This window comes from Rosa chinensis, chromosome 2, assembly GCF_002994745.2.
Source record: "Rosa chinensis cultivar Old Blush chromosome 2, RchiOBHm-V2, whole genome shotgun sequence".
Classification (NCBI taxonomy): Eukaryota; Viridiplantae; Streptophyta; class Magnoliopsida; order Rosales; family Rosaceae; genus Rosa; species Rosa chinensis.
Window position 1 is genome coordinate 43,123,923 of NC_037089.1, and position 71,062 is coordinate 43,194,984.

Sequence of the window (71,062 nt, forward strand, 5' to 3'; positions counted from 1 at the left end):
TTAATTTCCTTTCAAATCGAAATAAAAGAAAGCAACTTACACCTTGGTTTCTTTTAAAACGAAACATAGAAAGCAACGCACTCCTTGGTTTCTATCAAATATAACATAGAAAACAACTCACACCTTGAATTCTATCAAATGTACCATAGAAACCAACTCACACCTTGATTTCTATTAAATATAACATAGAAAACAACTCACACCTTGAATTCTATCAAACGTACCATAGAAAGCAACTCACACCTTGATTTCTATCAATCGTACCATAGAAAGCAACTCACACCTTGATTTCTATCAAATCGTTAATAAGGAAAACAACTTGCACCTTGTCCCTTAAAAACCATTAATAAGGAAGCAACTCACACCTTGTTCCCTAAAAACACGTAATCTCATGAGTTAGATATAACCAATTCCCGTTACCCTATGAATCACAATTGTGGCAGACAGACTAGAGCTCTAACTGAATTCGTAACCACTCGTCTGCCAAAGACGTGATTACCTGATATTTTGCCCAAGGTTATAGACCTTCATTCCTTGAACTTTTCAGTCCCTTGGAATAAAACATTAAAGGAGTCACACTGGACCCAAAATGTTACACAAATCGCAATGCTTTTCAAAACAATCGAAATCAACATTTCCACAATCATTGTTTTCCGAAAAGCCATAACCCAAAACAATAAAAAGCATCATTCATGCAAATTATTTTCATACACAAATCTAAATGCTTTTCAAAACAAATCGAATCAACAATTCCACAATCATTTGTTTTCCGAAAAGCCACAACACAAAACAATAAAAAGCATCATTCATGCATATTGTTTTCATAAATCAACCCAAAATCCACCAACACATATATATTTCTCGTAAATATATATATATATATATACACACACGTAGTCATCCACTCAGGAATGCCTACTAATACCAACTATAGTTTGCAGTTAAATCAATAACTCTCAAAACGATAAAGTAAGCCTGTTCGTAAATGAACATTGTGAGATTACTCACCTCGAAATTCATGCTGCGTCTTCACACCACTAGACTGCTTACAGAACGCCCTCTGTCAAGGACCTAAGGAAGTACATCCTTGATTCAGTCAATGGAACACAAGGAATAATGTTCGAAACCCTAAATCGAATTAAAATTCCCAAAGTGAGGCCAATTGAGGCAAAACCACATCCGAGACCACCCAATGTCTCCGAAATACTTCTACGATCGATATGTCCAAACCACAAGTCGATCGGACACTCGGATCCTCACGGATCGAATAAATCAACCGGTATAAAACCGTAAAAATCATAACAAATTCATACGAACTCCAAAATTTTCGTATTATATATCAAAACGCTCGTATCGATGAGTAGAAGATATATAATACCAGAAACAGTTTCTGATATGGCCGGAACGCCGCCACAGAAGGTGGCGCACCGCCGCCGGCCAAAACTTAATATTTCACAAAACTTCCAACACCAAAGATGTTCATCTCAGCATGCTTATCCATTTTCATAACTAGCACGAAGTCAAATTGAAGCGTAAAGTGTCGAAAACTACCTCGCAAGTCGTGGATTATTATTTAATCCGAGTTAAACCAAGTTTCACGTGAATCGATCCAAACAACCACAACAAATCGATCCAGGAGGCTGCTGCGACCATCCCAAGCCTAGTTTAGAGAACCGATCGGGTCTGATTTGCTCAAACTTCGCCGCCTTCTAGGTCCACCACCACCGAGAATCACCGCTAGAGGATGCCAGAGGGACGACCAGAGCAAGGAGGCGATCTGATCTGGAAGATTTCGCCGCCGGAGCTGGCCAGAAAAGCAGGGTTAGATCGGCTGGGTCCGGGTCAGGTCAATCAAATTTCTTTGATACCGAAGATGCAGCCTAGAGAGGAGAGAGAGAAGAAATGATTTCCGGAAAAGGAAATGAAATCATGAAGATATTTTCAGAAATTCCATATTTATACTAACGGAAACTTTTTCTGAAAGCCATAACTTCCTCATACGAACTCCGATTGACGCGTTCCGCATGTCCACGAACTCGTACCGACGCGCTCTACAACTTTCGTGAAGGAAACTTTCTGAGAATCCCAACGAATAAAAAGTCAACCTTTGCAACCCCCCTAAAACCATATTCTTCGAATAATTATCCGCCCGAAACACTTCCGCTCCATCCACGAGCCATGAAACCGTCCAATAACCACAAATTAGATTCCGGAAAATCCTCGGAAAATAAATACCAATTTCTGGGGCATCACGAGTAGGGTGACAATAGACACACCCTTTTCAATTTGGCACAAAATTAATGGTCAATTTGCTTATGAAAAATAGATCCCACAATAGATCATCTAAAATGGTAAAAATAAAATAAAAAGATGTCTTTTAGTGGATGTGTCTTCTATCTATATATTCAATTGCAATTAAATCACGGATAATTATTAGGTTCACCCCTATGGTGAACAAGCATATTCACCTCCATCGTCGATTAACATACTTTTACTAGAAAAATTTATAGTCTAACGGTCCATATCTTAAATTAGCCTTTAAAGATCATCTCTAAAAAAAAAATCAATCGAATCGAAAATCGTTTAATTATCTAATTGAATCAAACAAATGGATGGTTCTAACAACACTTACTACTATTAGAAAATTATAAAGTTATTATGCGTTAATCACATGAGATTGTGAATATACTCATTCACCTAAAGGATGAACCTAAAAATTGTCCTTAAATCACACATCAAGATTAAAAAATACGAAAATATGATTTTGTTCACATATTCAAACTACTCCATTTCCTCTGCAAATAAATAAGAGCTTCAACTGATTCAATTATTCCACACAAGAGCTAATGAACTCCTGTAGGGGTCATCATGGGCCGGGCTAGGGCCGGCCCTACCCTAAATTTTAGGGCTTAGGGTCGGGCCGGGCCGGGCCTAGTCAAAGTCAACAAAATTTAGGGCCGGGGCTTAAATATCCTAACCCTTACCCGCCCTAAAAGCCCGATCTATTAGGGCCGAAAGGGCCGACCTTCCGAATAGGGCCGAATAGGGCCGAAAAGGCCCTTATTTTGTTTAATAAAAAAAAAACTTACATTATTTTTTTTTCTCAAAATGTGGCTCAATGGTTATATAGGTAATATAAGACATTGTTTTTAGTTGATCATATTTAATATGTGTGTGTGTGTAGGAATTAACTTATAACATTTATTAATATTAGTTAAGGTGGTTATATTCAATTAACTATCTATCTAAATCTCCTAATATTAATTGTTATGTAACAAAGAAAATAAAAACTAAAGAAAACAAAACTTAAAAAATCAATTACAAAGGAAGAGATAAATTGAATATTATAGAAAAAAGAGAAACATAATTAAAAAATATAAAAAATAGAAAATTATTAGGGCTTATTCGGGCGGGCCTAAAGGGGCGGGCAGGGCTTGGCCATAAAGGGCTCAAACGGGTAGGGCCGGAGGGCCGGGCCGGGTCGGGCTTCGGCCCTACGGGCCGGGCGGGTTTAGGGCCTAAGGACCAAATGATGACCCCTAAACTCCTGTGTAAATCAATTACTCTATTTTTAGTAACCAAAGAAGAAAAGAAGAATTTTGCAGCTGCAGAAACGATCAAAAGCTAGAAATCAAGCAATCGATCGTTGGTCTGTCAACTTCGATTTTTTTGGTATTATGTTTTTTTTTTTTTTTTTAAATGAGGGCTTGGTGTGGCTACCCTCAAACCTTGGTTAATGAAACTGCTGAATACAAGGGGGGGGGGACATTGAGCCTAAACCCTTGAATACAATAAGCATCTAGAGCACGTCCTGAAATAATATCAGAAGACTCTACAAAATACATGTATTCTAATAAGCACCAATTAGCAGAGAGTGCACAACTGGCTACTCTATTTGCTTTGACAGAGCGGTGACATACCGAAAAGATAACTCGACTACAACGAAACATAATTACCAAAAACACAGCTTTCCCACTATGTTGCCGCCGGAAAACAAATCCGGCGACACTCAGTTTCATCCTGCCACTAGGAGGCTGCGACCATTTAACTAGGGATCGTCCCCTCAGTAGGCCAGACAAGGCACTTAGAGCGCACACACAGGCAATAAGCCCGACTAACCCTACAAAATACATGCAGGGATTTATTTAACGCCAAAGGCGAGACAACACTAACCAACTAAAACAAGTAAAAGTAAAACTGAAATTAAAAAAACAGGCCAAAAGTGACAAACTTGGACCTAGAGTAAAACCCCAGGCCCAAGCCACATCAGGCCCAGAACAGGCCCACCATCTGACTACGGCCCAGAGGGCCAAACCTTGATCCCAGCCCAATACGACTTGGGCACAGTCAGCTCATCCACCACCGTCGCGTCTTCTAGACCGGTGCGCCTCCTCCTCTTTCGAACTCTGCCTGCATTCGATCCACCATCTCTGACAAAGATCCGACAGATCGTCCCTTCCACCACCACAACCCAACCCATGAGATTCTGATACAAGGAACTACCATCTCCGGCAGAAATCCAGCACCACACCTCTCACCGACGCCAACTGCCACACGATCTTATCGGATCCACCCACTGAACCACGTTCCAAATCGGATGTAAACGCTGGCCACACACCGGTCACCTCTGTCAGCCACGAACCCTCCTTCTGTGCCTTAGTCATTTTCAACTGGAACCCAGGCAAGCGCAAACCTCTCAACCCCAGATTTCAATTGCCAGACCAACCACCGACACCAACATCCCATCCGGCCTTACTTGACGCAGGCCGGAGAAGCTAGAGGCTTGCGCCCATGCCGCGGCACTGCCGAAGGAGAACCAGCAAGAACAGAGACAAAGTTTTCTAGGGTTAGGCGCGTGGAGCGTGTTCTCTTATTTGGATATAAATTGATTTAGTTCGGTAAATGTGTTTTCAATTCTTTTGGTTTTGTTTTTTCAAAACTTTATGAATTTCTTTTGATTTTTCTTTTCAATTATGTGTAACTAATTCTCATAGTTAGGAGTTGTTTTAAAGCCCCGGACATGATTACCATGGTGCTTTGATATTTTATTTTATTTCCTTTATAAAATGATGAGAACCAATTTTACTAGATCATCGATGAATTCTTATATAATGACTTTGGATGCACATTTAGTATCCAATTTCGTCCAAATATCTCCATTTCTGCATGAAAAGTACAAAAGTGATGCAAAAGAAAGAAAGAAAAAACATCTCCACTTCTGCATACGAATGTTGAACAGTACAAAAGTGACAGGAAAATCCAGACTCATGCATGCACGGGTAAATATTTCTCTTATTAGCTCCTTTCTTACACAAGTGGTGGTATAGCCTGTCACAGCAACCAAGCCACTCGCAGCAGTTTGGGTGGTCCAATAGGTCTTGATACTATGCAAATCACAAAGTATTGCCAGTTGAAATTTGACATATTCTAAATAGTAAATATACTAAAGCGTCTACACTGTTCCTAAGCACCGCAGTTCATTCTTCTGTTCATGTGAGGTGAAAAGACAGTTGTGCCCTCGAGTGTTTTTGTAGATATTTTATAGCAAACTACATATACCCCCCTATTAAGATTTCAAAACACAAATAACTCCTCAACATTTGGTTTTACATATTTAAGGACAAAAGTTTACACTTAAGGACATTTTTTCTTTAGTGAATCTTTTACTTTCCTTTAGCATTTATCTCTTCCTTCAGTAAAAATAAAATTGACGGAACGTAGTGGGCCATGCTTTTGAATTTGTTTGTTTGACATATTACAGGTATAAATCCATCCTCTATACTCGAAGGTAAACTGTTATTTTTACTATTCATAATTTCAATCGTTGACAGACTTGAGTTAAATGCTATCTGTAAAAATACTAGCAAGGAATTGAAGAAAGAAAGATAAAAGTTGAGAAAATTGAAAGACTTTAGAAATAGTCTTAAAAGAGAAACTCCTGGCTATTGGGATATCATATTCCATACCCAGACAAGAATTTACAAAGTTGAGCAAGATATTGAAAATCTCTTATATATGCTTACAGAGGAACAAAAACCACTTGATTATTTGAGCATTGGTTAGATCCGCAATTCACTGGTATCAGAGCCTGTAAAATAGCTCAAAAGGGGAATCCTCAATGGGGGCAATGTCTGATTTAATATTAGAGAAGTTGAATTCTCTACTGAAATCCTCTGATGAGAAACATCAGACCCTGCTGAAAGAAATATCTAGATGTCAAGATCATCTAGAAAATTACCTGCTATAATCTACCAATTAGAAAAATTGGAAAACAAAATAGATTATATCAAGGAACTTCCAAAAACGGAAGAAGAAAAGCTAACAAGTGTTAGTAGAAAAATCAATGAACAGCAAAAAACGCTGGATTCTATGAAGAATATACTAAAGGACAAGAAAGTGCCTACAGTAAAACAAAGAAAGCTAATGGATTTAAACCATTAGAAAAACCTGAGAAGAATCCTGTTCCAAATATGATTTTTCTTGGACCATCTACTAGTCAAACTAGTATTCGGTACGAAAACCCGAAAGAAACAAGAGATGTCAAGATGATGAGCATCTTTGGGAAAAAGAAAGGAGTACAACTCCTCAATGCTGAAGAATTCGAATTCAACGAAATCGAACAGGAGGTAAAAAACTCCTCAATTCCAAAATTAGATTTTAAACAAATCTATAAAAGGGGAAAATTTGATGTATTGGATAGCCACTGATGTCGCTTTAAGCAAGCGCGCAATTTAACCCTGAAATATCGTTAGTAGTATAAGCAAATAGGGATCGTTCTATTCCGGGGATTGAGGGTACACTTGTAATTGTGAAACAAATAAAGAAAAGTATTATTTACAAAAATAAAATAAAGAATATAAATATATACAATTGTATAAACAAATAAAGAATTAAAAATAAAGTATTATTTACAAAAATAAAATAAAGAATAAATATATACAAGTAAACACAAATAAGGGGGGGATTAGGATTCTTAAAATTAAAATTAAAATAAATAAAATAAAGAAAACGTAAAAACATATATACAAGGGTGGAACGCAAGGAACAAAGATCAAAATCAATTCCATGTAATCAAATTCGATTCAAACCCTATAATTGTTCTTCCAAGTCATGAGAGAGGAGTTGATCATGTGAAACATTCGAAAGCAAATGATTTCCCATATTTTACTTTTCAATGCTAATTAACCTAAGCGAAAGCACCTAGATTAATCCTATCAAACATGCAATCAAACCCTAGAAAGCTAGTCAATCATGTCATGTTTAACGCATTACACATAGAGAAAGGCTATCAACTCAAGTGTACAACTTAGTATGAATAAGTTCACCTAATTGCAATCCTCTTCAATTGAATTCTATTTTTGTCCAAAACCTTTACTACTTTGATTCAAGTTTACACAAAACGAAAAGTCGATTTCATGTTCTTAAACCTAGCACCAATTACATGCAAATCCTATAAGTGTCGACCCAAATAAGATAAACATATAAAAGTTTTCTGTAAAGCAAATTTAATCGAACAAACTCACATAAGCAACTTAGAATCACAATTATAGAATTCGAAAACTTTATTTAAACATAGAAATTGGGCTTAAACTTTGCCCTAAACATTATTGTTAACTAGAAACAAGTTCATATGAAATCAAACAAGGAAACCAAAAAGGTTACAAGGAAAAGGAACGAATTACACCGTGATTGGAGATGGAGATGGAGTGCTAGATGGTTGGATCTTGAATCTTGGAAGCAAGCCTTCAAGGTGGATGATGGAGGATATGATCTTCACGGCTCCTTCTTCTTCTTCCTCTCCTTGCTTGAAAATGCAGAAACTTTGCAACTAGAGAATGTGTGGGAAAATGGAAAGGAAATGGAGAGACAAAGAAGATGAAATGGATGAAGGAATTTGTGGAAAAATGGAAAGGAAATGGAGAGACAAAGAAGATGGAATGGATGAAGGAATTGGTAGGAAAATGGAAAGGAAATGGAGAGATAAAGAAGATGGAATGGATGAAGGAATTTGTGATTGAGAGTGAGAGGAGAATGTGTTTAAATAGGGAAGAAAAAGAAGAGTGAAATGATGAGATGAAGAAAAATAATGAAAGTGGAGTATGAAAGTGGTTTGTAAAATATGTAAAAGATGAGGTAATGATGAAAGCAAAGCATGAAGGTGAAGAAATGTGGAAGTGATGATGATGTTTTAGAGTAGAAAAAATGTATCCAAGGAAAAAGAAATGCTTTCTTCATATGGGTGGGAAACATGAATATGTGGTGTTGAGCTGTTTTCAGGTCAGTTTCTTCCCCTTTATTCCTTCAATTATTTCTCCATCAAAACTTCAGAATGAGCCTTCGACTTCTTCATAAAAAATGTTCCACTATGAGTGTAGATCATCCTGACAAATTTTCAGAGCTTTATTCCATGTGGTTGGGCCGGAAATGCTGCTGGACCTCTTACAGGTCCAGTTTTCCGGTTTTACTTCTGTAGAAAATTGGGCTGATTGTTTGAAGGCCTTCCACTCATATTTTTCTCTGGAACTCTTCATAAGAAATGATCATTTGGGTGTCTAGAATGGATCTGGAGAGTTTCAGCTCATTTCAAGTTCATTTGGTCAGGTGGCCGCTCCTTCTTCCTTACTTGGCTCTGATTCTCCTAGCCGGAGTAAGAAAATATTCAAGGTTGACTTTTTAGTGCATTTTCATTCTTCTCCATCATTTCTAGGTAATTATGGATGTAACACTCATTTCTTCTTCATCTACTCCAATGTACCTAAAATTAGAAATTAAGTTAAAAATCGATTCGTTAAGGAATAACTAAGCAAAATGTGAGGAATTAACATTTAAAATATCACATTAAAATGCGCCTATCAAATTCCCCCACACTTAGCTTTTGCTAGTCCCTTAGCAAAACAAAACAAAAAAAAATCCAAAACAGAACAAAGACTTGACAAAAAGCAAGTAAATGACTCTATTGCTCCTAACTGTTGTCTCAGAGACTCCAAATTCATGGTTTTCACGTTAAACACTTAATCAAAATCACAAAGATAATTCCATGGTTAATAAACCTGTGACATTCGTATGACTAAGTAAGATATGGAGAACTTAAGTTATACAGTGAATGATAGCATGTTTCGAACAAGTCCAATCCAAACTCACAGGGCATACTCTCGATTTTTCTCTCAGAAATGGCTATGCTTAAAAGCTTCACACTCAAGTATATGCAAGAGAACAAATTGTAAGGCAACAAACAGTTTGCATATTTCATCAATAAACACATTTTGTGAAGAATTTTTAAAGACCTCATGAAATGACTAAGTGCACAAATGGACCTAAACCATAAGCTCGACTGCGTAACTGACTCCACTAACCAAAGACTGCCCATCTCAAGGATCAAGTCAGCACTTAAAACAGGTTGTAATGGGGCTAAGCTAGGGTTTTTGAAATGAAGATTAAGGATACAAAAAATCCTAAGGACCTAGCAGAGCATATAAGGACCACCTTATGTCATCATTTTTGTAGACCAAATATCATTGTTTTGTGCCAAACCTTCACTCTAACCAACATGGGAATGGACAAAGGCATAATTTTCAACTTTGAGCCTTCTACAAATTTGCAAGTCCAAAACCACACTTCAACATTTTCCCAAGAGTTTTCTTCTCTTTTGCCGCTTTTCTTTCTTTCTTTTTTTTTTTTTTTTTTTTCAAGGCAAAATTTTTTCTTTTTTCTTCTTTTTTTTTCTTGGATTTTCCCCACCCCACACTTGTCTTTCATCGTCACCCCTACATACTATGTCATGCTCTACTAAGTCCTTAAGACAAGGGTAGAGATATCCTGTACTAAGCTCATGGTAGGGTAGTGAGGGTGATGAAACAAAGGTTTTCAACGTAGGCTCAAAGGGGTTCATTCTAAGGAGTCCCACGACGGGCACAATTGGGGACACATGCTTGTTTGGCTATGGTGGTTACCTAATGCCTTCTATCCTATCCAGGATCAGTGCATATTATGGCATACAAGTTTTGACAGTCACAACAGCCGAGTTCTAGTACTCTCTAGTCCATTAAAATCTATGGCACATGATCATTGGATTTTCAAAGAAAGATGAGGTTTTGCAAATACAGCCATGAAATTCTGAAATTATCAGTAAGGACTCAAAAATAAAGTATTTTAGCTCAACAGCTCACTTGGGTCAAATGAATCAGACTTAATCCTAGCATGCTTAATGAACCAAGTTACAATCCTATCTCAAATCTTCATACAAGCATCACAATGTCGATTAACCACAGAATTCAATTAAGTCCTATTTTGATTGTGAAAACCTTCAGCCATGAATTCTGAGACATGTTCATCCTAGACGTTAGGAGCATCCTAAGACTCAAACACACAAAAACACTCTAAAACCAACATTTTTTTTTTTTTTTACAATTTAATTTAATTTCAACACTTAGGTACGGGAACAGGGAGTCTCGATGTGCAATGGGACTGAAACAGCTACCCTTTTTCAAGACTATGTTTAATCCAATATACCTTAGTGTATCACAACATCAATTAAAAACACAAAAAACACAATCCAACATCAACTATTTTTCATTTTTTTTTTATATATATACTAACTACTAAAAACACAATAAAGCAATAACCCTTCCCCATACTTAATTCATGCATTGTCCTCAATGTATAAACAAATATAAATCATGCAAAGCATAAATCAAGCATATAAGAGAAAATGAACACAACGAAACCTAAAACAACTTAAAATTTAAGAAAATAAAATAGAAGGAAGAGTTCAAGAAAGCAAATCTGCGTTTGATGGCTCCTCCACAGCTACAGTTGAAATGGGTTGCCTCCCATGCAGCGCTTAATGTTTAAAGTCTTTCAGCCTAGACTTGTACCTCCATTTACTCCTTTAGAGGAGCGGTATGCTGGCGAGTGACAGCCCTTTTGCTGGTTTCAGCCTCCTGAGGAGGGTTCTCATGGTGTGATGCAGTAGTGTCCTTGCGAGGAAACCCAGGAGGATAACTCTGCAAGTTATTGACTTCCTGAGCAAGCTTGTTTATTGCAGTGTGACAGCAGATCAAAGAGCAGTTCATCTCAGAGATGTAATCGATCATGCAATTGACTCTCCAATCTGTCACCATAATACCATCGCGGAGAGAGGAACGCAAATCATCAATCAAATCCGACAAGCTTTCCAGGGTGGCCATAGGGCGAGGAGCACGAGCAGCTGGTGAGGAAGAAGACTCTCCGGGATGCAGTCTGGGAGAGCGACGAGGCAGAGGAGGGGGACTGCGGGTACGCTCACGGATAGGACGATGGTCCCATGGACGAGTAAGCCAGCTCTAGTGGTCGCTTGACGACCTTCTTCTTCCAAAGAGAGAACACGGCGTTGATTGACGCCCCTGCGAGGGGTAACCTTGGTTCTAGCCATGAGGAAGTAGAAGGAATTTGAAACTGCACGCTTAGACAAACCTTAGTAAAATCTGGAGGAGACAAAAAGGATGTATATGTAAAGCACAAAATAGGGTAGAAATCTCAACAAGCACAGAGTTTTAACAAAGCTTCTCCGGGAAGGAGAAGAGTTATGACAGTTCACGGCCCAAGAAACTCGTATGCACATGAAAAACTCCCCCACGCGTAAATATTCCTTTCTTTTCCGTGATTTACGGCAATTAGGTCTGCTTTCGGCTGTAGCTTGTCTGTCACGGATCCTCGAGATTCGTTTGATTCCCCCACGCGTCCTTTCTTTTCCTTGATTCACGGCAATTAAACCTGCTTTCTGCTGTAGCTTGTCTGTCACAGCTCCTCGAGATTCGTTTGGTTCCCCCACGTGTCTTCCACGCACCAACAGCTTTTCCGTGTTTTCGGGTGACTTTAATCCAACGCGTAGATTTAATCTCAGAGATCGTCCATCCAACGGTGGAGATCCGCTCACTCGTTCTATAAATAGGTGCATTCTGAGGGAGCGACTATTCACTCCAAAAGAAAATTCTTCCGAGTTCCAGCCTTTCTCTCTCAACCCTTCAGCCTTTCTTTCGAAACTCAAATCCTTTCTTCATCAACATGGAACCACGAACTCTGCAACTAATGGAGCAACAGACCCAGCAACAAATCGAGGATGGAGGAAACAACCAAGCAGCCTGGACTAATAACCGGTGGGCTCCCACACCGCCTCAACTAAGAATCCTCAAGGGCCTTTACTATGATAAGGGTTTTAAGTACCCAACTCCAGAGCAGATTCAAGAGATCTGCCTCCATCTGAAACAGTATGGGCAGATCGAGGACAAAAACGTCTTCTTTTGGTTCCAGAACCTCAAGGCTCGTGAGAGGCAGAAGTTGAAGGAATTTCGGAACGTTCCGGTTGGTGGATCTCTCGATCTCAATTTTGGATCCACTAGTTCTACTGATGATGGTAGATCCATTGATCTAAACTTTGGGTCACGTGTCGGCTATGGTGTTGACCCATATTCCTCCTCACCCTTCAACACTAATACCAGTACTACCTCCTTTGGCACAACAGGAGGACAATCTTTCATGGAACAACGAGGAGGAGATCACCAGGAGATTGAAACCCTTCCACTATTCCCCATGCATGGTGAGGACATCTTTGGCAACATGAAGACTACTTCCGAGGGAGGTAGCGGCTATGGTGGTGACTCTCGCATTTCCCTTGAGCTCAGCCTCAACTCCTACAGAGATGCAGACATGGTTTAGTATAGAGTATTTTATTATTATTATTTTTTTTTTTTTTTTTTTTTTTGTAAATAGCTGAATTTAATAAGACTGAATGAATGCAGTTTTTTTTTTTTTATATATATATAAAGGACTCAAAATAAAAGACAAATATAAATATATAATTATATATTGGACTCAAAATGAAAGACAAAAATATAAATCTCTTCCCCCACACTTAAATATTGCATTATCTTCAATGTAATCAATTAAAAGCATGCAATGAAATAAGTAAGCATAGATAGAAGACATTTACGAAAACAAATCCTAAAATAAAAACTAAAGAGAAAAATTGAAAAATAAAAAGAACTAGGGAAAGAGAAAGCAAATCTGATTATAATCTGAATTGGGTTGCCTCCCAAGTAGCGCTTGTATTTTACGTCTTGCAGCCAGACGGTACCTACATTAAATAAAGTTAGTAACTATAATTAACAAAGAAATACAAAATAAAAACAAGTATAACTATTAATTACAAACTACAAGTATAATTAGCAAGTATATTGTACATAAGACACAAGTTAAGTACTCAAGTGAGTATAAAACGTGAAAAGTATTTTTACAAGTTTAAAGTGTGAAACAACAAATAATTTACACGTATAGAGTATTCACAAGTATTTCTTTGTTATAAACATTATTGATATCGAATCAAATTCCAAGCGGTAAATCAAGTGGACGTGCGGCCCAAGTATAGTCGCCAAGACACAAACTCCCTTTCAAATCGTTTGGGCAACCTTACTGAAATGGCCAGGTGGGGGAGGACGAACACGAGAGGAAAAATCCATTTTGGCATGAGCTACTCCCACATAGTGGTTTAGGCCCATTTGCAAGCACTTCTGGATTCAAAACCCGTCATGAACGTTGTCCCCTTCCTAGACACCATTTCACATAGGCTTTCTTACTAAGATGAAAAAGTTCATAAGTGTGAAGACAGTTCAACAAGTGTTAATAAAGGCCGCCCTCAACCTTAAGGGACCTGAGCTAGGTACCAATAAGGGTTTAGGCCAATATTAACAAAAGAGACTTCACCTATTCCTCTCAATTTACAACCTACAATTAAAATTCGTGTTCAATAATATAAATAACATCCTAGTTAATTTAAACTAAGTTTCAAACAATTTATATACAACAAATATATACAATAATGACACAATTTAACAAGTGATTTTTCAATCCCCGGCAACGGCGCCAAAAATTGATGCGCTTTGAGCAAGCGCATAATTTAACCCTGAAATATCGTTAGTAGTATAAGCAAATAGGGATCGTTCTATTCCGGGGATTGAGGGTACACTTGTAATTGTGAAACAAATAAAGAAAAGTATTATTTACAAAAATAAAATAAAGAATATAAATATATACAATTGTATAAACAAATAAAGAATTAAAAATAAAGTATTATTTACAAAAATAAAATAAAGAATAAATATATACAAGTAAACACAAATAAGGGGGGATTAGGATTCTTAAAATTAAAATTAAAATAAATAAAATAAAGAAAACGTAAAAACATATATACAAGGGTGGAACGCAAGGAACAAAGATCAAAATCAATTCCATGTAATCAAATTCGATTCAAACCCTATAATTGTTCTTCCAAGTCATGAGAGAGGAGTTGATCATGTGAAACATTCGAAAGCAAATGATTTCCCATATTTTACTTTTCAATGCTAATTAACCTAAGCGAAAGCACCTAGATTAATCCTATCAAACATGCAATCAAACCCTAGAAAGCTAGTCAATCATGTCATGTTTAACGCATTACACATAGAGAAAGGCTATCAACTCAAGTGTACAACTTAGTATGAATAAGTTCACCTAATTGCAATCCTCTTCAATTGAATTCTATTTTTGTCCAAAACCTTTACTACTTTGATTCAAGTTTACACAAAACGAAAAGTCGATTTCATGTTCTTAAACCTAGCACCAATTACATGCAAATCCTATAAGTGTCGACCCAAATAAGATAAACATATAAAAGTTTTCTGTAAAGCAAATTTAATCGAACAAACTCACATAAGCAACTTAGAATCACAATTATAGAATTCGAAAACTTTATTTAAACATAGAAATTGGGCTTAAACTTTGCCCTAAACATTATTGTTAACTAGAAACAAGTTCATATGAAATCAAACAAGGAAACCAAAAAGGTTACAAGGAAAATGAACGAATTACACCGTGATTGGAGATGGAGATGGATAGCTAGATGGTTGGATCTTGAATCTTGGAAGCAAGCCTTCAAGGTGGATGATGGAGGATATGATCTTCACGGCTCCTTCTTCTTCTTCCTCTCCTTGCTTGAAAATGCAGAAACTTTGCAACTAGAGAATGTGTGGGAAAATGGAAAGGAAATGGAGAGACAAAGAAGATGAAATGGATGAAGGAATTTGTGGAAAAATGGAAAGGAAATGGAGAGACAAAGAAGATGGAATGGATGAAGGAATTGGTAGGAAAATGGAAAGGAAATGGAGAGATAAAGAAGATGGAATGGATGAAGGAATTTGTGATTGAGAGTGAGAGGAGAATGTGTTTAAATAGGGAAGAAAAAGAAGAGTGAAATGATGAGATGAAGAAAAATAATGAAAGTGGAGTATGAAAGTGGTTTGTAAAATATGTAAAAGATGAGGTAATGATGAAAGCAAAGCATGAAGGTGAAGAAATGTGGAAGTGATGATGATGTTTTAGAGTAGAAAAAATGTATCCAAGGAAAAAGAAATGCTTTCTTCATATGGGTGGGAAACATGAATATGTGGTGTTGAGCTGTTTTCAGGTCAGTTTCTTCCCCTTTATTCCTTCAATTATTTCTCCATCAAAACTTCAGAATGAGCCTTCGACTTCTTCATAAAAAATGTTCCACTATGAGTGTAGATCATCCTGACAAATTTTCAGAGCTTTATTCCATGTGGTTGGGCCGGAAATGCTGCTGGACCTCTTACAGGTCCAGTTTTCCGGTTTTACTTCTATAGAAAATTGGGCTGATTGTTTGAAGGCCTTCCGCTCATATTTTTCTCTGGAACTCTTCATAAGAAATGATCATTTGGGTGTCTAGAATGGATCTGGAGAGTTTCAGCTCATTTCAAGTTCATTTGGTCAGGTGGCCGCTCCTTCTTCCTTGCTTGGCTCTGATTCTCCTAACCGGAGTAAGAAAATATTCAAGGTTGACTTTTTAGTGCATTTTCATTCTTCTCCATCATTTCTAGGTAATTATGGATGTAACACTCATTTCTTCTTCATCTACTCCAATGTACCTAAAATTAGAAATTAAGTTAAAAATCGATTCGTTAAGGAATAACTAAGCAAAATGTGAGGAATTAACATTTAAAATATCACATTAAAATGCGCCTATCAGCCACCACTTCAAATTATTGGAATTTACCACCTCCTCAACAACAAGAGAAACAGATCTTCTGATGATCACTCCTGAAGAATTTGCCCGAGCAAGAACAAAAAATTATCAATTTATGCATATTGGAGCAGTCCAAGTAGGCATAAAACTTCTAGCTTGAGAAGGCATAAACTGTTCAGTTCATGTGTCCTCCAAGACAATAGACTAACAGATTTTCAAGCTAGTCTGCTGGGAACCCATGAAGCATCCTTATGCAATCAAGTGGCATATTTCAACTGCTTCCCAAATTTCTCAACCAGCTTGAAAGATGCAGCTCACTGTCTAAGACTGAGAGTCAAGACAGATGGCATATCCATGAAAAAAGATATGCAAGAACTTGCTATAGTATACAAAATATACTATAAACTGATGAGTACCACAGTAGAACCTAAAACTCGGATATCAAATATCTCAGGTCTTACTACTAGATTCCTCACCAGTCAGAAGAACCATTCTCAATAGATTCACAAGGTTACTTGGAATGAAGTAACTTTTCCTATTGAATGGAAATTTTCTGGTCCGAAAAAACCAGCAGAAAATGCCAAAGCGGCAATTTATGAAAGCAGAAAGACTGGAGATATCAGTCTAAAATTTGACGACCACAGAAAAAGTGACGTCTGTCCTGAAAATATCATGATAAACAACAATCTTCTCAGAAGAAGCTACAGCACTAGACAAGCTAGTGTTAGTGGTACTAAATACTCTGAAGAACCATCAGAGTCCATCACTGAAGAAGAATTAGAATCTGATCTGAACAGACCAGTAAATATGCTTAGAGCACAAAAGCTCTATGATCTCTATGATGAAGCAGAATCCTGCAAAGATCCTGAACGATTAGAAGAACTAATCGAAGAAATGAAAATTTTCAAACCAGGAGTAGTAAGAAAGCAGATTGGAAATTCAAGAAAAGTTCCAATTACAAAAAACAACAGGATGAAGATCCTAAAAAGAAATTCTTCAAGAAAAAGAAGAATAATAGAGTCAACCATCAGAATACTCAACCAGACAAGAAAGCTTGCAGATGCTGGTTATGTAAAGCTGAAGGGCACTATGCCAATGAATGCCTAGAAAAGGGTAAAAGGTCTACTAAAGCTCTATTTGAAGAATATGAGACTATAGTAGAAATAGCAAACATGAAGGACTAAGAAATAGCCTATTCTAATGATGAAGAAGATGATAGGTCAGTATACTTTGCCTGGTCTGAAGAAGAAGAAACGTCTGATTCTGAAATAGATTCTGAAGTAGAGTACTTGGAATCTAGACAGATGAATGTTCTACATGTCAAAAACTGTGAAGAAAGTAAGACGGAGGCAATAACGTCTTCTTACCAGGTGAACCCTGGTACATTCGTTTGTGACTACTGCTTATGTCACGAAAAGAATGGACTCCCTATGTTTTGTGAAAAGTCAAAAAAGACTTATCACAAAGAATGCTTCATAGCTGAAGCAAGAACAAAAACCAAGAATGGCCTTGTCAGCCAATTGGTAGAACAAGAATATGAAGAATATGAAGAATATTTCTCTGAGAAAAAAGAGAAAGAATTAGAAACAATGTTCCAAAAAATTATGGAACCATCTTCCTCAAAAATAAAGGAAGAAAAAATCGAGGAAGAAAAACTCGATATAAAGAAGAAAAAATCGAGGAAGAAAAATTCGATATAAAAGAAGAAGAAATCGAGGAAGAAAAACTCGATCCAACTATTGAACTGGTTGAAATACTAGAAAATGTTCCAGAAGAATGTAAACCATTCATGCCTCGGGAACAAGCTCAAGAAACTGAGCTACAACAATCGAAGGTTGTCTCTACTAGTAGATACAACAACTACATAGAGATTGGACTTAAATTCCCTGATCACAAAAAATATCACCTACATGCCTTTGTAGATAATGGATCAGGATTTACTGTTGCAAAGAGATTTGCAATTCCTGAAGAACTCTGGAAAGAATATAAGAAAAGAATAGCTACTGGTGTCCAGTTTGATGGAAGCCACCTAATCATGAACAAGGTAGCTAGAAATGTTCATATCACCATAGGTGGAGGAACATTTATTATCAACAGCCTTTGGCAATCAGAAGGCCAAGGATCAGATTTCTTGTTGGGAAATGATTTTATTCTCCAACAAAGATTCATCCAGGATAAAGAAGCAATAGGCTTCAGAAAAGGAGAACGTGTGTTCTGGGCTGACAGGCTTACTCAAGCCAAAAGTGTAGTAGGTCCAAACTTTACTACACAATATCAGAGATCGCAACAGAATAATGGTGATCTTACCCCCTACAAACCCAAATTTGAAACCATCCTCCAAATCAAACAACAAGAAGAACTACTTGTTGAAGAATCATCTTCTGAAGATGAAGAAGAAGAAACAACTAGCACAGATGAAGAAGCTAGTTTCATTCACGAACATAACCTCAAGCACTTCCAGAATAAGCTTGAGTCTCAGAAAACTCTCACTCTTAACAAAATCAAGAAACTTCTCGAGCAGAATATAGATGTAGACCCTCAGAAGTTTTGGGAAAAAGACCCAGTGGTCTGTGAATTCAGATTACATGATATGAATGCTATCTGTCATGTCAAAGCCATTCCTCAGTACAAAGAGGAAGATCAGAAAGAATTCATAAAAGATATTAAAGATCTCCTGAACAAGAGATTAATTCAACCTTCCACTAGCCCTCTTCATGCTCCAGCATTCTACGTGAGAAATCACGCAGAAAACCTCAGAGGAAAAGCTAGAATGGTAATTGACTACAGAGATGTTAACAAGAAGACTGTCAAAGAAGGTTATCAAATTGCTCAAGTAAGAGTACTGATCAACCAGCTCAGAGGAGCTAAAGTCTTTTCAAAATTTGATGCAAAGTCGGGTTTTTGGCAAGTCAAAATGCACCAAGAGAGTGTTCCTCTCACTGCATTCGGAACACCACAAGGCCATTATGAATGGTTAGTAATGCCTTTTGGTCTAAAACAAGCCCCCTCAATCTTCCAAAGAAAGATGAACAACATCTTCAAGCATGTGGCTGAATTCTGCGTCGTCTATATTGATAACATCCTTGTCTTCTCCAAAAACATAGAAGAACACATGAAACACCTCCATGAGGTTGTAAAGCTGATAGTTCAGCATGGAATTATCCTAGGAGAAAAGAAAATCTTCTTTATCCTCGATGAAGTTGATTTCCTAGGAATAAATATCAAGAATGGAGTAATAAAACTCCAACCTCACATCCTTGAGAAAATCTGGAAGTTCCCAGATAGAATTCCAGATGCTAAGAGTCTAAAGAGATTCTTAGGAGTCATAAACTATGGGAGAGATTTCATTCCCAAAATCTCAGGACTAACAGCAATGTTATCTCCTAAAACAAGTTCCAAGAGAAAATGGAACTTCACTTATGATGATACAAAAATTGTGAAGCAGAAAAAAAATTTCTACAAGAATCTCCCTCCACTCCAACAACCAGAGGAAAATGATGAGATCATTCTCCAAACACTAACATTGAAAAGATCTGTAAATTTTGTAGTGGCAAGTTCAGCCCTGCAGAACTAAATTATCCCACAGGGGAAAAAGAAATTTTGGCTGTCAACAAAACAATTTTAAATTCTCCAGCTTTTCTTAGAAAACCCTTTACTGTCCTCACCGATTATGGTAGAGTAAATAATTTAAAAAAATTTGAACTTGATAAAGCTGCTGATAGAGGAAGATTAGCCAACTGGCAATTATTTCTTAACCAATATGATTATAGTGTTGAGTTAATTACAGGAAACAAGAACTATCTTCCAGACGCCCTAACCAGGGAAATGGCGATGTTCAGCCGAAAAGATGACGACGAAGGTCGCAATCCCAAAAGCAGAAGATCTGGGAAAGAACATGAACCCGATGAGGATCCTAAAGAAAAAACCCTCAAAAGATTCTTGCTAGGTCCAAAAGGACTAGCCACAACTGATCAATCCCAGGGTAAAGGATTGGCTAGCCCATCTCAAATGGCAAACGATAAAGGCTTATCAATACCGCTGACGGCTGTTGCTTTGCCAAAAAGCAAACCTACTCCAACTGGAGTAATCAATGTTTTTAACTATGAACTTCAAATGTTTGATACTCCTGTGTTTAGAACTGGCAGGAGACTTGCTTACCACCAGAAGGTGATATTAGATAACATCTTATTTGCCATTCAAGAAAGAAACAGTGGCATAATGTTCCCAGCTCTGTTTGCTTTAGCAGAAGAGCTCCATGAAAATGGCAAGCCACAATTTGAAGAAATTCATACACAGCAGAGTGCTGATAGAAATAAAAAAAATCATTTTCTTGAAGATCCAGAAAGTGCTAGAGTTCCTATCATAGCATTAACAGAATCAAACTGGTCCGAGTTCCATAATATGATAGGAAGTCATAATTCTGAGGCACGTATTCCTCCAACTCTCTTTATTATTGCAGGACCTTATGTTGGAAGATACTTAGTCAATGTTCAGAGTGAACATCCTCAAGAACACAAGCTTTGGCTTGTTGAAAATGGTTTTGTCCATAATCTATGGACTAAAACAAATGATGATCTCAAGGGACTGCCCCCTATCATTGTCAACACAGTCAAAAATGTCAGAAAAAATGACTGTATGCTGAGGCTGAAGTTCAGATCTACTCCACCAGAATGGATAAAGAAGACAAATGGTGAAGTTGAATACATTTCTCCATATCATTATGTGAGAATTATTCAAAGGAGATATCTTCAGCCTACCTGTGTTGGATACAATGGCCAGCCTAATTCAAGCATTCCATGGATGAAGGCCATGTCTCTAGAATATACCACAAAGATCATCTTTGAAGATACAAACAATACGTTCCTGGCAGCAGGAGAAAAAATAATTATCACTGCTTACGATCATCCTGACGTTGCCAGCAGTGACCTTTTTCTGTCTCACAAGAAAGGAGATAGACTCGACACTGGCATGCTTACAGTGAGTTGAAAAGCTTGAAACAGACAACCACTACAAGATGTATGTTGATACAGATGTCGAAGACAATGCAACAACTGCTCGTATGACCCAGGCAGATAACAACTCATTTGTCCTCGGCCACAACTCAGAAACAGACGAGAACATGTGAAGCAGCAGGTGTAGAAAACACCGAAAGTATTTTTGGACTCTTCCCAAAAGTTGCTTTTGCTTTTCAAAAAGATAGGTGAAAAACATTTCACCTAAAGAAATCTGCTTTTTCCCGTCCGACCTCCACCAGCAGAAGCACTCAAGAAAAGCATAAAATCACGGAGTTGTTCTATACATTTTTATGTTTTGAATTTTAGTTTGAGTTCCGCTCCCTATATAAGGAGCTTTAGCTTCAGTTGTAAGGCATTCGAAAATTTCCATATCAGTTCTAGATCAGAAGAAAATTGAGCAGAATCATATTCTCTCAAGAAGTAAGAAAGCCATAGTAGCAACAGTAGGTTTTCTATAAGTCTTTTGATGCAGTGTGCATCTTATTCCAAGTAAGTACTTGTAATCAGTTATGAGTAGCTAAACAGCTTTTAGCTGTTTGCCCAAGAGTGAGGCTCTGGGTTCTGTATCTGTATTATGTTTGAATAAATAAATTCAGCTTGTGGCCAACACACTGTCACAAAAATATTTTGTTGTTTCTGCATTGGTAAGAAGCAGTAGCAGTTGTTATGTTTTTTGTTTGAAAAACTAAACCCTTTATCATACTAAAGCAACAGTGAGTCCGCCCTGTTAGTAGTCGCTTAGACAGGAAGTCATTAGGCGAAATTGTGGCATGATAAAGGCTAGTCCTTAGGCTGATACTGTGTGAAGACTTTTTAGTAGAAAATATTGGCTCATACTATAAAAAAAATTGTGAAAGGGTAAAAGGGAATAGGGTGTGTCCTTAATTGTATAAGGGAAAAGGTTGTGGACTTTTGTGTTAAATGAAATGTTGTCTGGGTTGTTTGTAGTTGTCTAGATATTTTATAACAGTCCGAGTTTTGTAGTGCATCTATTGGGTGTAGCCATCGAGTTCTTATACAAGTCATACAACCGCAGCATCACGGGCAGATATCAAGCGCAGATATCGATCAAACGCAGCTATCAGATAGACTGAAAAGATCAAGCTCAGGGATCAATCGTAGATTGCTTGGGGAGGAACAAGAGGAGGAGATTTGCAGGATTTTGGTGATTTTTCGGAGGAGGGTTTGGGTTTGTTTTGGTGATCGAGTTTGGGAAAAGGTTTTCAACACAAGAAGAGGTGTGTGTTTGATTTCAGTTAGTTTTGGTTGTGTATAATTGCATGGATATGATGATCGATTAAAATTTTGAGTGTAACGGTTGGTACTTGAATCATTGTGGTTCATTCTGCTGTCATTCTACTTCAAACTACAACAGTATTGGTATTTGATGTTTCATACAGATAGTATGCATAAGTAACAAAAATAAATCAGACATTAATGGAAAACATTGCGCATTAAGATGACATGTTTGAATACTTATCAGGTTATGCTCTGCAGCAGGGAACTGTGATTTCTGACTGGGATAGACTTGGCACACTCTGCGAGCCTTAAGGGTCAAACTATTGTTCCTGCATTTGACAGATAAATAAATGCTAGAATCGACATGGTAGATAGTGAATTACAATTTTTAAAGCCATACGATCGATTTTTAGTTCATTTGTCTAATTGAGAAGGTATGCAGGTTATGGTGCCTTTCACATTTGGAAATTTTGTGGATGATTCAGTATATCTGTTAGAACATGGGCAAATGCTAATGTCCAACATAGATGATGCTATTGAGAGAATACTGAGTGAAGTTTGTTGCTGATCTTTTTAAACATCCCTTTTGTGATAGATCTTTGCTCTACATGGTTGGTTGTAAGGTAAACATATAATCACAATCATCATACCTTATATTCACCTCAGATATTGTAATAATACCAGTTTTTACGGATATGATTATAATGCAGCTGCATAGGGATCTGGAAAAAAGATAGTTGTCATGAAAAAAATCATATTCAATGATTTCATGTCTACGTTATTATGATCAGTATTGACAATCTAATATCTGATACCATTTTTCATGTTGTATTATATTATGCCAGTTTCCAGTTGTTAGAGGAAGAGAGCATTGAATTCAAGGGATATGGACTTCGTGACAATGCTGTGTAACTCTTTGTTTTTGAGGTAGAACTTTAGCAAATCAGCCAATATTTGTTAGTTGGTGTCCAATAGCTGATAGTTTTTGAGTTTATCTCTGCATATGTCTTTGCTGAATATAATATGAATTTAGAGGTTATGTCTCTCCAACCTAATGTTGCATCAACAATCATGTAAAATTTCACTGCTCAATAAGAAAGTGTCCCTGAGATTGTAAGATCAATAATGGATATGTTCTGGACTGTAGCCTTTTTCTTCTTATTTTGTGTTCCTAATTCTTTTGTCAGAAGAGCTTTTAATTTCTTGTAACAATATTACACATAAGAAGAAAAAGCATATTACACAATATAAGTATTTGTTGGTTGGCTACAGATAGGCGCATTTTAATGTGATATTTTAAATGTTAATTCCTCACATTTTGCTTAGTTATTCCTTAACGAATCGATTTTTAACTTAATTTCTAATCTTAGGTACATTGGAGTAGATGAAGAAGAAATGAGTGTTACGTCCATAATTACCTAGAAATGATGGAGAAGAATGAAAATGCACTAAAAAGTCAACCTTGAATATTTCTTACTCCGGCTAGGAGAATCAGAGCCAAGCAAGGAAGAAGGAGCGGCCGCCTGACCAAATGAACTTCAAATGAGCTGAAACCTTCTAGATCCATTCTAGACACCCAAATGATCATTTCTTATGAAGAGTGCCAGAGAAAATATGAGTGGAAGGCCTTCAAACAATCAGCCCAATTTTCTACAGAAGCAAAACCGGAAAACTGGACCTGTAAGAGGTCCAGCAGCATTTCCGGCCCAACCACATGGCAAGAAATTCTGAAATTTTACCACAGTAATCTACACTCATGGTGGATAATTTCATATGAAGAAGTCGAAGGCATATAATGAAGTCTTGTTGGAGAAATAATTGAAGGAATAAAGGGGCAGAAACTGACTTGAAAACAGCTCAACACCACATATTCATGTTTCCCACCCACATGAAGAAAACATTTCTTTTTCCTTGGATACATTTTTCTACAATCTCTTTAATAGATCATCATCACTTCCATGTTGCTGCACCTTCATGCTTTGCTTTCATTTCATCATTTCTCTTTCTTTTCCATATTCTACAAATCACTTTCATACTCCACTTTCATTATTTTTCTTCCACTCATCATTTCACTCTTCTTTTTCTTCCCTATATAAACACCTTCTCCTCTCATTCTAACACACATTCCTTCATCCATCTCATCTTCTTTATCTCACCATTTCCTTTCCATTTTCCTTAGTCACCATTTCCTAAACCAATTCCTTCATCCATCTCATCTTCTTTGTCTCTCCATTTCCTTTCCATTTTTCTCTCCATCCTCTAGTGCATTCAACGTTTCAAGCAAGGGAGAAGAAGAAGAAGAAGGAGCCGTGAGCATCATCATCCATCCTCCACCTTGAAGCTTGCTTTTGAGATTCAAGAATCCATAACGTTTCATCCTTCATCCCCATCTCCATCTCACGGTGTAATTCAACATCTTTCTTTGTAATCTTGCTTAGTTTCGTGAGAATTGTTTTTAGTTAACATTTATGTTTGAACAAGGTTTATATTCTGAAATTTTATGATTGAATAAAGAATTTCGATTCTTATGTTGTGATTCCAAAGTTGCTTATGTGTGATTGTTCGATTGAATTTGCTTGATAGAAAACTTTTATATGTTTATCTTATTTGGGTCGACACTTATAGGATTTGCATGTAATTGGTGCTAGGTTTAAGAACATGAAATCGACTTTTCGTTTTGTGTAAACTTGAATCAAAGTAGTAAAGGTTTTGGACAAAAATCGAATTCAATTGAAGAGGATTGCAATTAGGTGAACTTATTCATACTAAGTTGTACACTTGAGTTGATAGCCTTTCTCTATGTGTAATGCATTAAACATGACATGATTGACTAGCTTTCTAGGGTTTGATTGCATGTTTAATAGGATTAATCTAGGTGCTTTCGCTTAGATTAATTAGCATTGAAAAGTAAAATATGGGAAATCGTTTGCTTTCGAATGTTTCACATGATCAACTCCTTTCACATGACTTGGAAGAACAATGTAGGGTTAATTCGAATTCAATGATAAACTTGGATTTAATCTTTGTTTCTTATGTTTCATTCTTGTACATGTGTTTTTATATTTTCTTTATCTTAATTTCAATTCTATAATTCTTAAACCCCCTTCCTTTTTATTTTGTTACTTGTATATATTTCTATTCTTTACTTTATTTTTGTAAATAATACTTTATTATTTTAATTCTTTATTTGTTTATTCAATTGTATATATTTATTCTTTATTTTATTTTTGTAAATAATACTTTTCTTTATTTGTTTCACAATTATAAGTGTACCCTCAATCCCCGGATAGAACGATCCCTATTTGCTTATACTACTAACGATATTTTCAGGGTTAAATTGCGCGCTCCCAAGAGCGCATCAGCTACGCGTTCGAGTCTCTAATCTCTCTAAGCATCGCTGATTCTGGTATTTACTAAACACCTAGCCACACATATCCTCATATTTGCTTTATCGCATGATTGCAATTACATTTAGACTTTGAATTTTGTGGCAAAATATTAGCACTTAATTGATTCAGTAGCATGCGTTTTTTATTAATGTTGACACTATTTTTGGAAGTTTGTTGACTACTCAGCAGTTGATGACAATGGTTTCTACTATCTTTGGCAGAATCAGGAAATGGGACTATGCCTTGGTTGTATCTAGGCGGACCAATCTACTGTTGCAATCAGAGAAACTTTTGGGAAGTTTTATGATGGACTTGAACCTGGTTGTCATTGTTTGCCTTGGTGATTGGGTAGTGCAGTAGCTGGTCATCTCTTTCTACGAGTGCAGCAATTGGATGTTGGCTATGAAACAAAGACCAAGGTTTGTCTTTAATTTCCTTTACACACAAAAGATTGATATACCTTCTATACACAGATTAAGCACTGCACATGCACTCTAGGTGCATGTCTTAGTTCTCTCACTAATGTAAAGTCTTTTTGTTGTTTCTCTTAATTGTCCATGTATATATTTGTCCTGTTTTGGTTTAGTTATTTAAGCTGCTTATGGTTCTTTCTTATTTTTCCCAGGTTCATGTGCTTCCTTCCATTTTGGATCTTATCTTGGGTATCCAGAGCATTTTTCTCAGTTGCATTTCCACTTTGTTTTGTGCTCTTTCATTTTCAGTTTCATGTTCATTGTAATTTTTCTTTCACAAGAGGTAAGGTTGATGTCCCCCTCTTCAACTGTAGTTTATTTATTTTATATACAAGAAAAAAAAATGGAGTACTTACTTTTTTTAAATTTTTTTTTTATTTTGGGGAAATGATGTTCCAAGCAAAAGTGGTGGAAGAAACAAGGAAAAAAACAACCCCGCAGCAACGTGCGGGCGTAACAACTAGTATGTTTTCTAAATACCAATGATAGGATCACAGTACACGTTAAATATGCTAAATGGAATAAATGCTTGGCAGCAAATTCAACATGGAAAACAAACAATAATAGAACTATTAGTTAACAGAAACAGAGGAACACTACAGGGGTTTTGGTTGCTGCGTTTCAACTGATTAGCCAAATGGGTCATCCTGCTTCTAGCTAGGAGCTCTCAAACTACTTTTGGTGCATGTGTGCGACTTACCAGGCAGAATATTCTAGTCAATGTCCGAAAACGAAGAATACGATGCATAAACTCTCTTCCCTGATCCGCAAACGCTCTTCCTTGCATGCTTCGCAGCATGCCATCCAACCTTGCACGGTAGCTTGATGCAGCACCAGACAACTGTTAACGGGCATGAAATGCACAGCACGCAAGCACTGCAAAGGTACTCTGTGGCTTTATCACAGCATTTCGTTTTTTGTCCCTAGAAGAACTGGACAGCCTTGCCTCCATATTGCTTCTTCTCACCTAACTGTATGATCTAACATGCTGTATATATGGCTGTAGACATTGATGAACCATCTTCCTAGGAAAGCTTGCAGCTTTTCCTTCATAGTTTATAAGCTTTATCCAACTTGCTGTTCAATGTTTACTTCTCTCTTCCTTTTTCTATTCTACCACTTTATACATATCCTTTTCACCTTTTATCGTCTTGGCCACTGGGAATATGTCCAAGATGCCTTCTGCAATACATTTTTGTCAAGGACCACCTTTTTGGTCATATGAGCAAGCCGTAGCATAATATACATCACAGAATCATTCTCTCTTTCTTCCATCCGCCACCCCCACCCTTATCCTCTTCAAAGTTAAATCTTTTACCCTAAACATATAATCTAATGGCAGAAAACCATTGGGCCTCTTTATATATCCATACAATAAGGAAATATGATTTAGGGCTCAGGGAGTACAACCATTAGAATCTTACTCCAACCATATCAATGGTGCATGGATACATAAACAGGTCTATTCACATTACAGAATCAGATTCTAATATAGAACGTCTGATGAAATCAAAGCATATAATAAAATCTATACGGATGTCAGGGTAGCATATGGCTGTACTTGGCCATGCCACCAAAGTCAGTTTGGTTCAGACTAAGCTTTGTGTAACCACAACAGTCTGAAAACCAATACAATATTAGGCTAAACAAAAGTTCATATCAGAGGGTAATTTGAGTCACTAGCCATTAATAGCATGAATAAAATAACACTAATATAACATTTTCAACTATATCATTAGCAAAGCAACCCACCACTGAAACATAAAATACTTCTCGAGCAAATGTTAGCATTGTTAAATAGAACTAAGACATTTGAAAGATCTTGATAAACAAAAATGATATTAAAAAGGGTGATCTTTGAAGCATTCTGCACCAAGTTTCACAAGAGAACACCTCTTCATTCTTAACAAGTTTCAGGACAATGGCTGCATGAAACTAGCAGAATCTACCAATGCCTGAATGCTATATTGCAAAATAATTTTCTTGGATCAAGGTCAAAATCTCAAACCTGGAAATTTATTCTCAACAAGTCCCTGCAGAACAAGACCTCAAGCTGTCACTGTGGTATGTCCTTGCAATCTCATTGTCTTGTTACGCAGTCTCTCCATGAATGCAGGATTTTCTCTTAATCTCTCCTTGACATACAAAACTCTAGCATCCTCGGCCAGCTTGTTAGCTTTCTCAGCTTCCTCAATGAGGGAAAGAAGAGTCCTAAGGCAATCCTTTCTATTTTCCTCTCGGTGTTCAAACCTTCACCAGAGAATGAGAGAGAAATTATTTTCTTTCATCTAAATGAAAGTTCATAAGGAAATTTTTTTTGCAATTGCATGAAATCCACTAGATGTTATAATGGAAGAATGTATGAGCAGTACAACCATCAATAAATCCACTTGCATATGCTTTATTCCCATACAGAAGTGATTAATTATTTCCCTCTCATTGCATCATCTAAGGGTTTACAATCTCAAATTGGTAAAGGTTGATTCTCAAGCACTCTCCAGAAGAAGTAATGTTTTAAGGACTAACCAAGACAAGACAAAAGAATCTTGACATAAATTTTCCAGGGACTAGACAAGAGTAATATTACTCATAATTAAAAATCTCACTTAATCAGGGGATGGGTGAGTGAAAAGAGGGAGGAAAATTTCAAGGGTAAAAACTGAATTTCCACAACTTAAAAGAGAAAGCATACCCTAATTTAGTTTTTGATATAAAATGCACCTTCATCGTGACCATGTGCAACACCCATAATAAAGGAAAGACTGCATGAAGTTACTTGTTGCCCTTACCTCTCACTAGTAATAGTGAGCTCATCTTTCCCTGGATTGTATCGCTTTCCAACCAATTCTCTGAGCCGACGGAATTGATGCTTTGAAAGCCCGAGTTCTTTCACCGTAACAGACAGCTTCACTTTTCTATTCTTTGGATGCCAAGCATCACCACCAGGAGCAAAGACCACTCGTGTTTGCCACCTAAGGATTGGCCCTTCACCCAGTGGGTCATCTATGTCTCTTTTCATGTCCGGTACAGCTATCTCGTCAAGTTGTGAGGGATCCTGAGCTTCCACCTTTTTCGTATATTCCATGACAATCTCGTCCTCAAACTCCTTAAACAACTTGTAAGCATCTTCAGGTTCAAGCTCCCCTCTTTCACACCTATCCCTAGGTCATTGAACTTCTCTTCTACCTTCTTCTTAATGTCATCTGGAAAAGACAAATTGCATTGCAAAAATTCAGAAAATACCAGTTTGAACCAAAGGCATGCAACTTCCATAACATAGAAACAGTTTGGTACCAGATCTGTTTATGTCAGACATACTCGAAAACTCAAAATTAAACACCCTGACAATATTGCCTTTAAGTATGGTCTAGCCATGTAGATACTAACAAAATAACTATAATCATCAAATAGAAGCACCAAAATATACAGAAAGGTTAATACATAAACATCATGCATTTCATAGGATTCTTTTCTTCACACAAACATCCACCAAATTATACAGAAAGATTGGTACACCAAATTGAAGATGCTGAAAATAGAGCATCGTAAATGCACAAATAGGGAATACCTGGCAAGAGCTTGTCCCAACTAAGCATATCCTCAAGAATTTCCTCACACTCTCTCATATCCTTCATAATCCCGTGCTTGATCGCATCCTGAACAATACCATCCCATTTTTTGTCATCCATATTGAAGAACTCATCCTTCACCATCTTCTTCACCACTACATCCTTGGCATCATACAAGTCGTCAATCTCTTCATCGGTGTCGTGGATTTCTTCGAAATCAGATTCAAACTCTTGGTCCTTAACATTCTCCAATGGCTGCATTTGCAGATCATCCACCAATTCATCATCCGTGTCCTCATGCTTCCCAGCCAATTTCCTCTGCAGAATCGCTTCGAGGATCGATGGCAGCGCCTCCTCCTTACCTTCCTTCAAGTATTCCTCCATTCTTGTTTTCAGTTCTATTAACCCAACAAAATTAGAGACAAAATTGCAAACAACTTTGTTTAAGCAAACCCCTAACTAATTTGAACAATTTGCCAGAAACCCAATATGCCAAATCAATTACAGACCAGAAATTCAAGTTTCTTAACTTTTTCCTTCAGATTCTAGTTGAACTGAAAAAAAACTCAGAAGAATTAGTTTTTGGTCACCTTTGTTACTGATGTCCTCGAGTTGAATGGAGGAGTCCTTCTTCAAGACTTGGGTGAGGCGCGACTCAGGAGAGGGATTGGAGCTTTCTGGGGGCGAGTCATTGGGAGACGACGGGTCGTTTTTGTCGGAGGAGAAGAGCCTGGCGGAAGCGGCGAGTGAAGAAGCAGGGCTAGGTTTTGGGGAGACGAGGTGGTTGCGAGCGTAGAGAGAGACATTCCTCAGCAGAGTCCGCCTCATGGTTTCACTCTACTTGTCTACTTCTGTGTCGTCCAGGGTTTATCAAGAATTGCAGACTCGATTTTCACGAAAAGGTAATTCTCACTGAAAATGAAGAAATCAGTTAACAAGCACTATGAGCTTCAACAGTAAACCATCAAAGTAAAAAACAGAAAAGAAAAAAAAAAAAAAAGAGTAAAAACGAAACCTAATTTGGGGTCAATTATTCTATACAAGGTATGGGTCGAGTCTTATTGCCCATTTAATGTTTTGGGTATAATATTTTCAAGGGAAAATACTCATTTACCCAATTTTAGCTTAAAATTTGTCCACTTGCTCCACTAACTATTTTTTAACCTCGTTTACCAAAAACACTCTAAGGGATTATTTCCCTTTACCCAATTAATTCTTTTTTCTTCTTTTTATTTATTTTGGGGACTTTTTGCCCTCTCCCCCTCACGATTTCTCTCTCCTCCACCCTCACCGATCTCTCTCTCTCTCTCTCTCCTCTCTCTCTCTCTCTCTCTCTCTCCAGACGACGTCGGATTTCTCTCTCCCTCCCTCCATCCCTCCAGCAGGTCGCCCACGACGCCTGCTCTCTCCATCGCGGCGCCGAAACTCGTCGTCGTGCTCTCCGCGGCCAGGCTCGACGCCAAGCAAACGGTCCTCGTCTCTTAGAAACTCGGCGAGCCGGGGTTGACCTTCTGAAGGAATCGACGACGAACTGAACACTGCTATCTGGGACTGAAAACTGCTATCTGCTATTGTGCAGTCATAACCATAAAATTTGTTACATTAGTGCCCCCAGTAGACTTTGTATTAGGACCAATGATGACTGCTTTATTTATTGACGGACTGAAAACTGCTATTCCAAAGTAAATGTAGTGTTAAATTGCAGTAGTCGATAAATGAAAAAAATTGTTTGGTTTGTGTCAGTCTAGTGGGGGCAGTAGACAGAATATTGACCCTCAAAATGTGGGTTTTTAGACATTATCTGTTGTTTTGAGTGTGAATAACTTCTATAATATGTGAAACATAGGAAGCGGTGTAATGTTTGATGGTCTATTGGGGGCAGTAGACACATTAGTGCCACCCAATAATGTCTTTCTTAGGAGACAGTAATCATCTCTTTTTGATTTGTTTGTGATAAAGTGCAATACATTGTGAATCCTTGAATCTGGTGCAAGTTTTAATGGTTTAGTGTCTTCATACGAAGTCAGAACCCTTCACTTAACTGGTGCAAGTTTTAATGGTTTAGTGGGGGGCAGTAGACACATTACTGCCCCCAAATAATGTCTTCGTTTTAAGTCAGAACCCTTCACTTAACTATCATTGACAGATTATTGGGGGGCAGTAGACACATTACTGCCCCCAAATAATGTCTTCATACGAAGTCAGAACCCTTCACTTAACTGGTGCAAGTTTTAATGGTTTAGTGGGGGCAGTAGACACATTACTGCCCCCAAATAATGTCTTCGTTTTGACGTCATCCGAGACCTGCAAGGGAAGCCCAGACCCGATTCCGGCGTGGAGAGCTTCCCGGACATCTGACGAACAAAACCGGCGAAGCCCAGAGGGGTTGGGATCGTGGAGTTAGATGGCGTCATCCTCTGGTGGTCCGACGGTGGGACGGAGCGGCGATGCGATGGTGGAGCTCGACATCGACGGTGGAGTGGTGGGCGTGGTGGCTCAGAGAGAGAGAGAGAGAGAGAGAGAAAGAGAGCCTGAGACGAGGTTAGAGAAAGAGAGAAAAAGAGAGAGAGTGAAATCGATAAGGGTGAGGAGAGAGAGATATAAGTTTAATTTGTTAATTAAAATAAGGGTAATACTGTCAAACACTGTTAGATTGGGTAAATGGGGTTAAAAAACTCTTGGTGGAGTAAGTGGGCAATTTTTAGCCAAAAATTAGGTAAGTGGTCACAGCCCCTATTTCAAAGACAGAATAGATTATAATGTATAGCAATGACACCAAAGTGAGTTAGAGATATTGTTGTTTTTGTTTTTTTTCCCTTCGTAGAAACGATAACTTTATTGATAACTAGTATTTTTCACACATGTTCTGTATGTGCAAGTTATTAATTTTTTTTTTCAGAAAATAAAAAGAAAAAAATTGGTTATTGCAGAGAGAAAAGTGGGTTGTGGATATTTTTTTTTCAATTTTTTTAAATAAAAATATATTTTGTAAATGTCTTAATTATCCTTGTAATTTAATTAATTCTCAAAGTTTATTAATCTTCTAGGGTCAATTCTATCAAAATTTTAGATTTTGGCTAACAAAGCTTCTTCTCTTAATAATAGTATAGATATGGTAGCATTACAAAGAGGTATGTCACGTAGTGGTTTGTAAAAATAAACCTTCCACGCTTGATTACTCATGGGCACAAAAAAATTAACACAATACTGAGCAAAATTTGAAAAAAAAAAAAATCAATGGCTCCACTCCATCTAACTATGTGATCACCATAACTATATCAAACTGCAGGGCAACATTTAACATCCTAGTTGTTGATTTTTAGCCAGTAAAGGATCAATGCTTCCCTGCACTAGATGATTTCCTCCTCGTAGACGGTCATTTCTTCCTGGCAGAATAATTCTTATAACTTGGAGCATCTTTGGACTTGAGAACACCAATGGAGCGGTTCCTCCTCTTTTTTCAAGTTGAAGATTCAGCCGAATCTGACACAACAATTGCGAGAGTAACTTCACTAGCCAAAATTCACTCAAATCCAAGTAATCGAACCACCTCCACATAGCGAAAATTAAGCATCAACACCACCAACTCTCCATCTTTCTGAGGAGACATCGAGTGTATAAGCTTAAACGCTACCCTAGGGTTGGTTAGCAAGCACTTGGGGGTTGTGGGCTTGGCTGACCGGAATCACTAAATAGGGGGCACTAGAATAACCGGCGTTGATAAAGGCAGCGTGGTGGCTTCACCGATTATTGAGAGGAAGCAAACACAAATTATAAAGAAGGAGTAATGAGGTTCTACTACCGGGGCATACCCTAAGGCACCTTCCTCACCTCAAAAACTTACACCTCTTAGTGGAGACAATTCATATTCTATGTGCTGCCTCATGAGACCTAGTGGATGGCGTGGAATTAGTAATGTTGACCGTAATTAATTTTCTAAAATAAAATGTCACGAATTTGTTAATTATTAGTTTAAATGTTACTTTTTGTTGTTGGCAGTTATTAGTTGCGTTTTTATTGTTCTGTGCACAATTATGAAATAAAAGCGTTGTTTTTGGTCATCTGAAACTAAATGATTGCTTTTCAACTGGACAAAAAAGTAGTTAATTTTCGGGTAAAATCCTCATATAGTACCCGAACTATCACAAAATGCACTTTTTGGTACCTACAAATTTTTAGGGAGTCCAGTGGTACCTGTACTATTCCTCTGCTAGCCCTTATAGTACCTCCGATTCCATTAAAAATGCCTATGTGGCGGTTATGTGACACTCATGTGAGTAAAATAGTAAGGGTAAAATAGTCTTTTCATTCATAATTAGAATTATAGAATTTAATATATGTAATATCTATAATTAGAAAAATATTTTGACACATAAAAAATTTATATAACTTGGAGAGAACTTTTTTTTCGAACAATTAATAGGATTAATCAATAGAGATGGTAGGTAAATCTAGATATTCACTAAATTCAATTCTAGGTCTTTCTTTTAACCTAATCTAATTTATTTTAATTTAGTTTAATAAATAATTTGTAAAAGAAATATGAAAAATAGGTGTTGTACAATTTTACCCATACTTTAACCGAATAATTGACGGAAGTACTAAAATAGCTAACAGAGGATAATACATGTATCACTAGATTCCCTAAAAATTTGTAGGTACCAAAAAATGCATTTCGTGATAGTTCAGGTACAATATAAAGATTTTATCCTTAATTTTCAAAAGTAATCAACAAGGTACCCAAACATTCAAAAACAAACTATTGGGCCCTCTATGACCAAATTTTGTCATGGCTCCATCAGACCACCTACTGTGCACGATGCACGTATTTCATGTTTGAGGGTTTGTTTCACCTAAATGATCATTCATTAAATTACTTAAACTTTCAAAACTACATTATCAATTGGTCATAACTTAGTTAAAAGCACAACCATAATTTCAATTGAGCAAATGTCACAAACAGTACCCGACATTTGGGTCATTCGACACTTTGATTCCCAAAATTCTAAAAGTATCACATTGATACCTTAAAATTAATCCCTGATACACTTTTAGGGGAACCCTTCTAATGAGAACTAGTTGAGAACTTTCTAATCAACGGTTTGAGAGACCCACTTTTCGATTATATTATGGCAAATCAACCGTTAGATGTTTATGTATGTATGAGTAGATCGCTTCTGAACATTTTCTCCCAAATTGCTACTTGTTAAGGTACTAAATTAGATCAAACTAATGGACGAACCAAATTTGTCAAATATGAACTGTTCATGGTCATAACTGATAATTCATGATTATGAATGCCTTAACGATTTTCAACTTGATTAAAAAATTGCATAAATCATCTACACATAAATATCTAAACATCTAGAGAGATTATTGAGAGCACCGCCCACTTGCACCAACATAAATGAATGGTTAGATTGCATTAAATACACTTTTTGTTTATTAAAAATAAAGTTGATAATAAATATCAAGGGTTGAGATTATTTTATAAAGGTTGTGTCACTTATACCGTCGGTGCATAGAATAATTTCCAAAACATCTAACAGTTAATTTGTGAAAATGTGATCGAAAAACTTGTCTAACAAAAAATCTTCAACTAGTCCTCATTAAAAAGGCTCTCATTCTTTTAGTACAGTCCGCTAATAATGCTGTTAAGTACTCATTTTATCAAGAGCATTCTTATCCTACAAATTTTAAACAGTTGTAAAAAAAACTCATTTCAGTTTCAATACTCCAAATTGCCGAGAAATTGATCCCTCAACAAGTTGCTCTTTAGGGATTTGGATCCCTCAAAATTGGGCCTCGAGTTTGAGTATGACTGTAGAAAGACCCTATTCATTATTCGACATGTTTCTTCGCACGCCGATCGAATAACGGAAACAAAGCAGAAATGACTACACGACTTCTCTGTCCAGTTACCGTCGTCTTCTCTGTAATAAACAGTTCCATCACTTGTTACATTTCGATGAACCAAAACCTGTGCTTAAACCCATAACCTTGAAATCCAAACTGCTTAAACCCATAACCTCCAAACAAAAAATTTAACAAGTCTAAGAGTTAGAGCTAGAGCTATGATCCTACCAGCGGTTAAGTTAGGAACCCTTGCCCTGAAAACCTTCTGCAAACCCATTGCCAATCGCCTCAAGAAAGAGGCTGGCTTGCACCCCAGGTTTAGGCAGTTCATCATCAACATTGCCCAGGTTCACTCCTTACCCAACTCTTTAATTTTGTATTTTCATTTTAGTTTCTTCCAGACTTTTGATTGTGGGTCTCTCTTTGCTTGAGATTGGGTGTTTTACATTTTTGTGCTAATTTATGTGTTCCAAGTGTAATCATTGAATGGTGTATACGATGCAAGTTGAACAACATTAACACTGAAATAGGTGCTTTTGCTTATGAATCATGGTGCTTCATACTGTAGTAGCATTGCCGATTTCGTGAGTGTTATACTATACACACAAAGTTCATACTGGGATTTTATTTAGACGACATCAGGCAGCAATAAGCTCCTAATGAACTTCAATCAGTTGTTTGCAATCTATATGGGTAGATGAACTTGTCATGATTATGCTACATTTCATAATCTCTATTGAATTCACCGACTTAATTTTTCCCTTGGACAATACATGTTAATAATATTCAGTTCATCTCATTGTTTAGTTACTCAGAATCAATCTGTAGCAATTGCTTTATTTCAGGTTTTCTCCATGGATGTTTTAGATTTGCTGTCTCCATGAATGTGAACTATCTATGAATTCTCCTAGTAGTTGCTTGATGGGAGCAATGTTTTTATCGTTGTTGTCATCATCGTCATTATCGTTACCTCCATTAGATTCTATGTTAGCCTTCTCTATATCCAGCATGTACAGTACTTTCGATGCAAATATATCAAAATATGTAGATTCCTGATGACACATGTGAAGTTTATATAATTTGATAGAAATAAATAGTGTTCTGTTTCTAGATTTGGTCAGTAACGGGTCACTTTTTTATGTTAGCAATAATGCTTCTTTAGTTATATGCTTAAATTTTGTTTTGTCATTTGCACATTGAATCAGGCAAATCATCGATTTACAACAAATGTGCAAAGACGGATTTATGGTCATTCAACTGATGTTGCGATTCGTCCACTGAACGAGGAGAAAGCTGTCCAAGCTGCTGCAGAACTTCTTGGGGAGCTCTTTGTGTTCACGGTACTATGAACCCTCAGTTTCATTCCTGGTCTAAGAATATTATGTGGATGTAAGTGGCATACAAGATACAAAGTGATTGAGCATATTCTGTTGCAATTTGTTTAGGTAACTACTATTAAAAGAAAACACGCATACCTTGGCATCTAACAGAACAAAGGTCCTCATATTAGATCATGTGAAAAGTCAGAATTTCCGAAAATACACCTACTCCTTCCAACCAAATACACCACCACAAAGAGAAAACCTGTTTAGACCACTCTCTTACTCTTCCTTGTATAACCCTGAAGAAGTTAGCCCTTCGATAGTGTGAGGATGGCAACACGCAACATATGTCAAAAAGAGAGAAAGAACCCCCCAAAAGCCAAGTGACAGGACAATATGAGTGTAGCACAGCCCCTTTAGTCATCATGTTGTCTGAGGTTAGATTCTAATAAAACCTGCCGTCACGACAACACAAACCACACAGGGAGGTTGTCACATTCACTGAGTGTTTTGATATGGTCCTCCTTGTGTTTTAATTCCTATTAAGTGGCTATTTGGTCTGTAGTCTTGACAGAGTGTTCTAACATGGTCACTATTGTATAAGTTAGCATATATTGTGAGAGTCAGTTCTGCTGAGCTCTTGCCAGTAGCATATAGATTACAACGCTGTACTACATGGTATTGTTACAATTGTATCCCACTTGTATGACCCCTCTAGCCACAGTGTCATGGTGCTTCAGGCATCAAATACATCTTGAAGAGTCAGACATCTTGTGGGTTACACTTTGAGATGCTATTGCATGCAGCAATTTTAGTCAGAAGAGTTCATAGCAAACCGGATAAATATCGGTCATTACAATATTAAATAAATGAGCAACCTCAGAACCTTTGTGCACTCTAATTCCACATGATGCACAAGTGATCACAAGAATGTTATGACATATAACACACGTTGAGACATTTTATAGTGTTTCCTCGTAAGGTTATAAGGAAAGTTCAAGAGAAGGAAATTTAGGCCAATCTTGTAAGGATAATAGTATTCCTTATCCCTGGAATGTTTTGGAATTAATAGGCTGAAAAGTGATGGGCCACAAAATATCCCTATTCATGAAGCCAGTTTTTTTCTTGCTTTTAATTTTATAGAGGAAGTATAGAATCTTTTGAATATTCTTATGCAATCTTGTGATATATCCTTTTGCAAAGTAGGTTTAGTAGAATGGTCTTACTTGCATCTTCTTGTTATATAAGTTTCAAATACCATTATGTCTATATAGGTTGCAGGAACTGCACTTATTTTTGAAGTCCAAAGAAGTTCAAGATCAGAAGCAAGAAAGGAGGAGCTGCGTAAACAGGAATTACAGGTATGCATTGTTACCATTCTAGAAAACAGTAGAGCCATTTTTGGATCATACTAATAACTGCTCTCTATTTTCTGTATAATGCTGGGGAGGGGCAAGTTTGACTTTATAGTTTGAGTAAGGTTACTTGAGGTTTAAGTAAGCAGTGCACTAGGCTCCTGTTATCTATTGGTTCACTTATAAGATTCTTTGCAAGCTTTCTCTCCTCTAAGCTTAAGTATGAAAATATATTGCAGACACAGCAGTACAAAAGGCATCTGTTTGTTGATCTGTGACTATGTTGTGTTGATATAATGAAAACATGCCATGGACCTTTGTGTTCTGTTTCAAGAGGTTTTAATATTGAAAAACTGGTCTTTTATTTTTATTATTTCTTTCCTTAAAAGTAACCACATCATACAAAATAGTAATTATTGGTGTTTCTATTCCATGGAAAGAAAGAGAAAGGTCCAGGTGCATTCCTCCACAGAATGTGTGTTCTTAGGAGTAGTCTAAAGATTAGATTTGATGCCCTAATGTTATAATTGTGGAACCATCTCGTTTTGTCAGCCGTTACCAATATTAAAGAATGATTTAGAATTCAGAAAGTTTCTCAATTCAGAACTTAGTTGGTGATTATAATAAATATACCCATCCTTTCGAAATAAAAAATGGTTTGAATGTGAACTGGAGCTAAAAAAAATCAACATTTGAGCACTCATAAAAAAGTACTGATTACTAATTTCCAAATTACTAATAATTTATGGTCAGGAGAAAACATGAAATAATAAAATAATTGTTGGTGGGTAGGGGAGATGGGGCGTGGTGATTTCTGTCCTGTGAATGGCTTCGCCTTCGCTAACAACTAACATGAGTTTCCTAAGTTTTGATTTGGTTAAAACAAATCGTTTGAGTCATCACTGTCAAGCTGGGATAAGATGCAAACTGCCCTAATTATTCGTGGAGATACATCGTACTAGTTTGAAGATAGTAACAGCAGGTTGTACTTTTGTATATTCCCCTTGCAGTTACCTTATATATGCTTTCATTTATTGTACTAGGCAATGAAACAAAGAGATGAAGAGCTAGAAAGAGAAGTTCAGCTGCTTAAGAAGAAGCTTGAAGAGCTGGAACAGCTTGCAAAGGGTAGAGGAATTGCTGGCCTTTTCAGTTTCAGGCATGCTCAAGCTACTAATAATGGAAACCGAAATCCCAGCTTGACCCCAGAAAAGATCGTGTAGAGCACATAGCATCACTGTAAGTACCTCTATTCAGCATACTTTCTTGATTCTTGACTGACAAGGAGATTTTATCACAATGCACTACTTTCTTTGGATGCATATTGGAAAACTATCAGTCAGTACTTAGTATTGACATTTTTCTTTCTTTCTATTATTTTCTTTTGCAGAAACTTGGTAAGATCCAGAAACGCAAGTATTCAGTCACATAAGGCTATATTGCCTGGTGCCTGTTATCAACAAAGCAGCTGACATATTTGATTTCTAACCCTTCGGACATGCAAATATGCCATTTCAGGATTTGATAATATCGTTGTTTGATTCCTCTGAGACTATCAAGTAGTTATGATGATCATTCAATTTTTTCTCAGGTTGTTCAAGCATAGATCGATGCTGATCATTTGACAACTGCAATGCTGTCGAGATATGGTCTGATCCTCTTGGGTTGAGTAGTAGAGCCCGAAGTTACATTTGGGGGGAACTGCCGTACAATATGCACATACACACACAAGACCATGTCTATGCTTCCTATTTAGTTCTTACATGTTAGCGAAATCGACAACATAGTTACTTGTCATGAATTGGTTTATTCATCATAAAGGTGGTTTTACTACTCTAGGAAGATGATAGAGATTGTTCATGACTTTTAATCTATTGGTTCATTTATAACATTTATTTCCAACAAAATATGAAAGAGGTATCTAGTATAACATAAAAAGCAATTTGGACTTTAGACATCTTGTATATCATATTGTATACATTGTATTGGTTGATGGGGCTTTAATGAGGATTATTAAAATGAGGACTAGTTAAAGACTTTCTAATCAACGGTCATTGTATTGTGAGACTCACTTTTCGATAACATTTCGGTAGATCAACTGTTAAATGTTTAGATATTCATGAGTATATTATTTATGCAAGTTTTCAACCAAATTGAAAATCGTTAAGACATTCATAATCGTGATTTAAAATATATAAACATGAACGGTTTATGTTTGACAAATTTGGTTCGTCCATTAATTTGATATGTTCAGTACTTTAACGATTAGGAATTTGAAAGAAAATTTTTAGAAATGATCTACTCATGCATACCTAAACATCTAACGGTTGATTTGTGGAACTGTAACAAAAAAATGAGTTTTTAAAACCGTTGATTAGAAAATCTTCAATTAGTTCTCATTTTAAAGGTCCTTATTAGAACCTCTCCCTTGTATTGGTCAAGTCTCAAGAAAGGGGCATACAATTCAGTAAGGTTAGTACCACATTTCCTTGTCATAAGATTGCCGTACCAATTTTAAACTTATGTAACCACTAAGATGTTCGAAAATAAGGGGAAAATAATGTTTTTTCAAAGAACACAAAATAAGAATAACATGCCTCAATGATAGCAAACAAAGAAATATTAAAATGAGTAAAAAAATTATGCTCGATCACAATCAAAACATGGATCTGGATCGAAGGGTAAAAAGTAAAACAAAACAGATTGACTTTTACCTTACATGAGGATCGACGTAAATGCTCAAAACATGGAAAATATCAAAATAATTTTAATACATATATATTATTGTTTTTAATTTATAAAATTTAGGGCTTTTCCCATCTATAAATATAGAGAGACCATTATTTGCTGTTTTCATATTATTGTTCAACACGTCTCTCCAGGGCTTTGCCCAAATCTCGGAACCCCAAAAATCTGCAGAGCGAGCATTCAGGTCAGGTCAGGTCACTCGCCATTGTTTCCGGTGAGAGTTTTTATGCTCTTCTTGTTTCCATTCTATGGGCTTTGCTTTTACGATCTCAACCACGCCATCCACCGGTTCTTCAATATGATCACACGACTAAGCTTTTCAATTCCTCCAAATTTAGTTTCCGACTTTTGATTTCATGTTTCACATCTTGGATTGCTCTACAAAATATGTAAATTAAAGTAATGGAGGTCACATTCCCTTTGCTTTGGTCTTCTTGAACGTTGTTTCGCTAGTCTAGTCTTGTTTATAATTCCATGTGAATCTTTGGCGAGGATTTAGTCATATCTTGAGGCCTTATTTTTTTTTCTGTTTGGCAATTTATGTAGTGGTTTTGTTGATATTTTGGGGAGGATTAAGAGAGCTATGCCGGTTTTCGGCTGTGATTATGCAATGTAGTTTGAGGGATTATTGAATCAATGCATACTGGATTTGTTTTAGGAGTTTGAGGAAAGCGGAGCAATGATCAAGGACTCCAAGGGCAAGTGTGAGTCGTCGTCTCACAAGCTCTTGAAGGAAAAAGCAAAGACTCGCGTGGACTACCTTCAAGCATTTCTGACCAATCTCAAGAGTGCGACAAAGGAGAGCCGGACTGATGACAATGCAACCTTGGAGGAAGTGAATAAGATGCTTCAGGAGTGGAAAGCTGAGCTCAATGAGCCGTCTCCTGCGTCTTCTCTACTAGTGCGTAATTGTAATTTTGTGGTGGCACTAGTTTTCCACTGTGTTTTATGTGCTCTTTGTTCTCTTCTAAAATTTTACTTCTGCGATTTGTGCAGGCTGATAGTCTGGGATCGTTTTCAGAGGAGTTAGCACGTCTCTTGAGAACTGATGAGGAGGATGATGCAACAAGTCCATTAAAGGAATTGCTACCTACTAAGCCAGAAAGCGATCTTCAAAACCTTCATTTGGGTAATTTGGTGCAATTTACAGAGGTGAATATTCTTCCTGACTGTCAATTTAACATTGTTTTGAATAAAAACAGTATGTTTCTGATTGTTCTGCTATTGTAACTAACTTTACTTATGGTGTCGTCTAGATTTTCTTTTAGTTTACACAGTTTTTCCATGGTGTTGTGCAATATCCGGCATGAAATTTTTATTGCACAACACCATCTGTGTTAGATGTCAGGATTTATGGTGCAATGTGCTAAATTTTTTGTAGTCCAATTTGGTTCACTTTTCAGGTGTATTTGTTTATTTATTGACCTGCACTTATTTTAGTCCTCTCTATTAAGTAACAAATTATGTAACAACTAAAACTGATGCATTTTTACATGTGCGTGCCTTGTGCAAACATAATTACTAATATGTTTAGGAGGTGATTATTGCTGTAACATATAGTTTTCTTGAACAAGCTTACTTGATATTTCAGAATATTATGATGCAACCTACCCATACTTTTGAAGTTTATTGTCTGCCAAATTGATAGCATGCGTAATTATTGCTATAACACATAGTTTCTTAAACAAGCTTGATATTTTAGAGTATTATTGTGCAACTTACCATACTTTTGAAGTCTATTGTTTGCCAGATTGATAGCATGTGTGATTTAGGGTTGGTGATTGATCAAACTGTTTTTCTTTAGTTTCATCATAGAATGTTATTGTATTCTTGGTTGTTTTTAATTTTTTTTTTTTGTTGGTGCTGTATTCTTGAAAGTTTTCATTAGTTGTTTTTGTATGTAGTGCCTTTCAGAATTGTAAAGGTAGGTTTACTTAGTTGTGATTGATTACTAATTTACTTAACTGCTTGGCCATTTATTTAGGATTTTTATGTTTCTCCGGAGCCTCAAGAAACTTTTCAAGAATTTTATCAATGCGGAGATACTGCTTCAGGTTTCCAGAATCTAATGGTCGATAACTCTGGTTTTGATCATCACTTTGATTTTCATCAATATGTCAATGAAGGGCCATTCATTGGGGGGAACGATGTGAAACAGCCTGAAGAGGATGCTGCGCCAAGTGTTTTGCCAGTTATCTCTCCTACAGAACCTTCTTTTTTGGGGCCAACATGTGCTCTTTGGGATTGTTCCAGGCCTGCGGAATGTGGAAAGGACTATTGCTGTAACTTTCATGCTACATCAGCATTAGAAGAGGGTCAACCTGGAAAATCCCCAGTTTTTCGTCCTCGTGGCATTTCGTTAAAGGATAATGCACTTTTTGATGCACTTATTGCTTGGAATCAGGGAAAAGCTGTGGGCATACCCAATTGTGAAGGGGCAGCTACTCTAAAATCTCCATGGAATGACTCTAGTAAGACATTTACCTATTGATTAGGTTCTTCAGTTATCTTTCATATCCATGCTAATGCATTGCTCAGTTTTATCCACCTACTTTTATTTTTATGTTTTTTTTTTCTTCCTCTATTGGCTAGTAGTATGATGGATGTTATTTATTTTAATCCTATGGTGTCTCTTTTAATTTATATTTTTTATTTATTTTAAATTAACAACATCACTTTGAATATTGCAGAGCTATTCAATCTTTCTTTCCTTGAGGGTGAAACAGTTAGAGAGTGGCTCTTTTTTGATAAGCCTAGAAGGGCCTTTGGGACTGGAAACAGAAGGCAGAGGTCATTGCCAGATCACAGTGGACGTGGTTGGCATGAATCAAGAAAGCAGATCATGAAGGAATTTGATGGGCAGAAAAGGTCCTATTATATGGATCCACAGCCCTCAATTGATCAGGACTGGCATTTGTTTGAATATGAGGTCAACAATTCTGATGCCTGTGCTCTATATAGGTTGGAGTTAAAGTTTGGCAGTGTAAAGAAAAGTCCAAAAGGAAAAGTATCAAATGAGGTTGCTGATCTGCAAAAGAAGATGGGAAAGCTCACTGCTGAGGTTGCCACTGATGGTGCAAACAATGCCAAAGGGAAAACTAAGAAAAAGGCTGATGCTGGCAATATTTTTTCTTCTCAAAGTCCGATGACTTCAACTCCCTGAACTTTTGCACTGTCTTGAAAATGTTACCGTGCTCTAAATTAGATGACTGGTAGTCACAAAAACCCAGGGTTGGTTCAACTTGCCACTAAATTAGTGTACTTAGTTGACAAAACGTATGAAAAGAATCTAACTATCTATACGCATGATCATGTAAATGTTGTGTGGTCTTTTCCAGTGTTGTTAGTCTATTTTGGTGCTGGAAGTTTCGTCCCCTATCTATGTTAGTTTGCTTTGTGGGTAACGAGTCACTAATGCGAGTAATGATGGTCACCTGATTTACTTGTCTGCCTGGTTATGTGCTTTTGCTGCATTGAAAGGAACCTCGGTTCTTGCTGGGCTTTTCACGTTTCTTTTTATGGACATGTCTGGACCTCAAATTAAGTTGGCACTTTGAATGAAGGTGAGTGGAAAAAAATGTGCTGTGCAAACATTCTTATGCACCAGAATTAGCTGACTGGAAAACGAAAGTGCACATGCAAACGATCATCTGCACCAGAATTACATAGAAGTGCTTGCTCAACTCTTTTATACGAATGTAGGAAAAATACAGATTAATTACTGAATCAATTTAGACAACTCTTTTATACGTGCATATCCTATAGTAGTGTTATCATCACACTTTAAAGATCACTCTGCGAGCTCAACTGCGGTTGAGTAAACTATTCGGATAATGATATTACTATGCAAAAAGATATGTTTTGGCGTATCAAAATGATTTTGACAAGATTCTCCAAAAAATACTCAAGAGTGGGATGTATCACAAACCTCACATGACAGAACAGATTAAGATAAATCCCATAGTGATTAGCCATTATAACATTACCAAATAAGCTAATGTCAGCAGATGTACAATTTGTATCTCTTTTCTCTTTGAACAGACTTAAAAGTACAGACATATCATCAGATATACAATTTGATCCATTCTGGACCTTCTTCTTAACAAACATTAATAAAACTCAGTTAAGGAGATGTGGGCGATAAGCTTGAAGATGTCTGAACCCCATCAGTGTTACCTTTGTACAATGCACAAAGAAAGTTGATGCTGATGGTGAAACATCTTCATTCATGTTGATGTTCACAAGATGGGGAAGTAATTCTTGCACTCTTCCATGCCCTGAAAACTCTGTTTATCTGCTAACAAACAACGCAACATTTGCTGGCAAGAACCAAGTCGGATAAGCAAAACCTGCAGCGATTTGAACTGATCAAAACATTAGATAAGATCCATGCTTTGTTACCATTACATAATGAAAGGGCTTTATCCTCCTTCACATCAATGCCACCATGTCTTCTCTAACTGCCCTGTCTTTATCAACTTGTGCAAAATAAAGGATTCATCCTCTTTCCTTTCAGCTTTTTTTTTTTTTTTGTCCCTACATTCATTGCATCTTCTTAGTGGAGCTGCATTCTTGGATGATTTGGCAACAAGCTTTTGCTTGCATTCTCAGAATGTTGCTTATGGAGAACACCATGCAAACGCCCCAAAAACTGCTCCTCTAATGAGTCAAAAGCCATGCCCAATCTATTTAGCTGGTCCATTGCATTTACATTATACATGAACAAGCCATAGTAAAGATCAAAACTATCTCCTACTGTAGTCTCCACCAAATTCAATAAAGTCTTGTAACCATTTGTAACGATAGGTGTCGACTCCAAACCTAGCTTCTCCAAAACCCTTCCTATTGTGTGTGTAAGGAATTGTGACCCTGCTGCATGCCTATCATGCTCTGCACAAGACATTTCAACCATTCGACACCCTTCAAGAGCAAAGATATCAAGAAATCGGTCACAGAGTGATACCCTTGATTCATCACTTCCCACCCTGACCTTATCATAAACAAAAGGAAGAGCCTCCCACCCATTTTTACCACTCTCTGGTCCAAACATAGGATGAGTACAGAGAATATCAAAATTCAATGGCAACTTTTGAAGAAACAAGTTTTTTGGAAATTCTTTAACAGAAAGAACATCAACAAACAAAGTATTCCTCATCAACCTCTGAACTGGAAATGACCTGAGAACTTTCTCAGTTGAAAGAATAGAGGTACAAAAAAGTATCACTTCTGGATTCTCTTTGCAAAGTTCCTCGACATCAGAGCAGTAAGTTACCCCCAACTTTTGAGCCACATCATAGTAGTCTGATCGAGAATAGGCTAGAACTATATGACCTTGACGTATAATAGTTTTAGCAAGAAACTGACCAAAGTTCCCAAAACCAACAACTGCAATCTTGAGCCTTGAGTTGTCATCAAAGTGGTCAGATATTATCTGTGCTTTACTGTTAGATACCTGAGCAATCTTATGCGACCTGAAGGTTGCAATAAACTTATTTGTCAAGAGATCAATAATATGCAGCCCTAACCTAAAAGCTTAAGTCAAAAGCTTCAAAAATTGCAGAACTAACATGTTGAACAAAGAAACCAACTGAGGATATTAAAGCACCAAGTCACTAACTAAGGCTTCAAAAGAGTGCCTAATTGTTTTTCCCTTTTTTTGGTAAACAAATGAACCAATTAAACCCAAACATAACAAAGGGCAGATTCCGTAAATTGATCACAACAACCAACGAAATAGACAAAATAAAAACTAGCTAGCATTAATTCAGCTAATGGACACCATCCAAAGGCACACAGGAACTAACCAAGGAACAACTAAGAATCTAGCAACTAAGACAATGAGATACTGAGGCCACAGGCATTATTTTCATGTGCTAAAAAAGCACAGCTATTTGCCTGCATTTCAATTTTTCTTTTACTGCTTTTCCATCAAGATGTGAGTTCTACTAGCTAAATAGGGCATACCACACAAGCAAGAAAAAAGCAAATAACTCATCCATTCCAAGTTGGAAAACTGAAAAATTCATCTCTACAACAAAAACAGGACAAAAATTTAGATGCACTGGAACTTTACCTCATAGCTTTTGAAGAAGATTCGGAGGCAGCTCCATTGTGAGATGGGTTAGACACCTTGTACTCCTCGTGCCCCATTTTTACCTTCTCTGCATTATCAAATACTTGCTTTCTCACAACATCATGCAAATAACCAAAAAGCTGTTTCTTCAAAGTGTCAAAAGCCAAGTCCAACCTCTCAAACATCTCAAATGCATTTTTGTTGTACATGAACAACTCATAATATAAATCAAAACTATCCCTAGCTGTGTTGTCCACCAAATGCAACAATGTTTCATAACCTTTTGTATTTATTGGAGTCGATTCCAATGGCAACATCCCCAAGACTCTCCCAACTGCGTGGGTAATAAACTGTGAACCTGCGGCATACTTATCCTGCTCTGAACAGCTTACTTCCACCATCCTACACCCTTCTTTCTCAAATATGTTTAAGAAGTTATCACAGAGAGAAATCCCCACTCCGTCAGAGCCAATTCGAGCATTTTCGTACACAAAAAACATGCCATTCCATTCATGTTTGCCTCTCTCAACTCCGAACATTGGGTTGGTGCAAAGGACATCAAAATAGCTAGGCAACAACTTGAGTAACAATGCCTTTGAAAACTCTTTGACAGGAAGCATGTCAACAAACAATGTGTCATGCCTAAGGCGTTGGAGAGGTAAAGATTTGAGGACGGATTCTGTGGAGATTATGGAGGTGCATAGCAAAATGACCTGTGGATTCTGTTCACAGAGGTCTTGCGGGTCAGACAAATATGAAATGCCGAGGTCTTGGGCCATTTTGGAGTGGTCACATCTAGAATGTGCAAGGACGATGTGGCCTAGGTTAGCAAAGGTCTTGGCAAGGGATTGGCCCAAGTTGCCAAAACCAATGATGGCAATCTTGAGCATGGCAAATTTAGAATTCTAACCGTAAAGTTGTGGAGTTTCCTGACCGCAGGTTGCGGAAAGACCAGCTACAACAATGTTGGCATCAACTTCACTTTGTGAGAGAACACAAATCTTAGCATGAATTTAACCCTGTGCAAGACTATTGTCAAAAGGGAAAAGTTAAAAATAATCCTGTAGGTGGTGGACATGTGAGCATAAGATACTGAGACAAATGCTTTAGTTTTAATATAGGCACTAGAAAATATCTGGGAATAAAATTAGCTATGAATCCAAGCATATACAAAATGATTTTGTACCGCATACTTAGTTTTCCACAGCATTCAGAGATTTGGCACAAGAATGACGAGATCATTATTCTTTGTGGTGTTCTTAAAATTTTCACCACCACTTTGGCATCATTTAGGGAAAAACACAGAAAGGAAACACACTAGAAACAAGTAACCTACTAAAGGCATATGAGACAAGCTCAGATCATAGGAATCAAAGTCAAACACTTAAGGGGGCCTGCATAATCTCAATTCTGGAATTAAAGGCTAAGAAAGCTGAGTGCTCATTGGTTTATTCAATTTATTCAATCATTTCATTTGAAGATTGATAATCGGAAGGAACATGCAATTCAGTAAGTGTAACTTGAATCTCATCTGTTTTGGGTGTGTGAACAAGCTTACCTATTTCGCTGCCACCACTGGTCACTGACTGCGATTACCGAAGAGCACGAATGCTGGAGAAGCAAACAAGGACAGAATTGGATAGAAATCCTAAACCACGACTTTATCTCACGTTTGACTAATGAGTTTATCGTTATTGAACCTCTCCTAACTTCATTTTGAACCAAGTGTTGCCGATGCCATGTGTATGTGAATCACGTTTTGAACACGTCTTTGTGATTTTTTTTGAAGCAAATAGATAATGTCATAAGACGCATACATCAATTTTTGTCTTATATCAAAATTATCAATGGTATAAGTTGCCAAATAAACTGTCGGATATTCTGGCGCAGTCAGAGTAACTCACAAGCTATAAACTCTAAAAAGATAAAATTAGAGTCCACCAACAGAGATTACGAGAAAAGTTATCATATTTTTTTGACTTTAACTTTATCAAGTGGAACCCAAAGGCTTCCTACGCCCAAGATAAACCCCTTCAGCGCAAGTGAAATGCTCAAACTGTGCATTGCAGCACAGTGCCTGACCACTTTGACAGCTTCAGGGTTCGAACCTAGGTTGGGGAGCACATCCAACTAGACAATAATCACTAGGTCACTTACAGTGGTTAAAAAAGTTATCATATTTGATTTATACTAATATGAAAGATGATAATCTGCAGCTAGAAAAAAGGGTCTTTGACCATTTACTCAATTTGGGCGTAACAAATGGCCATTACTCCACTAAAAGATTTGTATGCCCACTTATCCAATTTAAATGTAAAAAGACAAGTTTGCCATTCAAATAATTAAAAAGTCATTAGAGACTTTGCGGGACTCGGTCGGTGACCGAGAGGTCGCTGGAAGTTCTCAAAGAGGTATTACCCCCAATAAATGTTTATTGGGAGGCAATAAAAAGTTTACTGGGGAAAATAAAACAAGACGCCTGACTCCAGTTACCGGTCCGGAGGTTGCCGGAAGTTCGCAAAGTGGTTGTCGGAGACTTTTATTACCCCTTAATAATTTTTTGTTGGGGGGAAGGAAAAAGTTTAAATAAAATAGAACGCTAGACTCCTGTCACCGGTCACCAATCGCTGGAATTATAGGAGTCTGGCGACCGGTAACCCGATTCTGGTGGCCGGTGGTCGGATTCCGGCAGCCGGCGAAGTCCTTCTCTTTAAGTGACAAAAGGACAGAGGGCAAAATTGTGCGAAAAAATAACAAAAATTAACTTAATTGGGTATTAGGGCAAAAAATATGTAATTTGTTGGGTAAATGGGCAATCCTATAAGATGTTTGGGTAAATGGGATTTGCGTATCTCAAGTTTGGGTAAATGGATATTTTTCCCTAAAAAATAAATGCTAGGCTCTAACAACCAAATCCTAAAAGCCCAAAGATTAAATTAAAATAAGATTACTTCAGTTTACCTTCCTGAGGTTTGTGAGTGTCATTATTTCACCCCTTTTACTCTCAATTTTAAATTTTTACCCCCAAGCTTTCCAATTTTAGTCTTTCGTGTCCAATTGATGTGCTCATATTTTCCTATATTTCTATGTCTCGTAATCTTGGTTTTTATGTTTAGTTCTCTTTATTTATGATTCATTTACATTTTTTAGTGTTTTTGTAGATTTGTTTCGTAGAAAGAAGAAAAGAAGCTAAAATGAGCTAAGTAGGATTGAAATGCAATGTGCAATCCGAGACTGGGAATCTGCCTGTGCAAAATATGCAACTTTGCCGAATTACTGAGAAATTCTTGGATCCAATCAGACAATGAGCCTTATATGTATAGAAAGCTACGGATGTCTACTTTCTGTAGAATTTTACATATCTCGATTTTGATACTTCTAGAGAAAGTTATGATTATTTGAGTGAAGATAGGTCAGACAGGAAACCTACTCGGGAATTTATAACCATTCGTGGAGAACTCAAGTTCCATGGCACAAGATCGTCAATCCTAATGTTTCAAGGAAGTTAATTCAGATGAGGATTAAATGATGAACTTATTCCTACTTTTACAAGAGATATTTCAAGGTTTTCCCATTCCAAATGAAGAAATGAATCTATTCTCAAGTCTTACAAGGAAACATGAAGCTAAAGATGAGCAGAAATCTTCCCTATATAAGGGAGCACGAATTTACATGAGGAGGGAGTCTGGGGAGCACAATGTAGACGCTTAAGGAGCGGAGACGACTCTTCCATCTTCCCCATCTTTTTCCTTTCCATTCTTTTTATGTTTATCCTATGTTTTACTTAGTTATCTTTTGTAAAACATTTTCTAGGGTTAGGATGATGCTCTATCATGATTGTTTATGTACTTTGATATTATATTGATGGATTTATAGTTTCATTATGATGAATTCTTAGTCACTATTTGAATTGATGCTTTATGTTTAAGGTCTTTGATTGATCACCTTAGGGCTTTGCATCTAGTAATCAGAAGATGAATTTGAGGCATACCTGCAATATAATTCAAATTAGCTTCTTGTGATTAAGAGTTGTGAATTATATTATTGTCATACGTGAAGTAATGGTTTGCATGATTCTCTTGTTTTCTAAAACATAACGAGTCCTATGTGTTAAATTTATGCCGTACCTGGATAAACTGCATGTTAGGATATACGACATTTGTCGTACTTGGAGAGAATCATACACTTAAGGAAAACTATGGTCTAAGTGCCGTACCTGGACTTAGATATGGGAATTGTCATCAAAAGAAATAAAAGAATCTGTTAATTGCATCGAAAAATAAATAAGACTGTTAGTGGTTGATTCCGAAACCCTAGGTAATTTCAACTTATAAACTTTATTTTGTTTGTTTGTTTGTTTCACATTATTTCTTTATTCGAAAATCTAAAAACAATACTTACTTTATCTTAATTATTTGTGTTTTTGTGATTTTGTGTTTGGATTAATTGAGTTAGGGTTTAAATTAATTATCAATCCTCAGTTGGAACGTCCTCGTACTTGCACACTATACTAACGATGATTCGTGCGCTTGCGAGTTTTAATTAAAATTTCACAACACCAATCCCTCATGCTTCGTCAAAATTAGATGTTAACTCCGATAATGGGATCCACTTTGAGAGCTAAAATGGTCATTTCAAGAAAAAAAGAAGAAGAAAAAAAAAAAAAAACCCTCTTTAGGGGCTAATCCGATGTTGTTTTGGCCAAGGCCTTTGCTCCACCATCCCCATTATCATCGTCATGAAATTGCTGATGAAGATGGTCTATAACGGAGGTGGCCTAGGCAAAAACGAGAAAGGTATTGTGAGCCCAATTGAAAACTGGTTTGATTGAAGTCTGGGTCGGGTGCCGGTAGTTATTTTAGATTTGAAGTCTGGTTTGTTGATGCGAGACTAATCGTGGACGTAGGAATTTGGTACGGGATCGATCGCAGTGGCTATTTTCGATTCAGAGGAGTCAAGAGGTCAGGAGAGCAAAACGACGTCGGCTATTGGTGGGAGATGAGAGAGTTCTGGACGGCCTCCAAGGCCGGAATTAAAGCGGGGATTTGGATTAAGATTTCTTCAGGTAGACCGTTTAGGTTTTGATACTGGTTTGAATTTCAGTACTGGCTTCTTCCATGTCATGGATTTCTAGGAGATTATAGTTTTTGGTGAAGAGAACGGCTTCTGACGTGGGTCTTGAGCAGAGGCCGTCGGCGGTTCCAAAAGGCTTAATGGTGATCATCTTTGAGAGAGAGAGAGAGAGGGGTCGAATCTGGTGGTGTTTTTTTTTTTTTTTTTTTGTAATTTTTTCTTATATATTTTATTATCTTGAATTGACAATTTAGCCCTCAACGTGCGCCCTAAGATATGAGTTAACGTCCAATTTAGACGGAATCTGAAAAATTGGACACTGTTGATTGAAACTGGAAACTTAGGCGGGGGGTACAAATTCAGAATTGAGAATAGAGGGAGTGAATGATGACACCCCAAACCTCAGGAGGTAAATTGCAATTTATTCTTAAAAATAAATCCAAAACTAATTGGAAACCTAAAATTCAGATGAAATAATAAAATGCAGTTTTGAGGCCCTAAACGACCCCGAAAGCTCTCAAAAGCCCATTGGTTGTGACAATGTGAAGAATTTGGCTCTTGGCATCGTTACCTTCTCAGAAAGATATAATAATTAGCAATCAGATACCGAACGCCAAATTTGCAATGCGCCAGCTTTGCCTTCTATGCTCAATCTTTTCAGTCATTTGTTCTACATCATACCCTCACTAGAAACAGGTTTAGCTTGCTTATTATAAACAAACGATGAAATCGTAACTTAATGGATGATACATGACTCAAAAAAGTTAAACAAGTAAGTTTGCCTAGAGACCTCAATTGATGTACGAAAATACTAGTAAATTGAAGCAAGCCTACCATATTGTAACGTCTAAAGGGTCAAACAATACAATGAACCAATCATAGGCCCAAGTCAATAGCCCACTACCTTAAACTTGAAATTTGATAGCCCACTACCTCTGAACCAAAGCCTAACTGCCCAAACCATTCTCTTCTTCCTTGCCCTTGAATGTGGTCGAAGTCTACACTCTCGGCGGCGGAGACACCACCAAAGCCCAGCACAATAGAGGTTTAGATCGTTGATACCTGGAACCCAAACCTAGATCTTCCACTTGCCTCTTGCAAAGCCACGACACACTCTGCCAAGCTCCAACCAATCTGGTGGACATCGCCTTCAATCTTCTATAGTAACCCCAAAAACTTGAACAGATTCCAACCGCAAACAATTCCAACCAAAAACCTAAGCACAGCACCCTTGCATTCTCCACATGGATCTGACGCGAAACCAATTCGGTCCCAGCATTGATGCCTTATTGTCATCAAGATCCAATCCCTTCTGCTACAAAGTTGAAATAGCCGACCGCCTAAGTAAAGTAGGTCACACCTTCCTCAGAACGAACCCTGATGAAAAGGACGTCGAAAGTACTAAAATAGCACCGCCCTCTATAGATTTACGTCGAGCTAGTGTCTAGTAGATCGAGGATGAGATCTCCGGTATATCAGTAATAAGCATCAGTAGAGGGAGGGCGGCTTGAGCCACACTGTCTTTTTTATTATTAACTCGCATCTTTTAGTTATTTTTAATTTATCTAAATAAAGTGGATGTTGAAAACTTGAAATACGTTCAATACTATTTGGTCTAAGAACATTAATATTTTTTTCCGTACGTGAAAAGTAGTGATTTAAACTCACAAAAGATTAATTATTATATTTATCAACTGTTAATGTAATTAAAAAAAAACTTGAAATACAAAATAATAAATAAATAAATAGAAAGTACGTAAAGTGGAAAGTGGAAAGTGATACAACTTTTGGAGCCAAACCCGGGAGAGAGAGAGAGAGATAGGCGATTCTGGGAGTTCGAAAAGAGAGATGTGGTATGTGAATTTTTTTTTTGGGAGCTTTTTACCAATAACTACAATGGGCTATAGTTTATTACCGTGAGTAAGAAATTCTAGTTATTGAGGTCAGTAGCTATAGTCTCTGACTTTTGTGCTCTTTTTGTTGAATATTGTAGATCTCTTTATCTTTTTTGCTCATGCAACCCGTAGACAGTTAGGGTTTCAAATCTTGGTTGATTATTTTAGCTTGTATACTAATTTTTGTGATTTGTTATCATATTACAGTCTTGGATTTCGTTTATCATCTATTTATCTGGTGAAAATTGAAGCACTGAGTGTTTTTTCTTTTGCCTTAGAGATGCATATATGGATATAATCCTATTAAGGGTCAGTATACTATTGAGAGTAATTTTTCTTTCTTTTTTTGATATTTTGGCAATGCTCTATAACAATAATATTTTGACAAGCATATCATCTTTCTTGATGAATTATCTGGCTTTATTCTGCTTTTAATTTCTATTTCATTCTTGTTGCTATTGATTTTCATTCTGATGCATAGAACAACTTCTGGTTTTGGATAATATTTTGTTATGCTTTTTTCTCTGTAATTAGGTCGTTTGGATTCTTATAGGCTATATATGCGTGTTGAGTTGTGGAAGAATTTATAAACTTTAGTACATCTATTTCTAGGAAAAGCCAGCTTACCAATCCTATTGAGAGTCAATAACCTATTGAGGGTCAATAGTCTTTTGAGGAAAAATAGCCTATTGAGGATCGGTAGCGCCAATCACAAAGCCCAATTCTCTATAGGATCAGTTTGAAACAGTGAATGGTATATGCTCAAGTGGAATGAAGTAATGTAACTTAGTGCATCCTGCATTCACTGTGTTTTATGCAATATTAGTAGCAATTTTGTGTGAGGCAAGTTGGGTTTCCTATTTGAAATTTGCATTGATGCAAAAGCATGCCTCCGTTTATGAATTTAGCTAGCTCAGAATGATATAGTCATCTTATCAATTCTTTGAATGTGTTTTCAATAGCTTCAAAATTTCATTATAGCTGCTGATTTCTAGCATATGTATGTATCATTGCTTTGGCAATGTGGGATGCATATATGATTTCTTTATATTTCTGATCTTTGTACCCCATGATTTGTATTGAGGAGGGTAACTAGCTTATTTAGAGTCACTAACTTTAGATTGGATGCCATTTTATATACATTCTAAGAAATTTATAAGTTATTGAGGGTCAATAGCTATAGTTTTTGATACTGTCCTTTGCTTTGAGTTCAAGCCTTCTTAGCTTTGCTTGCTTTGGGTGAAATATGTGTGCAGCTTTGCTTGACTATTACTCTATTCTGTTTGCATTTTAAGAAAAAGAGCTCATCTTGATTGAAATTTGAACATCTATACTAAAGATTTGATTTTTGAGTAGTGGGCTTGTGTTCTGTTTTAGTCCTCTATGTTTGGTGCAACATGTGTGACTTGTTTGTGATTGTTATCCTTGAGAATGTTGTGTTTCTTTTGGTTTAAAATTTATAATTCATGTTCTATCACAGCATAGGTAGGGTTAGATACATGAATAATGAGTAAAGTACTAAGGATCAGTATTTAATTAGTAAGCTACTGAACATTTTCATAAAGATGTTCTATTGAGGGTCAATACTCATATATTCGCAAATCATATATACAAGTTAATCACAATGACAAAGGAAAATGGGAAAGCACTTGTAGAAGAAGCAACATGTACTCAAAGGACAAGACAAGAGGAAAGCTGCTGCAATCGAAGAAGAAGATGCATCAATTGAAAGGCAGAAGATAAGAGCACATAGACCAAATTACATTCAGTATAAATGTAATTTGCATGCATTCTGGGCCACTATCAACACCTATAGAATAGTGATATAAACGCTGCATTGCAAGAAGCTGTTTGTACAGAAACCAAACAAAATGCAGAGTTAATTTGTTAGGCTATTTGAAAACTGTACTATTGATAATGTTCTGGCGTTGTCATTCAAGAACATGAAGCAAGGTCTTCGCTGTTTGTATTATAATGAACATGTACAATATGAATGAACTCTTATTCTATGCATCAATAGAAACATTACAGTCATCACAACATCATCAGTCCTTCTTCACCATAAGGTTTGAATGTACCCTACTATATCCCAGACTAAAACAAGATGAATCTTGTATTACGTATTATTTACATAAAGATCACCATTTGTTATGAGAATACACTTAAGCGACAATCGAGTACGTAGGAAGCATAAGTTGCAATACCTGCACCAAAATCATAATATCAATGAAAAGCTACACTCAGAAACACATAATTCACATTGATAGCAGCTCATTCAAGCTTCACTTACCACACATGATCTTCCCATACTCCATCTTGAAATAGCCATTATCACCCCATCTTTGTCCCCAAGAGTTCTTGATGAGCTACTATGGGACACCTTTTTCCACTATATACCCAACAGCAAGAACAACATGGTTCACATCCTCACAACAAAAATAGGATCAGATTAGGTGATTGAGAAGCTGTCAAATGTTGTTTGTGCTTGGTTTCACTAATCTGATCCTATTTTTGAAGCACTTGAAACAAGCTCATCTAATCCTATTTACTTGAAATAGATGTAATTAAGTACTTAATTACCAGCCCTAGACCAAATCTGTTGATTGAAACTCGTTGGAATGATACACTTTCAAGTAATTGAGCAAAGCCTAATCAAATTCGAAGAAGAAAAAAATCTACTAACAACTAAATGAACAACATGCAAATTCCCAAAATCAAAACAAATCGTCAAATACACAGTAAACAAGCTCATGAAATTGCAGGAAAATCATCAAATTGAAACCTATACAAGTAATCGAAGCAAATACATAACCAAATTCGAAGAAGAGGAATTCATATTCTTCATGACGAGAAAAAGCGTTCGATTTGAATCGATTAAAATAGGCTTGCTAATGGTTTTTTTTTTTTTTTTTTGAGATTTTTTTAATTTTTTTTTTAAAGAGGATCAAAGGATTTCACTCCTACCCCCATGGTGACTCGAACCCATGACCTTGATCTTAGGTAGTGATTGCTCTAACCACTGAGCTAACACCACTTGCTAATAGTACATTTTAGGCAAAAAGTGTAGGTAGTGGTAGTTTGCTATTTTTTTTTTTAGGTTTTTAATTTGATTTTGACCCTTTTGAATGTCGTGACCACTTACCCAATTTTAATCTAAAAATTGCTCACTTACTCCACTCAGAGTTTTTTACTCTCACTTACCCAGTTTAAACCGAAGTGACATTTTTACCCCCAATTAAACTACAAACACCTCTCTCTCTCTCTCTCCTCCTCCTATCAGACTATCTCTCTCCACCATACACATATCCATACTCATACACCAGATTTGACCCAGACTCCATCAGCTCATCTGACTCCGGCCATCTCGACGTCGACAGGGACAAGGACGATGACTCCAGCCTGACCAACGATCTCAGTGGCCCCAACGACGACTCCAGCCCGTCGGCGAAGACTCCACCTAATCATCTCCTAGCATCAGCGACGACTCCACTTGCACAGCGACGACTCTACCTGCACACTGCCGCCAGAGACGACCTCGATCTCACCTGTACAAGCTGACCTCAACCGCCCAGACGTCGACGACTCCCTCTCCGGCATTCAACCACCGACCCGAGCCCGTTGATTGCATCCCAGCAGCAGCGAATCATCTGCCATTCGACCCAGACAAGACCCACCATCGAAAACCAATAATTATCTGCCATTCTACTCAGACCAGACTCACCATCGACAACGACTGTTCGGTTGGACTGACTGCGTTTCGTTCACGGGATTTGGATCGGGTCGTGGCTGCGTCGTCTTCGTCAGCCACCGGTGGTTCCTCTTCTTCTTCGATCTGTGGTTCCTCTTTTTCCGATATGGCTTGGATAGTTGCTGTGTCAGATTCGGTTCGAAATGCGTTTTCTTCTCCGATATGGCTTGATGTTGGGCTGATGTCATCAAGATAGTTTCTGGGCTGTTTCTTTTTTTTTTTTTTTTGGTAAATTTGGTAGAAGGATATAAGGAAAGAAGAAAGAAGAATGAAAAAAAAAAAAAAAAACTTCATTGAGTAGTTATACATGTCTATTGCGAGGCAATAATATGAGTATTTGGGGATAATAATATGCATATAAATTGATCGATTGTGACTGTAGTGTATTCATTTTGGTTTTGGGAGTTTATGCAATTTACTGGAGGGCAATAATATTATTAATGGAGGCAATAATATGATTATTGGGAGGCAATAATATGGTTACTGGGGGAGCAATAATATAATTACTGGGGGCAATAATATGGTTACTGGGTATTATTAGGGGGCAATAAATTCAGACGCTGGAATCCGGTCACCAGTCCGGTAGTTGGATTCAAGATTTCGGTGACCGGATTCCGGTCATCGGTTGCCGGATTCCTGTCGCCGGAGTCCCGTCACTGGTCACTGGAGACCGCGGCCAGCCACTAGTCACCGGAGCACAGCAAGGTGGAGGATGACTTCTCTCTCTAAGTGAGAAAGAAGGAGAGGGCAAAAAAGTCCCAAAAAAAAAATAAATAAAAAAAGAATTAATTGGGTATTAGGGAAATAATCCCTTAGAGAGTTTTGGGTAAATAGGGTTAAAAAACTGTTAGTGGATCAAGTGGGCAATTTTTAAGCTAAAATTGAATAAATGATCATTTCCCCTTATTTTAAACCCGATCCACCTAAAATCCAGTTTGTTATTTTACGTGTTTTTCAATTAGTCGAGTTGTGGTGCCACCACCCAGCGCCAATGTGCTAATTTTTAGATCACTGGTAAAAACAGAGTGAACTCATACATGAATCAGGATCTCTCTCTCTCTCTCTCTCTCTCTCTCTCTCTCTCTCTGTGTGACGAGCTTACTGACATGAGTTGGCTTCTTCTCATTCAGGAGTTGAGAGAGTAACCCAACCCTAGGCCTCATAAAAAAGCCCGCGGATCAAGTGGGCCGATGGAGGCCAGCCCCGTTAAAAAGCCAGCAAAAGCCTGCCTTGGTGGGTAGAGGGTCGGCCAGTCAAAAAGCCCTAAAAAACCCCCGGCTCGCCAAAAGCCTGTTACGCCTAGCCCGTAAAAGCCCGTAAACTATTATATATATATGTTATATATATATTTTTTTATAAACACACACACACATATATATATATATACTTATATATATTTATATATATAAATACATATTCTATATAAAAGCATGAGAACTTCAACACATATATAAACACACACACACAGAGATATATATATATATATATATATATATATAAGAATATGTGTGTGTGTGTTTATAAATATATATTCTTATATGTGTGTGTGTGTGTGTGTGTGTGTGTGTGTGTGTGTGTATGTGTGAAGTTCTGATACTTCTATATAGAATATGTGCATATATATTCTACATATCATAACAACGGTTGACCAGTTCGATTGGATTTGAAAATATGGTGAAATTGGCTAAATTTTTTTATCACACTCATAATTTATTGTAATAATCTCATCCAACGGTCGGTTTTTCCATTTTTATTGAATTGATAGGGGTTGCTCTTTGGAGTGTATGATATATAAATATAGGTTTATAAGAGTAACTAAGTTTGACCTCATTGATTGAATTCGAAACGAGAACCAAATTGGCTGAATTTTTTACAACCACCATAAAACATTACAATCTCTCCATCGAGCGGTTGGTTTCTCTAAATTCATTTTCTAATTCATGGTTGCTTTAGAATGAACCTCAAAAAGTTAAATGCAATGTACAAGTCATACAACTTTAGAAGGCAAATTGATATAGGCCAACGTCTTTATAATTAAAATTGAAATTTTTATCTTATGTCCACCGCATATTCATCGATGAAATATTTATAGATGTGATGTAGAAAAATAAGTACGTTTCGCTGTTGTTACGCCATTGGTCAACCAAGAAGACATAGAAGTGACGACGGTTGATCACTTTGATTGGATTCGAAATTATTGTGAAATTGGTTAAATTTTTTACCACACTCATAATTTATTGTAATGATCACATCCAACAGTTAGTTTTTTTTTATTTTCTTTGAATTGATAGACGTTGCTCTTTAGAGTGTATGATATATAAATATAAGTTTATAAAAAAATTAGTATCTTTAAAGATTTATTTGTAAATAAAGCCCGCAAGGCCCAGCCCAAAAAAGCCCACAAGGCCCGGCTAGCATAAATCTGAAAAAGCCTGCAAGGCCCGCTTTATACAAACGGGCTTGGATCTTTCAATTTACAATAAAGCCCGGCTCAGCTCAAGCCAACTATGAATGGGCCGGGCCTTCCTGTTGATGAGGCCTACCCAACTCACTGTCGTACAATTCCCTTGGCTGTCGCTATTGTCCAGAAGATTTTGAGCCAAGCAATTCCAAGTCCAACTTAATCCCTTCCTTCACCTTTCTGCTTCATTTGATCAAAACAGGCGGCTAAGAAAACTCCTCTTGCCTGCTTGCACATACAACGACGTCAAGTCAAGCTCAACAAACATGGATTCCTACCATTTGAATCAGTCACTCCAATCTACAAGTCAGAGAGATGCACTTACACTTTACCTAGAATCGTAAGGCTTGCAGCTAGAGGTGGCAAACGGGTCACTAAGCACGAGCCCACCACTGGCCCGGCACGCTTAAAAGCGGCTCGGCAAGGGCCCAAGCCCGTTAGAATAACGAGTTGGGCTGGGCCTAAGAATATTGGTCCATTGGCCCGACGCGATCCCGTAATGGGCCCGAGCTGCTGAGCACGACATATTGTGGGCCGGCCTGTTACAAACACAAAATTTCATTTTGTTTTTAAAATATTAAAAAACTACAATGATGAGATTTAATATGAGACCTCTTTATTTAAAATCTCATGACAATTCCACCAATGCTTTCTTTTATATTGTCAAAATAATGAAACAAAACATTATATCCTTGTTTTGACATAAATATTTTTTCTAAATATTAAATATATGTTTATTAATAAAGACTAATCTCATAATAATACAACTATAGAATGAAAGAAAGAATAATAGATACTAAATCTTCATTATATTAATAAAGATTAATCTCACAATAATATATTAAAAACAATATATTTTGAGTCTTTTTTTTCTTTCTTTCTTATAGTGGAATACAAAAAATTATTAGAAATCTAATCTTAAAAAGCTAAGATTAAGAAAAACGTTGTAGAACTTAATTTATTTTAATTTTCTAAATAGTTAAATAAAATTAATTTTTATTTGTTCAAATTAAGATTTTAAAATCGTGCTTTATAGTGGGTAGGCACGAGCATGACCCGTTATTGACCTGGCACGATATAGGCTCGAGCCATGGGCCGGGCCGGGCCGGGCTTAATGTTTAAGTAAATGGGCTGGCACGAGCCCGACACGATAATAAATGGGCCGGCCCAAGCACGACTAGGCCCGCTTAAAATGGGCCGGGCCGACCCGTTTGCCACCTCTACTTGCAGCGAGACAGGCAGAATAAGTTGTTTTCTGCGTTATAAGGTGCCGGGACAAAGACAATCGAGGCTTTGCTATAGCTCTGAGGAGTGAGGACCACCTTTCACAACCCAATTTTGGTCAATGGTTTGAAAACTACGTACTAATATCTAAAAATCTCTTACTGTCAAATTTAAAGTACTAAATTTTATCAAATGATACCAGATGATTTGATAAAAAAACTAAAAATAAAAGAAGCAAAATTTCTTTGTTCATGCACTATTTCTGAATTTTCCCATACATGTATCTAGCATTTTGATGATTTATCATAAGAAAGAATAAATTACATAAAACACAAGTGCGTGGAAAACGATCTACCACAACATCATCCTAGCTATCATTCCTATGTCAGTCATTTATCCTAAACCTATAGGCATAATGAATTACCAAATAATTAGCAAACCTTTACATCGAAAAAATAAATAGCAAACATATTAGCTATGAATCCAAGTATATACAAAATGATTTTGTACTGCATATTTTGTTTTCCACAGCATCCATAGATTTTACACAAGATCATTATTCTTTTGTGGTATTCTTAAATTTTTCAGGACCACTTGGGCATCATTGATTGAAAACACAGAGAGGAAACACACTTGAAGCAAGCAACCTACTAAAACCATATGAGACAAGCTAAAATGATATGAATCAAAGGCAAATATTTAAGGGGGCCTGCATAATCTCAATTTTAGAATCAAAGGCTAAGAAAGCTGAGTGCTTAAGTAATCATTGGTTTATTCAATTTATTCAATCATTTCATTTGAAGATTGATAATCGGAAGGAACATGCAATTCAGTAAGGTAACTTGAATCTCATCTGTTTTGGGTGTGTGAACAAGCTTACCTATTTCGCTGCCACCACTAGTCATTGTCTGCGATTACCAAAGAGCACGAATGCTGGAGAAGCAAACAAGGACAGAATTGGGTAGGAATCCTGGACCACGGCTCTATCTCACGTGACTAATGAGTTTATCGTTATTGAACCTCTACTAACTTCATTTTGAACCATGTGTTACTTAATTATGTCATGTCTTTGTGAATCACGTATTGAACACGTCTTTGTGAATTTTTTTTTAAGTAAATAGATAATTTCATTATTTATCTATGACGATAAGGCACATGCATCAATTTTTGTTTTGTATTAAAATCATATATGATACAAGCTACCAAATAAACTGACATGTATTCAAACTGATACCATTATAGTAACATGAGTTTACATGCTATAAATCCTAAAAGGACAAAACTAGAGTCCACCACTAGAGAATATGAGAAAAGTTCTCATCTTTGATTGATAATAATATGAAAGATGATAGTCTTTAGCTGTTTAAGGGTGCTTAAGTACTAGAAAATAAATAATAGGGCTCTAATAACCAAATCCTAAAAGCCCCAAAGATCAAAATAAAAATAAATCCAAAACTAACTAGAAAACCAAAATTTAGTAGAAATAATAACATGCTGTTTTGAGGACCTAAACGACCTCGGAAGCCCGAAAAAGCCCATCGGTCGCTGCAAAATGATGAGTTTGACTCTTGACGCCATTCCCGTCACATAAATGTATAATAATTAGCAATCATACACCAAACGCCAAATATGCAGTGCGCCAGCTTTGCCTTCTACCCTCAATCATACCATCACTAGAAAACATGTTTAGCTCACTTATTCTAAATAAGCGATAAACAAGAGGAAATCGTAACCTAATGGATGATACATGACTCAAAACAGTTGAACAAGTGAGTTCTCCTAGAGGCCTCAATTGGTGTATAAAAATACTAGTAAATTGTAGCGAGCCTACCACAAATGTAACATCTAAAAGGTCACAAAATGCAATGAACCAATCATAAGCCTAAGTCAACCCTTGAACCTGAAATTTGATAGCCACCACCTTGAACTGTGGCTGCTCCCATGCCATTCTCTTCCATGATCTTAGCATTTATATTCTCGATGGCTTGAGGCAAAATTCAACTGAAATCCACAATTCAAATCCGACTATTTTCGCATCAAAGAACATACATTTACAACTGAACCATCGCAAAAACTCCAGATTCGAACGATTCGTGTGATCCATATAAATGAAATTGCATCCGATTTCAAGAAAACCTTTTTACTATGGCTTTGGGAATGATCAATGAATTATCGTATATTTTTCTATATGAATGAAAAGAGTTTTGAATTAGCAATTGGTTGGTGCATACCTAACGATCCGACATGATGCAGTACATGGTCGTGTAACTAAAGCTTTTACTGGTACCGACAACATGTTTATCCATTGACATTTATATAGACTTCTTACCTCCAATATGTTTATGCTTTGTGAACGGCAGGATCTTGTATTTAGCTGTTACTTTGACCTTTGATTGCCGTAGAGAAGTGCAAGTTAATTAATCAAGTAGGGACACTTAATTTTGTGCAAGTTAAGTAAAGAAAAATGCAGATGACGAGGTGATAAGGTGGCGTTCGGTAACGTTTTCAAGTCATCTTTTTCATTTTATAAAATGAAAATGGCTTGAAAATGCATTGGTTGGTCTGTTTTCAAAAATACATAAATAAAAATTGAAAATGATTTTTTTATTTTACTCGTAAAATAGGAAAATGACAAATAGACATTTCACCTTTTCATTCTCATATTTTAGGAAAACACGGAGATATATGTATACATTTTCATTGTTTTTTGTATTTTCATACAGTAGTACCGGACGTGTTTTTGCTGTTCTCATTTTTGAAAATTGTTTTCGGAAGAAACTACCGGACACATTTTCGGATCTCAAAAATCCAATCTTGTTTTCTCGTTTTCATTTTTAAAATCGGTTTTTGAAAAATCATTTTTAAAAACATTACCGGACAGGCCCTAATATTTCCAAGTACTTTGATAAAGGCGAACTTAACACATGATCCAAATGATTCATAATGGCAATTATAACTTCTAAATAAATGAAAAAGTAGTTGCCAAGGATTTTTACATTTTGGACGAGCATTCTCCGTTTCTTTAACTTTATGGCCTTTTGCATTATATTTTTAAGAATATTATGTCACTCTAATGTACTGCCGGTGGTGGAACTTGAAGGATGTCTTTGAGGGGGCCGAAAAAAAAAATTAGAAAGAAAAAAAATTCTATAAGCTATATTTAATGATTTATTCTCCAAATTACATAAAATAAAAGAAAATTCTTCTTTTTCAGATTTTCTATTAAAAAGATAGGATTTATTACATAAAATTAATATATTTACTATTTAGCATTAATAGAAATGTAGAATGAGAGTTTCTATTAGGACCTCCAAATCTGCTCACTTGACCCCACTCTATTATGAATTATTAAATGACATATATAACCTACTATAAAATGACTATTAAGGACAATAATTATACAAAAAATAATGGTTATATTTATTTTCTCTAGATTTTCCAATTCAATAATATTAACTTGCATTCTTTATTATTTTCCCTATTTATTTTTATTTTCCAATTTCACTACATACTCATTAAAGCATTCATATATATATATATATATATATATATATATATTAAGAAATAAAACTATGATTAAGATAAAATATATGATATGTACATTAAACGCATATTGGTTAGGGAGAACAAAATAAATTGTATTATGCCCTAGATCTAAATCTATCCATTATCTATACTATTATTAAGAGAAGAGGCTTTGTTAGCCAAAATCTAAAATTTTGACAGAATTGACCCTAGAAAATTAATAAACTTTGAGAATTAATTAAATCACAAGGATAATTAAGACATTTACAAAATGTATTTTTATTTAAAAAATTAAAAAAAAGTACCCACAACCCACTTTTCTCTCTCCCCATTTTCTTTTCTCTGCAATAACCAACTGTTTTCTTTTTTATTTTCTGAAAAAAAAAATAATAACTTGCAAATGCAGAGCATGTGTGGAGAAATGCTAGTATTTGTAAAAAGAAGAATAAAAAAAAAGAGCTAGCAAATAAAAATAAATAAATAATATTTAAATAATTAATCACGAGATACAGAAAATAGAGAAACATTAAGAAAAAATGATTAATCTTTATTTTTTTAATAGCCAAAAAAGAAAAAGTAAATAAAAAAAATCACATAATAGTTCATGTTATTTTATTTTTATTAATTTTACAAACTCAATACCTTGTGTTTGATTTTTTTTTTATTGGATAAGAGATTTATGTTGTTTGATTAAGAAATGGAAATGTAATTAAGATTTATAGAGTAATTAAATCATTAAAATGACTAAGTTTTTATTATAAAGATCTTAGTTTGTTTGTAAATTAATTATATGAGTGAGGTTATTTGAGGAACTTTAGTGAGGTTTAATGAGTAAATTTAGTATTTGAAAATTTGATAGGAGGTGTGAAAAGCATAGAGGTCAAGTGAGCAAATTTAGAGGTTCCAATAAAAAAAACTCATATAAAATACGTATGTTAAGTTGACAAATAGAATAATCAATCAATGTAATTACTAATAAAAGCCAATTATGCAATTCCAAGTCGGCATCATTTATAAATTTTTTTTTTTGGCCCACTCAGGTCTCAACTATGTTCCGCCACTGCGTACTGTTGCCCATAAATTGACTGCCTCATTAATGTATTTTCTTTTGCACGTTTATCAAGCCTTCCATAGAAGGAGAGAGTAATTTGTTTTTTTTTGGGGGGGGGGACAGAAACTAGCCAATTATGCAATGGCCCACTCTAGTCTTAACTATGTTCCGCCATTGCGTACTGCTGCCCATAAATTGACTGCCTCATCTAGTGTTCTCCTCACAAACCAAACATAAGTAGCAAATAACAATGAAACATGGTTGGAGGCAGAGAATTCGAGGTGAGTATGAGGAAGCAAGAAGTGGTGGCCGCTGAACTGCCATTGCAAGAGCACAGGCTACCACTCTCCAACCTCGACTTGCTTCTGCCTAAGGTCGATGTGGGAGTGTTCTTCTGCTACAAGAACCACAACAGCCCCTCTGCAGCCGCGACAAGAGTCGGGATTTTGAAGAAGGCCCTGGCCCAAGCCCTGGTGACATACCATGCCTTTTCGGGTGAGGTGGTGGCCAACTCTGTTGGGGAGCCTGAGATTCTGTGCAACAACCGTGGGGTTGATTTCATTGAAGCTTTTGCAGACCTTGAGCTTAAGGAGCTCAACCTTTATAACCCTGATGAACAGGGACGGAGCCAGAGATTATAGATGAGGGGGGCCAATGTAAGATGGATGAACTCACGTGGGGGACTGGGGGTGCCAACATTAGTAATTGTGTGTGTAAAAACTCAAGTCAACTAGATTACAAACAACATTTATATATGCAGCCAAAAAGTTGGGGGGTGCCATGGCCCCTCCAGGCCCTTGAGTAGCTCCGTCCCTGCTGATGAATCCATTGAAGGCAAATTGGTTCCCAACAAGAAGCATGGAATTCTGGTTATCCAGGTTTATCCTGATTCCTGTTATCTCTCATTTCAACTTTCTAATTTTTTCTATTTTTGAAATGTGTAGAATCTTGACCAAAAGTTGACCCATTTCCTTGAGCAAAAGCAGCCTAGTAACTAAAGGCGAAAAAAGAATGAGGAGGAGAAAGCATCTTTATAGGAGTATAGTAACGCTAAAAGCCTAACTGACCAGATTATATGAGGGTGTTAATTAATTACAATACCACAAAATTAATGATAGTGTTCATACTGTGCTCAGTAATAGTCTTTTGCCTGGGACTAATTTCTGCACTATAGTGAAGCTTTTATGGTATACAAAATTAAAGATTTCCAGGCCGGTTTAAGGTATACTTCGGAGTTTGCTTTCGAAAAATAATTAAATGGACCTAAAGCCAACTTGATTTTGGACATATATAACACAATATCAACGCAAACAACCCATGAAAAGCATGCTAAAATTGAAGTGTCGCTATCGCCATTCAAAAGTTACTCATAATATTGTATTCATCTCAAGTTCCTATTGAAGGAATATCCTAATCAAAATTCTCTTGTTGAAATGTACAAATTTGCAGGCAACTGAGCTCAAGTGTGGAGGGATGGTGGTGGCATGCACATTCGACCATCGCATAGCAGATGCCTACTCAGCCAACATGTTTCTCGTTTCGTGGGCCAAGATGGCCAATTCAAAATCGCCACTCACTGAAGTCCCATCTTTCAATCGTTCTTTGCTAAACCCTCGCCGTCCCAGTCAGATCCACCCTTCCCTAAATGACATGTACATCCCTGTCACATCTCTGCCTCCAGGACCTCCCAAAATGGAGATCAATGATCATGAGGACCACCTCGCCAGTCGCATATACTACGTCACAGCCGAGCAACTTATCAAACTCCAAGCACTTGCCAGCTCCAATGGTTGCAAAAGGTCCAAGCTGGAGTCTTTCTGTGCATTCTTGTGGAAAATGGTTGCCAGAAGCGAGACCGGCAATGATGTCAAAAAATTATGCAAAATGGGGATTGTAGTTGACGGACGGTCTAGATTAGCCGATAAAAATGATTTAATGGCTAGTTACTTTGGCAATGTGTTGTCTATTCCATTCGGTGGTAAAAAAATACAAGAGCTCAATGAAAAATCATTGAATTGGGTAGCTGATGAAGTTCATGAGTTTCTGGAATGTGTGTTGACGAAGGAACATTTTTTGGGGCTGATAGACTGGGTGGAGGCTCACCGCCCGGTGCCAGGCTTGGCCAAGATGTACTGCAATGGGAGCGAAGAGGGGGCCACTTTTGTTGTGTCCTCCGGGCAAAGGTTTCCAGTTTCTAAGGTGGATTTCGGTTGGGGAGCACCAGTTTTTGGGTCGTACCATTTTCCATGGGGAGGCAGTTCAGGGTATGTGATGCCGATGCCGAGTCCGGCCGGGAATGGGGACTGGGTTGTGTACATGCACATGTTGACAGGGCAGTTGGAAGTGATAGAGAAAGAGGCTAGTCATGTGTTCAAGCCCTTGACTTTTGGCTATCTTATTCAGTTAAATTTTGTTACTGTTATGTATTAACTCGCTAGGTTAATAACATCTTCGTACCTAGCTATATATGCCATTATTGATCAATAATCTACACGCACACTATAGTTACCAGTATAGATCGTGTACGTATGTATGTATCAATGTATGTATCTAGCTATTACATATGGCATTGTCAGTTCTCTTCGCAAATGTGTTTAGAACCAAAAATATTGATCCCAAGGACATGCATTGCGTGCTCTTTAACTTACAATCAATCATAGACTCGATCCAGTGTGTTTCTATAGAGCTTTAAGTACACGTGTGAGCACTGTTATCAAACTTTAGTCCAAATCCTTAGTTCTGTACGTCGAGTGTCATCGATCGTACGTTATTACCGCGAGTCAATATCGATCCAAATACAGAGGATGATGTAGGTATGGTTGTTCAGAGTTGAAATATCTCACATTCTTAGTCTGCGAAACCCAAGTATATAAAGTTATTATCAATCATGTACAGTTCAGTGATATGGATCGATATGAACAGCTGAATTGGTATGTACGTGGTGCGAGTCATCTGTGACATATGCCTGCCATGGTTTCATGCAATGACTCCAAATTAACGGATCAGAAATAGTCTGCTGTGAAGTATATCATATGTTATTGTCAACCTGACCTAACTTAAGCTATATGGACCGAAGCTAGTGAAAGCATCTCCAATGAAGATGACAAATTGAGAGTGGGGCTCTAATTAATGAGACACATGACTTTTCACAAGAGATAGGAACAACCAATAAGACAAATTCACCCAATTCAAACTATGGCCATTCAAGAGGCCACGTTGATGAAGTCTCAAAACCACACCTAGCAGCAGTTCAAGACAAGCTTACAGAAGCATCTTAGAGAATATATTGCCTTTGATTCTAGGTCTAGAATAATCTATACTGATGTATATATTGCTAGCTTACTATTCATTGTACGATCATCACAATTCAATCAATATACTATCTTAAAATCTCAACGTCTCTTTTCTCTTTAACGATCAATAAGACAAATTTACTGAATTCGGCCTTTCAATAATTCAAACTATGACCTTTCAACAGGCCACCACTACTACAAAAAGTTAATCACACAACACTAATCACACAACAGAACATAAATTGTCTGTTGTGTGTTTAAGTGAACTCTCTTTTACAACGGTATTAGTGATGTTCTGTTATGTGAATGTCAACAAAGTGATAACTTTTTTCTCAGAACTACATTGCATAACACAATTAAGTATTGTTTGTTGTCTGAGTCTTAAAAAATATAGTAACAGATTTCCCTCAACTCTCGAGTCTTGATTGCCTCTTGACATCCGAAATTTGGGCTACTAGGTACAACGGTGCTTGAGATTTCCGTTGTGTGATTGAAAATTGGATGCTAAATTTTGAGGAAGCTTGCTTGAACGTCTTCCACTAGGTACATCTAGTGCAAACTGTAGAAATTAGACAACAAAAGTTATACTGTTCTATCGTGTGAGGTAGGAACATAGGCGGCAACGTTTTGAGCCAAAATACCATAGGCAGCATGTTTCCCTCCATGTTTCCACATTTTGATTTTAATTAGTGCACTCACACAACAGTCGGTCAGGTTTATGTTGTGAGTAACTTTGAGAATTTTCTACTAGGTTTAATTGTCATGCCACATTGTGTCCAAAAGAAAAACAAAGAAGGAAAACAAGCATACAAAGCCTCTTGACCCTCTCTCTCAAATAACCTCCCCGAAACGCCTCTCTCTCGTGAAACCTCGATCTCTCTTGTGAATCTCTCAGTCCTCCTCGAAAGCTCTATGTTTCGTGAAACCTTTCTCAGCCCTCTCTCTGTTTCGTGAAACCTCTCTCAACCCTCCTCTTCGCCATTAATGCACCTTTAAGCTTCTCCTGGAAACCCTAACGATTGTGACTCTCACTCTCCATGGATGCGCGTTGCGCTTCCCGAACCATGATCAACCCGAAGGTCCGCCAGGTCGGCTTCTTCACTCCCACCCCCGCCGAGCGCTTATCGGTTCGGACCCAATCCGGACCTGCAGTCCCAACCTCCTCTGTTCCTCTCTCCGAATCTCCGGCCGGCAACTCACTCTCTCCCGTCATGATCCCCCCTTGCGTCACCTTTTCGACACCGTCGCGATCCGCACTGCCGCCGTGCCGGTTCCAAAATCGGCGATGCGGTTGATTGATTCCGGAGAGCAAGTGCCGTTGGGGAGTTACAACCCGTCGGAGTCGTTGTTAGGGTCCTCTCCGGTGGCCTCGTCGCCATCGAGCAGGGTCAAGGATGGGACTCTGGAGTTCTCTCGAGAACTCCTCGGTCCAGTGGTACCGGCGAAGCGGCTCCGGCAAGATGGCCTCGAGTTTGCCCGGCGGAGGATTTGAATCCGCCGCTTTGAGAACGCCTCTTGAAGTTCCAGGTATGCTGAGTGCTTGATTGAATTGCAGAAATTGAATTCAAAGTTGTTGGTTTAGTTTGATTGATTGGGAATACGATTCAAATTGAGCTTGATAGAAGTGTGTATCAATTAGCTGAGTGAGTTGTTGTGCTGATTTTGTTCTGTAGAAAAAAGTGCAGAGGTGCTTCCGAAAGTG

The 71,062-nt window shown here is 37.1% G+C and overlaps 6 protein-coding genes, 1 long non-coding RNA gene and 1 pseudogene across 14 annotated transcripts in view; 5 read left to right on the forward strand and 3 right to left on the reverse strand.

The window, feature by feature from the left end:
* The window catches only part of LOC112184316, a 6,196-nt gene extending 1,532 nt beyond the window's left edge, over positions 1-4,664 (reverse strand). The window contains exons 1-2 of the mRNA XM_024322579.1: positions 4,532-4,664; positions 4,316-4,410 (exon numbers count right to left, since the gene is read on the reverse strand). Of these exons, the coding sequence (XP_024178347.1) occupies positions 4,316-4,410; positions 4,532-4,664 (228 nt within the window). The remainder of the gene's footprint in view (positions 1-4,315; positions 4,411-4,531) is intronic.
* An 18,182-nt stretch (positions 4,665-22,846) lies between these two features.
* Positions 22,847-26,530, forward strand: LOC112188130. 3 transcript variants are annotated; one of them, XR_005806855.1, is made up of 3 exons: positions 22,847-22,928; positions 23,151-23,232; positions 25,916-26,530. It is a non-coding gene; the product is annotated as an uncharacterized LOC112188130 (long non-coding RNA). The 3 variants fall into 3 exon arrangements; XR_005806856.1 differs by lacking the exon at positions 22,847-22,928 and having other exon boundaries at positions 22,970-23,232; positions 25,916-26,113; positions 26,320-26,530; XR_005806854.1 differs by lacking the exon at positions 22,847-22,928 and having other exon boundaries at positions 22,970-23,232.
* Positions 26,531-27,820: 1,290 nt separating this feature from the next.
* Positions 27,821-30,666, reverse strand: LOC112188129 (annotated as a pseudogene).
* Positions 30,667-35,527: 4,861 nt separating this feature from the next.
* LOC112189244 (OPA3-like protein) lies at positions 35,528-40,250 on the forward strand. Of its 2 annotated transcripts, XM_024328542.2 has the most exons (6): positions 35,528-35,939; positions 36,798-36,932; positions 38,189-38,275; positions 39,313-39,508; positions 39,660-39,666; positions 39,861-40,247. In XM_024328542.2, exons 1-4 carry the CDS (start codon positions 35,811-35,813, stop codon positions 39,490-39,492), a joined length of 531 nt encoding a protein of 176 aa, XP_024184310.1. In that variant the 5' UTR covers positions 35,528-35,810; the 3' UTR covers positions 39,493-39,508; positions 39,660-39,666; positions 39,861-40,247. The 2 variants fall into 2 exon arrangements, with proteins under 2 accessions (XP_024184310.1, XP_040370970.1); XM_040515036.1 differs by having other exon boundaries at positions 35,529-35,939; positions 39,660-40,250.
* Positions 40,251-41,094: 844 nt separating this feature from the next.
* Positions 41,095-44,557, forward strand: LOC112183585 (transcription factor VOZ1). 3 transcript variants are annotated; one of them, XM_024321958.2, is made up of 5 exons: positions 41,095-41,206; positions 41,676-41,918; positions 42,014-42,169; positions 43,002-43,488; positions 43,708-44,557. In XM_024321958.2, the coding sequence occupies exons 2-5, from the start codon at positions 41,697-41,699 to the stop codon at positions 44,178-44,180; spliced, it is 1,338 nt and encodes a 445-aa protein (XP_024177726.1). In that variant the 5' UTR covers positions 41,095-41,206; positions 41,676-41,696; the 3' UTR covers positions 44,181-44,557. The 3 variants fall into 3 exon arrangements, with proteins under 3 accessions (XP_024177726.1, XP_024177727.1, XP_024177725.1); XM_024321959.2 differs by having other exon boundaries at positions 41,100-41,231; XM_024321957.2 differs by having other exon boundaries at positions 41,107-41,201.
* Positions 44,558-44,963: 406 nt separating this feature from the next.
* Positions 44,964-48,816, reverse strand: LOC112183586 (arogenate dehydrogenase 1, chloroplastic). 3 transcript variants are annotated; one of them, XM_024321960.2, is made up of 3 exons: positions 48,649-48,816; positions 47,091-48,119; positions 44,964-46,488 (listed from the first exon to the last, which is right to left on the reverse strand). In XM_024321960.2, exons 2-3 carry the CDS (start codon positions 47,978-47,980, stop codon positions 45,573-45,575), a joined length of 1,806 nt encoding a protein of 601 aa, XP_024177728.1. In that variant the 5' UTR covers positions 47,981-48,119; positions 48,649-48,816; the 3' UTR covers positions 44,964-45,572. The 3 variants fall into 3 exon arrangements, with proteins under 3 accessions (XP_024177728.1, XP_040370484.1, XP_024177731.1); XM_040514550.1 differs by having other exon boundaries at positions 47,091-48,151; XM_024321963.1 differs by lacking the exon at positions 48,649-48,816 and having other exon boundaries at positions 47,091-48,078; positions 48,115-48,151.
* Positions 48,817-66,312: 17,496 nt separating this feature from the next.
* On the forward strand, positions 66,313-67,479 carry LOC121051669 (coniferyl alcohol acyltransferase-like). The gene has a single exon (XM_040514551.1). The coding sequence runs from the start codon at positions 66,325-66,327 to the stop codon at positions 66,706-66,708; it is 384 nt and encodes a 127-aa protein (XP_040370485.1). The 5' UTR covers positions 66,313-66,324; the 3' UTR covers positions 66,709-67,479.
* On the forward strand, positions 66,709-68,608 carry LOC112189142 (coniferyl alcohol acyltransferase). Its single transcript, XM_040513413.1, has 3 exons — positions 66,709-66,723; positions 66,802-66,945; positions 67,517-68,608. Exons 1-3 carry the CDS (start codon positions 66,709-66,711, stop codon positions 68,495-68,497), a joined length of 1,140 nt encoding a protein of 379 aa, XP_040369347.1. The 3' UTR covers positions 68,498-68,608.
* The last annotated feature ends 2,454 nt before the right edge of the window (positions 68,609-71,062 follow it).

Bases quoted from the DNA above. Each gene is read 5' to 3' on its own strand.
- LOC112189142 (XM_040513413.1), top strand. The intron at 66,946-67,516 runs GTTTATCCTGAT...ACAAATTTGCAG, and splicing joins ATGGAATTCTGGTTATCCAG to GCAACTGAGCTCAAGTGTGG.
- LOC112183585 (XM_024321958.2), top strand. From the start codon at position 41,697: ATGATCAAGGACTCCAAGGGCAAGTGTGAGTCGTCGTCTCACAAGCTC. The intron at 42,170-43,001 runs GTGAATATTCTT...CCATTTATTTAG, and splicing joins ATTTGGTGCAATTTACAGAG to GATTTTTATGTTTCTCCGGA. The intron at 43,489-43,707 runs GTAAGACATTTA...TGAATATTGCAG, and splicing joins ATCTCCATGGAATGACTCTA to AGCTATTCAATCTTTCTTTC.
- LOC112189244 (XM_024328542.2), top strand. From the start codon at position 35,811: ATGATCCTACCAGCGGTTAAGTTAGGAACCCTTGCCCTGAAAACCTTC. The intron at 35,940-36,797 runs GTTCACTCCTTA...ACATTGAATCAG, and splicing joins TCATCATCAACATTGCCCAG to GCAAATCATCGATTTACAAC. The intron at 36,933-38,188 runs GTACTATGAACC...ATGTCTATATAG, and splicing joins GGGAGCTCTTTGTGTTCACG to GTTGCAGGAACTGCACTTAT.
- LOC112183586 (XM_024321960.2), bottom strand. From the start codon at position 47,980: ATGCTCAAGATTGCCATCATTGGTTTTGGCAACTTGGGCCAATCCCTT. The intron at 46,489-47,090 runs GTAAAGTTCCAG...TGCAACCTTCAG, and splicing joins TCTTCTTCAAAAGCTATGAG to GTCGCATAAGATTGCTCAGG.
- LOC121051669 (XM_040514551.1), top strand. From the start codon at position 66,325: ATGGTTGGAGGCAGAGAATTCGAGGTGAGTATGAGGAAGCAAGAAGTG.